The sequence below is a fragment of the Otolemur garnettii genome, unplaced genomic scaffold (assembly GCF_000181295.1).
Source record: "Otolemur garnettii isolate 467f Iridium unplaced genomic scaffold, OtoGar3 scaffold00254, whole genome shotgun sequence".
Taxonomy (NCBI): domain Eukaryota; kingdom Metazoa; phylum Chordata; class Mammalia; order Primates; family Galagidae; genus Otolemur; species Otolemur garnettii.
Window position 1 is genome coordinate 670418 of NW_003852649.1, and position 70418 is coordinate 740835.

The 70418-nt window shown below is 48.7% G+C and overlaps 2 protein-coding genes across 4 annotated transcripts in view; one reads left to right on the forward strand and one right to left on the reverse strand.

Moving 5' to 3' along the window:
- Nucleotides 1-5128: 5128 nt before the first annotated feature.
- Nucleotides 5129-46160, reverse strand: CD6 (CD6 molecule). 2 transcript variants are annotated; one of them, XM_012813277.2, is made up of 13 exons: nucleotides 46037-46160; nucleotides 17580-17648; nucleotides 16381-16725; nucleotides 15465-15776; nucleotides 14422-14724; nucleotides 13060-13125; nucleotides 10809-10949; nucleotides 10384-10482; nucleotides 9252-9374; nucleotides 7520-7591; nucleotides 7049-7303; nucleotides 6659-6772; nucleotides 5129-6149 (listed from the first exon to the last, which is right to left on the reverse strand). In XM_012813277.2, exons 1-13 carry the CDS (start codon nucleotides 46095-46097, stop codon nucleotides 6085-6087), a joined length of 2025 nt encoding a protein of 674 aa, XP_012668731.2. In that variant the 5' UTR covers nucleotides 46098-46160; the 3' UTR covers nucleotides 5129-6084. The 2 variants fall into 2 exon arrangements, with proteins under 2 accessions (XP_012668731.2, XP_012668732.2); XM_012813278.2 differs by lacking the exons at nucleotides 6659-6772; nucleotides 10384-10482.
- A 14478-nt stretch (nucleotides 46161-60638) lies between these two features.
- SLC15A3 (solute carrier family 15 member 3) overlaps nucleotides 60639-70418 on the forward strand; it is a 12503-nt gene continuing 2723 nt past the window's right edge. The window contains exons 1-5 of one of the 2 annotated variants that reach the window (XM_003802679.3): nucleotides 60639-61484; nucleotides 64133-64422; nucleotides 66435-66582; nucleotides 68167-68277; nucleotides 69017-69185. In XM_003802679.3, the coding sequence (XP_003802727.1) occupies nucleotides 60927-61484; nucleotides 64133-64422; nucleotides 66435-66582; nucleotides 68167-68277; nucleotides 69017-69185 (1276 nt within the window). In that variant the 5' untranslated portion in view covers nucleotides 60639-60926. The remainder of the gene's footprint in view (nucleotides 61485-64132; nucleotides 64423-66434; nucleotides 66583-68166; nucleotides 68278-69016; nucleotides 69186-70418) is intronic. The other variant, XM_023508521.1, reaches the window with a different exon arrangement.

A 70418-nucleotide genomic window follows, 5' to 3' on the forward strand; every position in this document is an offset into this window, starting at 1 on the left:
TCCTTTTTGTCTCTCTTCTTTGTCTTCCTCTGTTGCTATTTCGGTCCTTCCTCAACCATGCTGGTGAGGGGTGAGCCTCTTTTCATGTCAGGATGCCAGAACCCCGTCAAGCTGGTAAACAGCTGAAGGATGTGGTGGGAGATGAACTTTCCACTGAGGCTACTTTGAACTCATCCCTTCCTTGATGGGGGCTCCCCTGCTCCTCCCCACTATGGAGCCTCCATCCCAGCCTCTTGAAGCCAGAACGGTCTCTGGGACCATGCCGAGAAGCGTCCACACTGAGCAGCCACACGGGACTCTAGCCACCTCTGTCCATTCACCAGAAGTGCCAAGAGGGTCTTCTTGAGCAGTGGAAGTGGAAACCACAGATGGAGCGATAGGGAGAAGTAGGAGTCGAGCAGAGGCTTGGCAGGTGTCCCTCAGAGGTGAGGTTTCCAGAGGAGAAGGCAGGGGACCAGCAGACAATTCCCTGCCAGAGAACGGGAGGCCATGCCTGTGCTCCCTGGGTGTGGCCTTGGAGCCTTGGAGCCATGCTCACGTGGCCCCTTCCAGAGCCTCTTTCTGGCCTGGTCCCCATGGGCTCACTCAGACTTCTGGAGGACACAGATTAGTTGAGGGTCCTGAAGGACCACACTGGTTCCCACGGAACATTCAGATCAGCAGGCACAGACATGAGCCTTTGGCATGGATCTTACCACCACAGTGTGAGGAGGAGACCACGTGCAGTGGCAGCTGGGGTCCAGCCACACCATGACAAGCTGACAGCCCTGGGAAAACTCTGAACCTTCCCGAACCTCAGTTTCCTCAACCGTGAGAAGGGGATGATGCTAGTTCCTCTTGGGGCAGTGGTGAGCATTGATGAAGCAATGCCTGTGATGTGCTCAGAGCGGTGCCCCGCACACCGTTAAGTACTCGGAATGGAAACTATCAGTGTGAACGTCCCTGTTATCATCTTATCATTGTGGCTGGAAGCTTCAGCATTGGAAAATCATCTCCTATGTCTGTGATCACTCTCCAAATTCCGATCCCTCTCCAACATGTGCCTTCTTTTCCATCTCACAGTCCTGACCCCTCAAACCCACCTCCACTTCAGGGACCTTTCTAGAGCATCTGTCTCATCAGATCACTTCCCTGCCTTAGAAACTGCTCATGACTCCCCAGTACCTCTAGCACGATGACCAAAACTCCCAGGCAAGCCATACAAGATCCTCTGAGATGTTCCCCGATGGTCTTTCCCACCTATATAACCCCACTCACCCCCAGGCTTCGGGCAACATGCACCATACTTATACAAGTTGCCACTGAGAACATCCTTTACTTTCTTCTCCAACCAGCAAACTCCTACACATCCTTCAATGGCCATATCAATTGTCCTCTCTTTTGTCCCACTTTCCCCAACAAACCCTAGCAGAGCTGGTGGCTCTTGCCTTGGCTTGGGCAGCACGTGGGACAAAACTCAAATATGCTCCACATTACTCTTGAAGATCGCTTAGGAAAGTTTGCTGGGATACCCCAAGAAGCGAAAAGAGGCAAGGATCCTAAGAGTATAGCCAGAACACCATTTTTGTATAAGGGGAGGGTGGCAAGAGACATCCTTATTTGTCTGTGCTTATATCAGAGAAACAATAGTAAGTGTGGGTGGTGGCAGGGCACGAATTTATGGTGTTTGCGTTTTGAAACATGTCAAAGTACTTCCTACTCAGAAAGAAGGAAGGAGGGAAGGAAGGAGAGAGGGAGTGAGAGGGAAGGGAGAGAGAGGAAAGAAGGAAAGAGGAGGAAGGGAAGGAAAACCAATGCTCCCTTAGGAAGGTGACTGTATTTGAGTCTGTCTTGCTCTGGCTCCAACCCAGATGTTTTTCCCTGAAGCATTACAGCAACCAGATGAAGTGGTAAGCCTATATTTCAGGCCTGCCATGTATGAAAAATGAATCCTTAATAACTAAAATACCCTCTAGTGTGGCAAGATTCCCATGAGCTGAACGGCTCTCAGGATCTGAGGGAAAAGAGGGCCCCCAGCTGCCGCCTTGCTCCTTCTGGGCGTTTGTTCACTGAGGGAAGAGGTGGGCTCAGCTGCTCCTTGTCTTTCTGTTTTGCTGCTGAACAGATAAACTTCAGTTCGCATCAGTTAAATGTGCCCACGATGCCCCCTCACTGTGCAGTGTGGTGGTTTCACGTTGGGGCTTTGGAGTTAGGTACAAAAGTTGTGCTACATGCCAAGCTGTGTGGTTTCTGGCTAGTCGCTTAACCTGTCTGGGCCTCAGTATACTTATTTATAAATTAGGGAAGATAATACCTTCTCAGAGGCCCCTTATGAAGATTAAATGAAATAACAGCTGCCGGGCATCACCCATTATCACCACCACCACCAACCCATAGCGATGAACCAGTTACTGTCTCTGTCTGTCTCCTCTGAAGACTGTAAACACCCAACGAGGAAGCAGTTTTATTCCATTCTATGCCCCCAGAGCCTGGCTGTATATGGGCATCCAGGCAGTGAACAATTCTCCATCCCTGAGTGCAGCAGGTGCCTGTGCTGGCAGTGGACAGACAGACTGGTGTCTCCAGATCCCAGAGCTAGGCTTGGGCTCTGGTTGTGTCCTGCAGTGTGGCTCCAGTGACACAGAAATAGGAATGAGTTTCCACTAGAGGAGCCATGGTTCTCCCTCAGACTGTGAAGCTAGATGGCCATATTTAAATCTCAGCATTGTCATTGTTTAGCTGTGTGTCCTTGGGTATTTTACTTAACCTCCCTGGGCCTCAATTTTCTCACCCATGAAATAGGGATGGTGTGAGAATTGCCTGTCTTCCGTCTCACTTCTCATCAAGGTGGACGTCCCTTTACCTGGAGAGCCAACCAGCTTCTTGCTCTGTCTTTGCTCATGCCTTCTGTTGGCTTGGAATGCCCTTCTCTCCCTGTTTCTGTGCCTAACTCCTACACAGCCTTTATAACCCAGAGCAGCCACTCCCTGCCCCTGTGCATTGTCCTCTCCATGCACTTCCAAAACCATCAGCTGCTCCCCCAATACCGATTTTCTGAAATCAGGACTCAGCTGCCAAATCCAGTTAACGTCTTTGTCTTTCCTCTCCCAGATCCTTCAGTCACATTAAAACTTCAGCTCTCCAGATGTCCCTGCCAAGCTGGTGCTCTAGCCCAGAGCCTGTCATTTATCTCAGCCTTCCCAGTCCCAGCATGGGCCTGACACATCTCAGCTCAGCAAGGAACAGGTCCGTGTTGCAGGGAGGCCCCAAGGTGGCGGTTAGGGCCTCTGTGTGAACAGCCCCATCATCCTCCGCGGGCCTGTGACCATCACCTCCCTTCTGGACATCAGTCCCCCTGCTGTGTGTGATACTGTGCCTTCAGGCTGCCCAGGGCTGGGAGGGGCAAAGGAGAGGTGTCTCAGAGTTTCCCAATTTCTCCTGAACTGTGTGGTGGTGGGGACAGGGGCAGGGGGGTATTGAAGAGGTGTCACCATCTCTGTCTGAATGGGGTTGCAGTGGCGTAGGACTGAATGTGACTCCATTACTAACTTTTGGTGACCTTGGGAGAGTCTTTTCTCACCCCAGACTCCAGCAACCTCATCTATAAGATGAGAATGGGACAAGATGTTCTCAGTGTCCCCACACCCCAGCATCTATGCACTTAGGCCTTTGGAATTGCTGTTTTCTCCTCTCACTTTTCTCCTTTTAAGGAGGCCTCTCACTTGTAGTAACTAATCTACCAATGAGAAGGAGCATTTATTACCGAGCCTCCAACCCTCACCCCACCTATGAGCTATTTACCACTGCCATGAGCACTTGTAGACAAACTTGCAGCAGACAGACTCAGAGAGGTTGAGTGGCTTGTCTGAGGCCACACAACTGGGTTGAACCCAGACTGTCCAGCTAGAAAGGCTGTCACAACCCCCGCCCAGGAGTCCAGCCCCCAGCAGTGGCTCCTCCCCTAGGAATCCCCTGCCAGCCCTGGGAGGACTCAGAGGGCCCAAGGCGGGGAGCAGTGCAGTGGCAACCACATCCTGTGACGGTTGCCCTGGGGAGCACCGGCTTTCTCTCCACCTCTGGGACAGGTGAACGGAAAATGGGCCCGCCCAGGAGGGTGGCAGCTATCACCCCCCCACTCCCTGGAGGGCTCCGAGGGAACTGAAGCCCCAGTCCTCACCCCAAAGCAGAGCTGGGCCCTGGTCATTGTGGCTAAAAATCACAACCTCCAAGCCGGCAGAGGACTGGAGGAAACACCCAGATTCCTCTATGTCCCGTGCCTCCATCTCTACCGGTCTCCTCTCCAGCTCCTCCTGGGCAATCTCTCTGCCAGGTAGTTCTGAGCAGAAAACCCCCTGGGATGAACCTGCCTCAAAAGCTTTTGGAGGCTGAGCTGGGCTGGGCTGTGCAGAGCAGGGAGGCAGTAGCTGCCAAATTCTCACAGGCTCTGCCTGAGTCATCTCCTTGCAGAGGACAGCCCCTGTCTTGTCCCTGCATCTCCAGCCATAGAAGGTTTTCCAATTCATGGTAACACTTCCACCTCAATGGGCAGGGCCGCCCCCACCAATCCCCCACCCTGCACACGTGTGCACACGCTACAGGAGCAGGTGCTGGTGGCACTCTTTTCTGGGCCATTCCTGGGGAAGACGACCCCTTACAGACTGTGCCTCTGACCTTCTGCCTGCCTGCGTCTTCTCTGGACACCTGAGTGTGCTCAGCGCTCACTCCTGTGCAGCTTGGCGAGCTGGGGGCGGGGGTCAATGCCCTGAACTAATGATAGGCAGAGGTTGGTGCATCAAGATCCCAGGGCCCTGGCCCTTTGGTGGGATAATTCTAAGGCGTGTCTCAAAGGGTCTCCAGCAGGACTGAGCCCCGGTAACCCACAACAGCAACCTGTTCACGGACATACCCTGTACCGTCTTCCTCCCTGGGCTCTCTTCCTTATTTTCTTACCAGTGATCCCCCGGATCACTTCCCAAATAAAGGGTCTGAGCTCAATTCCTTGTCTCATTCGCTACTGAGGGAATCAAATGGATCTCTCCTCTCTCTCTTTCTCTCTCTCTCTCTCTCTCTCTCACACACACACACACACACACGTGCGCACACGGCCTGGGTTCTATGAAGTTTAAGAACATGCTACTCCACACCCAAGTTTCACTCAGCAATTCAGTTTAATCTTGGAATACTCAACACAGGACACAGAGCCTGGCCTGGGCCCCAGACACTGTGATGGCTCTGGGGGCAACACCACACGCTCATGTATGCATCCTGGAAGCGTCTGACTCTATTCAAGAAGGTGCATGAAGGCTTGGGGCATCCTTCGGGCCCCCTCCTGGCAGACATATCTGCACTCCTGTCCCCACAAGGACTGGGCCTCTGTCCCTGGGGCCTGTGGGAGGGTGGGGTTGGGGCCCTCTTTGTAAACCATAGGAAATTCAGAATAAGGATCCACTGTCCAGGAAAAGTTACCGCAGAACAAGTGTGCACTCCTGAAGGGCTCCAAGAGTCTCTGGGGCAGGACTGGCCTTGGGCCTCAGCCCCTTTGTGGGGGGAACACACTCACCCTGTTTGCTGTGAGCTGACTGCACCCAGGAAGGCCGTATGCTCTGCCCAGAGCTGCCCTACCCCCAGCACCACCTAGCAGAGTTACAACAGCCCCACAGCTCCTAGCACAAGGGACCTCTCATGGCAACACCATGGTGGGGACCTGTTTTTGTCCCTCCCAGCACCTCTGGTCCTGAGCTGTCAGAGACTTGAGGAATCAAACCACAAGACCCCTGAGGGTCAGAAGTGGCCTCAGGAGTCCGGTCCAGTTCTCTTGCTCCTGGCAGACTCTTCTTGTCCATTGCAGAGACAGAGGACTCACGCCACTTGGAGGAGCACTGTCCTCCAAGCACCTGGGGTGCTCATTAGGGCCGGGTAGGGCTGTACCAGCAGGTTCGGTCTAATGGAAGAAGACTGAGGGGCACAGGTGTGGAGTTTCTTCCATCTCTCTAGGGGGTCTCTCAGTGCCATGGGGGCACTCTGGGGGGAGCAGAGCAGGCCAATAGGTGCAGCAGGAAATGGGGGACAGGGGAAGCCACCCCAGGGGCCTCAGCTGGATCCAGTCTAGGCTGCTCCAATGTCATCATAGTCATCAGTATCAGTGGAGTGAGGCTGAGGACTGGGGGACCCTGTGGGCCAGGAGGCTCAGATAAGTGGGAGGCCCAGTCATTGCCCTGGTGTCCCATGACACAGAGCTGAGCGGGTCTGGTCCACCTCCCCACCCCCGGGAGGCTGTGTGAAGCATGTATCATCTTATTCACAGCCATCTCCAGGGCTAGAATGTCAGCCCTGAGGGCAGAGTCTTATCTCTCTGGCTCAGGGCTGTGTCCCCATGATGGCACAGTGCATAAAATGAGGAGCCTGTCTACTAATACAAGCTCTCCCACGGAGCCAATGGGCTGCTTTTGTTTGAATGCCTCCACCACAAGGACATCACTTCCTATCAAGGCAACCTCTTGGAATATTTCTCTATCCCACCCTTATCTTTCTTCCTCACTTCTTAATATTCTTGTTTTGATTTTTTTTAAACTTTCCCTTTCTCCTTTTCCCCCTTGGGCTGATGCATCCAACAGATACTCCACTCATTCACTCCCCTGTCCGTCTCTACCATCCCCCCACAGTCCCCAGCGACTGGCACCTGGACACCCAAATTGCTCCACTGAAGGGGTTTGGGGAGGCGGCGGCTGGAAGTTCTGGTACCACTCCCCGGATCCGGATGAGGTGCTGGAGCTGTCGTCAGCCAATGGCCCTGCTGAAAACCCCCAGAGCCAATCACCCTCTGCCAGAAGACAACCACTTTGGCAGCTGCCAGAACTGGGAGGCCTGCATAGTTCAGCAGAGCCAAGTTCTCAGCTTGAAAAAGGAGAAGTGAAGGCCCAGAGAGGGAGGAGATTTTTCCAAGGTCACACAGCGAGTGGCTATGGAGCTACCCCTAGAACCCTGACCTCAGCTTGGCTCAGGGATCCCAGACTTGCACTTCCTCTGGCCGGGCTGGCTCCAGGATGGGGTTGAGGGCCACCTTGCTTACCTGAAAAAGTTGTCCGGGAGCCAGCCAGCTCCAGGTTTGGGGGCTGTTCCAGAAAGGAATTCCTCTGCAAAGAAAACACCTGGGGATTCCATGGAGGGAGCTGGTTGCCGGCGTTATTGCAGTAATTCTCCCCGGAAGATGTGCTGGACCCACTGTTGCTCCTTGCGTGACCTTGAGGGTCCAGGGAGGGAGGATCTACAACGCAGTATCCGGGGTTGGCAGGTGGGACGTGGGAAACGTGCAACTCTTCAAGTCCTGGGCCAGGAAAGGGAAATGGTGAGGAAAGAAACAGCAAAAGGACCTCTAATCAGACTTGAGGAAGAGCCTACTGCCTACAGGAATCGTTAGAGTCAGGAAGCTCCCACTGGGGGAGGTTGCTGCTGGTAGGCCTCAGCGTGGGCTGAGCTACTGTCTAAAGGCTGGGCTGTCATCCTACTCACCCCCTTCCTGTCCCTCCCTGGCCAGACTCACCTTCCTCCAGGGGGGGCATCTGGAACCTGCTCTGGTGGGCCTCCTCATCTGTGACCCGGTGCCGCTGTGAGTCTGCAAGCACAGGTGGCAGCGGGGAGGGGTGAAGGCTCAACCTCTCTGTCCCAGGGGTCTGGAGGAGGGGCTGGGGTTCTTCGGGGCTGGGGAGGTGCCCCTGAGGCTGAACAGGTGGGGTGGGAGGACAACCCCAGAGGTAGAGAGGGGGCTCAGGATTTCTCATCAGATTCCAGGCTCACATCCTAATCCAAGCAGACCCTTAACCTCAGTCTCAGAGAGACTTAGTGTTTACTCTGAAACCAGCCTGGGGCCAGAAACTCTAGTGCCCTCGGACCCTACAGCCCCAGCCCCAAGGGCCCTCCTGTTCCTTAAGGGGTGATGTCAGGATTCTGGGTTATCTCCTCTGGCCCTGGCAGCTTTGGGCAGGAAAAGGGTAGACATTTGTCCCTTGCAAGAGCAGAAGCTGGATGGCCTGGAATCGCTGTGTCATTCTCTGTGGTACTTTCAAGGTTCAGAATCAGAGAGACACTCACAGTCTTAAAAAATTGAAGGTCAGGGATCTTGGAGTCGGCTTTTTTGGATCTTGTGCCGCTTTCAGTCTCAATATTGAAGGATTTTGGGACTCTCAGTCTTGCTTCTTACATGCCTGGCCTCAGAAGCTCAGGTTCTAAGGACACATCCCTGTGGCTCTCAAACTTCAGCACATGGACCAGCAAAAGCGGCATCATGTGTCCCACCCCAGAGTCCCTGAGTCAGCAGGTGGGGCAGAGACAACTAGCTGTTCCCCAATACCTGGGGATCCCTAACCTTTACACAGCTGCCCCAGATAGACACTTTTTCCCCTGCCCCTCTTGCAGCTAGTAGGTGGTAGAAAGTGAGTGGGAATAAAGAGGCCACTCTAGTGTCCCATCTTTCCCCTTTCAGCTGCCTGGAATGTGGACATGGCAGCAAGCCATTCTGGACCATGTGAACGAAGACAACTTAGGGTCTGCACAGCAATAAGAAAGAAGGAAACTGGGCCCTCACCAACTCCTCAGGATGCCGTCACTTGGGGGTCTCTATCACACACAGCCAAACTTTCAATCTGACTTACACGGAAAGGTGCAAGATAGGGCTCAGGAATTTTTGATAAGCTCCCAAGTGATTCCAAAATAGGTGTGGGGCTTTAGGGTCTATTCCAATGTCCCAGCATTGCTTGGGCCTATCTTAGGCACTATTTCCTCTTCTTATCCCAAGCAGAAAGAGAGAAGAGCTAGACCAACCAGCCAAGAGGTGCAAGTTGCATGACAGCGGAGGCAGGGAAAGGGAAGGCTGGTGGGGTAAGCAGGGTGGGACAGGACATGGAGAGGCATGATGTGCCAGAAGCCCTCTCGCCTGTGGTCCTTCATGTCTCACACAGACACAGCCACCTTTAGGTGAATGTTGAGGGCCTGGTTACCATCTTAAGGCCCTATATGGTTAGAGACAAAAATGGAAGGGAGAGAGGTCAGAGTAGAGATGACTCAAGACAGCAGCGAGATGTCTCCAGGGTCACAAAGCTCTTTGGAAACTTCAATGTAAGGCCCTTGATAGTCAGTGCGGCAGGGAACAAGGGGAATCCTGCCTACACCACATAGGGGGCCACAGCCTGGTTCTAAACCTGAAGGTTCCCTAGCCAGCAGGGCTCTCCCCCTGATTCGAGCAGGTGGTCCATTAGGAGCCTGGCCCAGGCACTCACTGTAGAAGGTGGTCAGGGCCACAGGAGGCTGGGTGCTGAAGTCATAGTGCTCATAGTCTGTGTCTGAGCTGGAGTCCGAGTCCGCAGGGGCTGGGGCCCGGACCTGGATGGGCAGGTTGGGAACTGGGGAGAGAACAGAGCAGGGGCATGGCAAAGTGGTGGGGAAGGACACAGAGAGAGGAGACAAAGAATGTGAACAGTGAGGACGGGAGACAGTGAAGGGGAGCACCAGGAAGCCCGCCTGGTATGGACCATTCAGCCTGGGTTTCCCAAGATCCTCTCACTCATTTTCAATATCAGGAGCTAAACATTTATTTATTTAGCACTTACTCTGCTAGTCACAGAGTAACAGTTGTAAATGTTCTAACATTTATAATGAGCTCATTTAATCCATAACTTTGTGAAGTGGGCACATGATTATTTTCATTTCATAGGTGAGAAAACTGAGCCTCAGAGAGGTTCTTGCCTGGCCCAGAGAAGCAGGCAATCTGGCTCCAAACCTCTATACAGTGGGTGGTTGCCCCGGGCTTAGCTTGGTGCTAGATGCTGCAGTCATATTCTCTTCTCAGACATAAGCAGACTGTGTGCAAAGAATATCTATAATACTTGACTGAGTTTTGTACCATTTCTCATGTCATTGAACTCTTTCCAATAAAGGTGATTGAATATATTCATAACACAATGTGATGAAACTCAATCTCCTTTGCAAGACTTTCCAGAGGCAGAAATCCATATTTCATAAAGGATGGATGACTGGCTTAATTTTTCTTTACCCAGAAAATATGAAGTATGTTCCAGGGGAGTCTTGAAGGAACTCTGCAGGGCAGGCCACAGAGAGGGGCGTGATATCACAAGCATATTAGCCAATTTGAGTGTGACTTTCCTCTGAGAACCAAGATCCAAAACACTGTTGGCCTATATTTGTCCAGAACTCAAAGGTCTAGAGTCCTAGGATGACAGAACTAGAAGGTCATCTGCCCATTAAGGTCCAGAGAGACACCTGACCTGCTCAAGGTCCCACAGCCACAAGTGGGCTGGCACAGGTCTTATCTCAGCTGCACACTACCTTGACCTAAGCAGTACCCTTCCTGTCCTCCCCAGCTCCCCACACCCCGGATGGGGGACATCCTACCTTCTTCTTTGGGGATGGTGATGGGGACCACTTGATAGCTATTGATGACTGCTGGGATGGTGGTGGGTGGGTGCTGGTGGTTCACCATAGTGGGGATGGCTGAGGGAGGGAAAGCAGAAATTCTACAAGTCATTTTTTTTTCCCTCTCCCCGTCTACCTACTTCTGTTCTCATCAAGAGACCTCCTTCCTCACCCCCCAATCTCCCAACACACACAAACATGAACACACACACACACACAGTTTGGTCCTCGCATGAGACCCACACTAGTGAGTCCATTTCTGTTTGACATGCTGGGAAAATCCTTCTCATCAGGAGATGCTCCCTAAGGCTGGGGCCATTGCTAGATCACACCATGCTTGCTGGGCTTCTGCCAAGGCCCACGCCACCCTGGGATGGCCCTGGCTCCCAGAACTATGCACTTACCATATTTTCCTTTCATTTTCAAGAGGATGAAGGCTATGGAGATGAGTGAACCAAGGAGGAGAATTCCCAGAACAATGCAGAGGATGAGGAGCATTAACTCTTGAGATTCCATGGCCTCTGTTTTCACTGTCACAGAAGGTTCTAGAAACAAGAACTCCAATTCAGGGAGAAAGAAGAATGGACATAGACTTCTCTTTGTCCATTCTTCTTGCCGTTTCATCCTTCCTACAGCTGATCCACTTCCCTTTTCTTCCTCCTTCCTTCTTTTTTTTAAATTTTCCCATCTGCTTTTAGGTTTTTCGTATATAGTTGGTACTCAATAAATGCATACTGAATGAATGAGTAATTGACTAATTGAATTATTCCCCAAACCACCCCTTCCCCCCCAGCCAGCCACCCACAGGGATCTCTTTCTGCTAGCTCTTCAGTACTAAGTCTTTGTTTGATAATTATTGAGTGCCCACTGTGTGCCAGGCACTTAGCCTTTCAGATACAAAATATGACAACAGTATCACAGGTTTTGAGGGGAGCTGTCCAGTGGGGAGACTGCCAAGTAGACCCAATCCAGTATGAGGAGGGCCTGTGGTGATGATGTTTGTACAGGGAAGCATGGACCCTATAAAAGTCACTTTGTTCTCTATGTGGAGGTATCAAAGCTGGTTTCTCAGAGAAGGTGGCTCTGAGTTACCTTTGGCAGTGAACAGACCACAGGTATTTTCTGTGCCTGGGACCACCCTTTCTCCCAGACATGCCCTCCATGAGGGCAGGAGTGAAGTCTGTGATTCGGGACCTCCCAACCCTGTATTGCCTGCTCCGGTGTGACTTCTTGCCTTCCCCTCCCTCTCAACCTCACCCCTGCTTAAAAAAAAAAAAAAGCAAAGCACAAGAAAGGATAGAGGGGCGAGCGGCAGTGAGGAGCGTGCCCAGAGCCATGTCTGACTACATGGCCCCGCCTCCTGCTTTCTGTGTAAGTCCTAGGAGTGGAGTTAGATGAAGGGTGGAGAGAAGGGGAAGAGCTCTCCCTTTTCCTGTCCTCGTTTTCTCCCCTTCCTTTTCTGTGTGCAAAGAAGGCAGTTTGGACCAGGAGGGGAAGCTGGATCAAGCAGCAAGAATTGGTAAAAGGGCCACTCTGGGTGTGGAGGCCAGGGAGGCTGATGCATGTGGGCCTAGAGGACCTTTGGCCTTGGGAGGGGCTTGTGGACCAATGGCTGGGCTGTGATCCATGGAGGCCAGGCCACTCTTTGCTTTTCTGGGGCTGCGTGGCTCCCTGACGTGTACAAGGTGCCTCGCAGGAGCTTACCCTCCAGCCTGTGCAATTCCAGCATCTCAACCCCTCTCTGTGCCAAAGCCCCTGGCAGGACCTAATGGCCCTTCACTCTATCCCAGCCCCTGTCCTCCCAGCTCTGGGATGTCTGAGAGAAGCTGAGAGGAGCCAGGAGGCAGGGGGAGTGAGTCTGCGCCAGTCCCTACAGATATTAATGGGGTTACAAAGGGCTTTATGCCTGGACTAAATAATCAGAACATCAGATGTTCAGGCAGTTCTTACTGTGCACTAGGCTCTGTCTAAGCACATTGTAAAAATTAATTCACAGCAGCCTTACCAGATGCTTGGGAAAAGGTAATATAGTTGTCATTCCCCCTTTTATAGTCTAGGGATCTGAGGCTCAAAGAGGTTCAGAATGGCCCAGTGTTGCACAGCTAGCAAGACACACACTAGGGTGTGAGTCCCAGGAGTCTGTTCTGATGCTTGCCAGACTACACACAGTGGATAGATGGGCCAAGAGTGGGTCCAGAGTTGAGAGTCTTGAATGCAATTTCTACTGGCATTTGGCTGGCTATCACTTGAGTCTTAGAGCCTCAGCTCCTTCCTTGATATAAGTTATAATGAGACCTCTATCATTTGGCTGCCGAGAGGATTAAGGAGCTGGAGAACAATGGCTGTGCTAGGCTCTGGGCCTGGAACATCATGAACACACTGTTACCGTCAGCCCCCACCTCCAGTTCCAGGTGATCTCAGACCAGCCTGGCTCTCTCTCCAGTTCTCTCCTATCCTACAGGTGCTCGCCCAAGATGGGGAGGACTCAGTGACCTGTGGGCTGACCTAGCAGAGAGGCTCACAAAGTGCCCACAGGGCCCCTGGAAGGCAAGTCCATTGGCTAGAGGTGGAAGGTGGGGAACAAACCACAAACACCTTCCCCGAGCTCTGCAGCACTTCTAAGAAACCAGGAGTACGCTGCCCAGCAACACTCACCTACAGTGGCTGGCTGAACACTTGCTGGGACTTCAGGAGTGGACAGATTGTGCAAGCTCCGGGAACCTGTCAGAAAGCACCACCCAATCACACCATGCACATTACTGAGCACCTACTGTGTACCAAGCCTTGTGCTAGAAACTGAACAAGACAGACAAGTGACCTGCAACTGGGGCCAGGCTCCAGCTGGGGCATGTAGTTAAGGAACCTTGCCTTTCCCACCCCCTATAATAGGGAGGAGCTCATAGATTAAATGCTGGGAGGGTTCTTTGGTTAGAGCAGGGGCTCTTCTTTCTGCTATAGACCCCAAACCCCTTTCAATTCAGTCTTCACTTTATTCTTCTTATTCACCTCAGGAGATGGAGAGCTGTCATTACGACCATTATGACAACCATCATAACCCGCTTGGCCATTTGACACGTGTGCTCACAGGAATGGCTCTCACAGTTCCTTGGCAGGTATTATCTGGTTTCCCAGCCACCCCATGAGGTATCTAGTGTCAGCACCCACATATGGAAGTTAAGGGACTGTCTGAAGTCTCCCAGGTAGCACATGGGGCTGAGATCCATACCTAGGTGTCTGAACAAAATACGGATGCTAATACAGTGTTTGCTTAGGTCTAACCCTCATTTTCTCACATGCTAATGCCTCTAAAATCAGGATGATGGCCTCAATCAGATGATGTCTGATGGAGTATCAAGAGTTTATCTGCATAACATTTTCCCCCTTACTGTACAGAAAACAATAATGGTGTGACTAGCTCTGTGATGGCTCATGTCTGTAATCTCAGGACTCTGGGAGGCCAAGGTGGGAGGATTGCTTGAGCTCAAGAGTTTGAGACCAGCCAGAGCAAGCATGAGACTCCATCTCCACAAAAAATAGAAAAAATAGCTGAGTGTGGTGGCATGTGCCTATAGTCCTAGCTACTTGGGAGGCTGAGGCTAAGAGCTATTGAGTGCTTGGCCATGCCTGGCACATGATTAGGGGTTCAGATGCTGTCACTGATGCTATTTTTATCATTAGTGTCTCCTAATATTATTTTTACTTAGGGATGCCCTGGGATGGTGAATTGGCTTCAACTCTGAGACAATTCCAGTCAACAGGGACCATAACTTAGCATATAATAATGCCTCAATCAATATTGGATTCACAGTTTGGGGGCTGAGTTGCATGTCTGTACAAGAGATCCTGATTAAGTACAAATGTCTGCCTGGGCACAATGAGGACAGCAGTCCTTCTTATGCTGTATTTGCCACTGCTGATCTAATTCCTGTTGTGGTTCTTGGGCTGCAAGTTCTTAGGACTCAGTGGAGTTCTGGTCCAAATGCCAGGGCTAGTGCGGGTCGGGTGGGGCAGGGATACCTGAGCAGAGGACTCGGGCTGCATGTGACTCTCTACAGAGGTTGGAGTTGTTGAACCGCCAGAAGCAGTCGGAGAGGGTGGGCTCCTCCCCTTTGCATGAGTAGAACATCTTGCCCGACAAGGAGTGGGGCCGCCCCTTGGGCTGTTCGACCACATTTCCGCAGCCCAAGGTCTGGCAGAGCACTTTGGCCTCCTGTGTGTACCACTCACTGTCACACACCGTGTTCCAGAACCCTCGGAAGTATACCTCCACTTGCCCCTCACAGGGGTCAGTGCCCCCAGTCAGGCGCCAGGACTGGTGCTCTGCGGGGAGGTGCAAGGGGCAGAGTCAGGTCAAGATCCTCTGGGCCCTGCCGGCCCAGACCCACCAATGCAAGCATCAGTAGTACAGGCACCAGTGCAGCCCAACTAGTCTCCACATCTTTGTGTGTCCCTCCCTCCTCCATCTGTGTCCCCCTTTTATCCACGGCATCTTCTCTGGCCAGCCTTGCTGCAGTACCCTGGATCCTCTCTACTGAAAGTGTGGTCTGTGGACCAGCAGTGTCAGCACTGCCTGAAATCTTGCTAGAAATGCAGAAGCTTGAGCCGTGCCCCAGGTTACTGATCCAGAATCTGTTTTAACATCCCCTGTCCCCATTCTTGTGCATATTAAAAAGAAGCAGTGGCTGGCCCAGAACCTCCTGGTCTCAGTTGGGCAGCCCAGCAGCCTCCCTGCATCCAATCCCCTCTACTGCTCCAATCCAAAGGACCAACTCCCACTCAGGATGAGTCCCACCTCTAACGCCACCTCCTCTAGGAGGTAGACAGGCCCATCCTCAGGTCCAGAGTGCCTGCTGCCTCTAAAGTCCACCTAACTTCCCCTCCCGGGGCACTTCCCACTTGCTCCCCTGAATCCTGTTTGTCTGGGTCTCATCTCACCTCCTGGGCTGTGACCCCCCATGGGTAGGGAGGGCCTCTTCTGCGCCCAACTCCAGGCCTGGCGCCCAGAAGGCCTGTGGCAAATGTTGGTGGTTGGCCACAGTTCAGCGACGCAGCCCACTGACCTGAGCACACCACACCTGCATCCTCCTTGTGGCCACAGTAGTGGTATCCTGGCAGCCCCGGACAGTCCCACAGGTAAGCCTCGGCTCCGGAGCAGTTCACCTGGTCCCGGTGGATGGGCCCTCGGCCGGGTGTGAAGTGCATGCCGGGCAGGGCCTGGACTGCCCAGCCACAGCCCAGTTGCCGGCACACCACGTGGGCGTCCTCTAGGTCCCACGTGTCATCGCACACCGAGCCCCACTGGCCGCGCTCCAGCATCTCCACCCGGCCAGCGCAGGGGCCGCCGCCGTCCATCACCCGCAGTGCACGATTCTCTGAGGGCAGGAGGGGTCGTGGCTGCTGGGGCACCAGGGTAGGGGGGCGGGGGAGGCAGGAGGGGGAAGCAAGTAGGACGGGCAGGGGGCGTTGTGGACGGGCTGTGGGCCCAATGAGGTGGGTTGCAGCCTGGCTGGCAGGATTGGGGATCTCCACAAGGCTGCAGTTGGGGTAGGCGGGGCTGCAGGCTTTAGAAGGCATTAGAGACCTGGTGGGCGGGGCCTGAAGAGCAGGGCTGGGGCAGGAGGGCCACAGGGCACAGGGACGCTAGAACGTGGTAAATTTTTGTATGTGGGGAAGGGGCAGAGATAAAGACCGAGACAGGAGGCGGGATGGCTCTAAGTAGGGTTAGGGACCGGGTCGGCATTGAGAACCCAGGATGGGGTTGGGAGAAGCCTAGAGGCCAGATGGGAGGAAATGAGGGTCTGGAAACGCTCCCATGCACTCCTCCGGCGTGGGGACCACCCTGCGCTTGCACTGGGGGGTGGAGGTGGAGGTGGGTGCGGAGGGAGAGGCCCAGTCCGGTGGTTCGAGCGAGAAGCAGCTGCTGAAGGCCTGGGGAGTGGGGCAGGCAGGTGGTAGGGCGCAAGGCTCCGCTGGTACCTGCACAGGTGACCCAGGCCGGCTTCCTATCGCCACTGCACTCGTGCTCCACCACGTCGCAGAGCCTCCACTCGACGCCGCTGCACAAGACGGCGGGCACCCCAGCCAGCGTGACGTTCGGGACCCCGCTGGCATTCCCCGCGGCAGGCCCAAACTCGGGGGTCGGTGGAGTGAGCTGGGCAGCCGCCTCCGCCCCGCCGCACCCCAGCGCTTGGCACACGGCCTCGGCGGCGCGGCCATTCCAGAGTGCCCCGCACGCGGGCTCCCAGGACTTCCCGAGCCGGACTTCCACCGTCCCACTGCAGCGGCTGCTCCCGTTCACCAGACGGACCCCGAGCTGCTCCCCTGGAAGTGTCAAACGGGAGCTGAGACCTCTATGGTTTCTCCCTCTGCTGGTCCCAGGGGTGAGGGTGGGTGGGGCAATTGCCCAGGCTCTGCCACTGACTCTGTAGGAGGCCTTGGATAACCCCCTGCCCAGCTCTGGTTATCTGCTCAGCCTTCCAGCCGGCAAAATGGGGCAGGGCTGGCTTATTCCCACGTCCCCTTTGAGGCCTGACCCTCTGGCTCTCCTTAGAGTCAGAAGAAGGTGGCACTCAGGGACGACTCTAGAGGTTATTAGAAGGGCTTATGCCTGGGGTAACAGAGAACCTGAGGTCTGGTCCCCACAAACCCTCCTCTTCTGGGTCAGGAGCCCTGGTCCATGCCGGCACGGGGTTGGTCAGGCGGTTGAAGATGGCCTGCTTCAGCTAATGGTGGGTCACCCTTCCCCAGAGCCTCTTTCAGGAAGCACCTGCCCATTTTTGCCAGGATTGCATCCCGTGTGCAAGCACACTGCCTGGCACAGAATAGGTCCTTAATAAATATCTCAAACATCTGTCTGTAAGTGAAGGGCTCATCTGATGAAACCTCAACAGCCCCACCAGAGCTCTTCAGCTTGTTCTCATAAATCCCCTTAAAGTGTTCTGCGAGTGCCTCGCCCCTGTGCACGTGACTTATCAGTGGCCTCTCAAAAGTGGTACTTCTAAGATCTCCAGGTAAGCTCATGGTGGAACTTTAGGCACTGGATCAGAAAGGAGAAGTGTTGCCTGAAGTCAGGGAGCCTCCCTAAAAGTCTATTTTCCTTTCTTGACACCTGGGAGACCACCTACCACTTGGTTCATAAAGTTGACCCTGGACCCCCAGAAAGATTATTTGCTCACCTGGCTCCAAGGGCTCATTCTCTGCACTGCTGGTGTTGACCTGGCCAGATGGGGTTGCAGAGGGTTGACCTGAAATTAACCAGCAGCAGCTGTGGTGAGTACCTAAGCTCAGCCATGGGGCCACAGAGGTGCCCTGCTGGGCAGTGGCATTTTCTGGAGCCTGTTGTGGCTCTATGACCCCTTTGGAAAACCAAAATAGTCCTTAACCTTGGGTTTGTTCACCTCCCTTCAGGGTAGGGAAAATTCTCAAACTTTGGAGTTCCAGCATCCTCCACTTCATCAATTGCACACACATCCTCAGAAATCAGGGTATAGTAGGGAAGAATGACAGTGGGCTTTGAAGCCAGACCAACTTATTGGCTGTGTGCCCATGGATGGGTGACTTAACTTCCATGTGCCAGTCCCAATAAATTGGGACTAATACTTAGGAAAGTATTGTGAGGCTGAAATGAGACAAACCATAAAATGCTTGACATATAGAAGAAACTTGAAAATGGGAGTGATTTAGGAAAAACATTTTTGTTCAGAGGATTTGTTTGAGAATTTCCTACCAGATTTAGGATAACTGGTACATCCTGGGCTGGGGACCATTAGAAGGTGAAGTGCCTTTAGAAATGGAGAAACTAACATTCAGTAAGGGCCTCTTAGATGCCAGGTCTTTGCACATAATTTTCCATTTACTTTCAACAACACATTGGGGTAGGTATTGGCATTCCCATTGTACAGATTAGCAAAAGGAGACCCAAATAAAAATCAACTACCTATGCCAGATAGTATCCATCTGTCCCTCCAGAGGCACTATCTACTCTGCCCTCTGAATATTACATTAGTTGACTTTTTTGGATTAATTAGAGTCTTCTCTCAGGGCTTTTGGGTCCCATTAGGTTTGGTGAATGGGGAGTTATGGCAGTGAAAGGAGGGAGGGAGGAGAGTAAGGGTGTGGTGCTTATCCCCCGGCTCCATCCCCTTGAGGTCCCTTATCTAAAGGTCACTGCTCCTTCAAGATAGCTATCTCTCCTTGACTGTCTCCTCCTGGGTCTCACTGACCACTCCCCAGTCTTGTCTCTTTGGGCCCAGGGTGGTAACAGCTCAGCTGCTCTTAGCTTCTGGTTACTGAGTTATCCTTTGTAAATGGTCCTTTTGTAAAGAACCCCTCTTCCAACACCTCTACTTTGAGTGTGCCACCCGTTTCCTGTAGGGACCCCGAGTGGTACATTGCCAGAGGCTACCCAGCTAGCAAACAGCAGAACCAAGATTTGCACTGTCTCCATGGAATCCTCTCCACTCTGGGCCCCAGTGTTCTGGTTTGCAAAGCACAATGGGAGGAGGCTCTGAGGCAGGGACCACTGTGCCTGAAAGCGAGCTCATCTGCGTTTCCTGGTTTCTCTTGTACTTAGGTTGGGGCTGTTGATGTCTGGACCATGGCAGTGAGCCTCCTCCATCTGTTTCTCCCCTATTGTAGGATATTAGGGGCCCTGAGTTCCCAGGGGATCTTGAAGATGGAAGTGATCTTGACCCAAATTGAATTTTGTGTGAATAAGAGGTAAGCACACATGCCTGCAGGCACAGCCCTTCCACAGACACCAGTCTGGGCTGCTCCCTCACCCCGGCAGAAGGGATTCAGGCCTCTAACTGCCCATCCTCACTAACTCCTTGGTGGGCTGCCCAGCCTGACCCCCTGAAGAGGAAATGACTCAGAATTCAGAGCACATACTCTGCAACTAATGTGATATTCAGAACAAGAATTCAGATGCACACAAGTTAGGATTTCAGAATGCTGGTTTCCACAGCAACGGACCAGTCAGTGCTCTGGTACAGTTTTCAATATTTCTACATGGGGTGGGGGCAAGGGGTTGAGTGTGGGCTGCAGTGTGTATGTGTGTATGTGTGTGTGACTGTGTGATTATGCTCGTTGATTGTGTGTGTATGACTTGTGAATGTGTACATGTAGGCAGGAAGGTTGCTCAGTTTTGCATTCTCTAGGCTTGGGTCTGGGAAACCACTTCATCATGCATAAGGCACATATGGCCCAAGGCTGGATCAGCATTGTGTCTCCCAGGGTCCCCAACACAGTGTTTGTTGATTGACTAATTGAATGAAAGAGTGGGCAGGAGCTGCCTGAAATGAGATACGGGAGGGTTTTGTTTTTGTGTTATAGACCTTCTCCTAGTTCCTATCCCAAAGAGGGAGCCTTGCTTTTGCGTCTCTAATTTGTGTGCTGCGGGAACCAAAGCAGGGTTTACCTTGAACCCTTTTTCCATCAGGGCATGGTTTCACAAAGGGCCCAGTGGAGGATCCCTGCTTCCCAGACATCATTATTACTTGTGTCTGGTCCTGTGCTTCACACCTTTTTTTAAATTGGTTCACTTTTTTTGCTACAATACCTTTATTTGAAAAGGAAACTGCCGTAGTTTGAATGGGTTCCCCAAAGTTCATGTGTTAGAAACTTAATCCCCAAGGCAACAGTGGTTGCTGAGAGGTGAGACCTTTGAAAGGGAATTGGTCCCGAGGGCTTTGCCTTCATGAATGGATAGATGCCATTCTGGGAGTGGGTTAGTTGTAGGAGTGGATTTGTTACATCTGGCTTCGCCAGATGCTGCCCCTAGATCTTGGACTTCCTGACCTCCAAAAATATGAAAAAAAAAAAAAAAGAGAAAAGAAAAAAAAACTCTCTTTCTTTTATAAATTATCCAGTCTGTGGGAGTTTGTGATAGCAACACAAAACAAAGTAAGGCAGAACCTTTACCCTTTCCTGGGAATTTGCTTCACTTCGTTAAGATGCTTGAATGTAAAGTGTTCTTTGCAGGTTTTTGAGCTGCACAAAAGTGGAAACAGAGTGAATGCCCATCCACAAGGCAACTGCTGAATAAATTATGGTCTATTTATGCCATGGCATCTTTTTTTAATAAAAAATAAAATAGACCCACTTTGGTTGGGAGATTTTCATACTGTGTTGAGTGAGAAAGGCAAGATGCAGGGAAGAAAGTATAATGTGATATAATTTTTATAAAACAAGGCCACCCCCCCTCTGTGAACTGGTATGATTATATGAAGTATGGTAAGTATGGAAGAACACACAGCAGATGATCAAAATGTAAAAATTAAAAGGGTGGGCATCAGGGGAAGACGCAGTGCCACGCAGGGCCAGCTCTGTGGGCATGTGGCCTGTATGCAGGGCCCCGTGCTTACAGGGACCCGACACTTGGTTTAATGCTCTGCTGTTGCCATCTTGAAATTCTTCATCATTTGCTGAAGAAAAGACCCTGCATTTTCATTTTGTACTGAGCCCTGCAAATTGTATAGCTGGTCCTGGTGCTGAATCATACCAGCGGGAGAGAGGAAATAAGCAATGAAAGAAAAAAAGTCTATACTTTCAAAATCATATATGACATGATTCCATTTATGTAAAATTAATACAGTAGAACCTCCCTAGATGACCACCTTCCTACACTGACCACCTCCTTAAGTTGACCTAATTTTCATAGGCTGGACACGCACCACATGCACACATCAGTACAGTAGGCCTAGTATCCTATGTGGACCACCTCCATTATGTTGACTGGTTTGGTACCGTCCCTCGGGTGGTCAACTTAAAGAGGTTCTACTGTGTGTTGACACACAAAAAATTTAGACGATATGACAACCTAACATGACTAATTACATTGCTTTCTTACAATAGAAGCTAGTTATAAAAATAAGCCTATGCGGGGAGGCCGAAGTGGGTAGATTGCCTGAGCTCACGGGCTTAAGACCAGCCTGAGCAAGAGTGAGACACTGTTTCTAAAAATTAGCAAGGCGTTGTGGTGGGCACCTGTGGTCCCAGCTACTTGGGAGGCTGAGGCAAGAGAATTGCTTGAGCCCAAGAGTTTGAGGTTGCTGTGAGCTGAGATGCCATACCGCTCTACTGAGGGTGACAAAATGAGACTCTGTCTCAAAAAAAAAAGTGTATGGAAAGTAAAGCTATTTTGAAATGTCAAAAAGCACATTATCAAATAGACTGTCTCTTTGATGGAATCAAAAAGAATGACAGAAGACTGAATTGTCTAGAAGAGATTGGGTGATTGGTTAAGAAATTATAGCACATTAAAAACATTTGCGAAAAAATGTTTATAAAAAGTTTATAATGAGTTGTGGGAAAGTTTCTGACACAGGTTAGTGGGAGAGGCAGAATACAGCCTGTTTGTGCTTTTCCCTGCAGCCCCCACCTTCACCCCAGCCAGGTTTTAAGCTTTAAGGTCTTTCTTCTAGGACCCTGAGAAAGCCCAAGTTCAATCCCCCATTCTATCCTCTCAGGCAAGCCTGAGTTTTTCCTTTGTGGGCCCAGCCACATGTGATATCATCATTAATTTGGTCATGAACTGTTCCTTGGCCCTCAATCTTACTAGATTCGAAGTATCACATGGACAGGGCTGGTTTCTATTTTGTTCACCCAGCACCTTGCACAGTGCTGGCCCAGAAGAGATGCTAAAAGGACATAAATAAAATTCAATCCCTACTACAGAAAAAAAGATCATAGGAAAAATAAAACACATGCCCATATGGTGAATTTTCCTTTTTTCTTTCTGCCTCGTGTTGTTCTAAATGTTTTAAATGTTCTACATCAAATACAAATTAAAGATCTCCAAATAAATACAGGACTTTTTCTTGGGGGGACATATGGCTTTCTCGCACTCCTAAGACGATGAGTTCCAATACTCATTATCGACTCATCCTGCTCCCCTGGGCCTTCAGGGAGAGCCAGGGTAGACGGTGTGGTCTTGCCAGCCAAAACCACACTAACTCCTGCGGAAGAAATGAAGACCTCATGTGGCTGTTGAGTCAAGGTGTTTCTTCTTTTGAAAAGATCACATTGTTGGGGGGCACATTGGAATGGGATCACTAGGCTACTGGGCTGACCATTAGGAAATGGGGCTCCCTGTTGACTTCTATCATTAACTTGCTATGTGACCTTGAATGAGTCCTTTGCCCTCTCTGGACCACATTCTCAGTTGCATAGTAATAGATTTCTGATCTCTTCCAGTCCTTACATTATTTGATTATTATTAGAGAAAATAAATAATGAAAGACTATTGAGCACTTACTGTATGCCCCATAAATGATAGTTACTATCTGTGTGCTTTACATGCAGTATCAATTTGAATCCTCACAACTACCTTACGAGGTGAGTACTATTATCATTTCCTGTGTCTCACAGAGAAAACTGAGACCCAGAGAGCTTAAGTAAGTCACTAGGGGTCACCCAGGAATAGAAGCAAGATTTGGAACCTGGGCAGGCTGGCTGGAAACCACCTTTCAACTAATACGGTACACAGATTCTAACATTCTATCAATATGGACAGGAAATCTGTCCTACACACCCAGTCTACCATTACGGAAGTGCATCTGTTGTGTACAAAGCACTCATATATGTAAATGCGGTAGAGGATCATAAATCTGGAGATCACAGCACTCATTCTGTCCAGCTGGGAGAGAGACTTACATAGAGCTGTGCTGTCCAATATGGCAGACGCTGGCTACAGGTGGCTACTGAGCATTTAAAATATGTTCTATGCAGGAACTGAAAATTCCATTTTATTTAATTCAATTTCTTTCTATTTATTTTTTAAAGTTTCTATTTAATTTTTAAAAAACTGTACTCAAATCAATCACTGGAAATTTTTTTTAAATGTTTGTAACAACTGAGAGATATGATTCTCCTGTCTCAATGGTAAATCTTATGAAATGTGAATACAGGGTGGCGCCTATGGCTCAGTGAGTAGGGTGCCAGCTCCATATACTGAGGGTGGCAGGCTCAAATCCATCCCCGGCCAAACTGCAACAACAACAACAAAAAAGACCAGGCATTGTGGCAGGTGCCTGTAGTCCCAGCTACTCAGGAGGCTGAGGCAAGAGAATTGTCTAAGCCCAAGAGCTGGAGGTTGCTGTGAGCTGTGACGCCATGGCACTCTACCGAGGGTGACAAAGTGAAACTCTGTCTCTAAAAAAAAAGAAAAGAAAGAAATGTGAATACGGTTCAAGTATTTTCGATGAAACTTGGGTATCCAAATTGAGATGTGACTTAAGAATAAGTACACTCTGTGTTTCGAAGACTTGGTAAGACAAAAAGAATGTAAAATAGCTCAATAATTTTTTTAAACTGGGTGTGTCAGCTCACTCCTGTAATCCCAGCACTTTGTGGAGGCTGATGGCAGGAGGATAGCTTTAGACCAGGAGTTTGAAATCAGCCTAGGCAACATGGTGAGACACTATCATACAGGTAATAAAAGAAATTAGCCAGGCATGGTTGTGTGCACCTATAGCTCCAGCTACTCGTGAGGCTGAGGCAGGAGGATCACTTGAGTCCAGGAGTTCTATGATCCTGCTGTGGGACTCCATCCTAGGCAACAGAGCAAGACCCTATCTGAAGAAGAAGAAGAGGAGGAGGAAGAGGAAGAGGAAGAATTTTTCTATTGACAGCATGTTGAAATGATAATATTTTGAGTATATTGGGTTAAATTAAGCATATTATTAACTATACTTCATCTATTTCTTTTTTAATGAGGCTACCCCAAAACTTAAAATTACAGAATGTGGCTCCTATCATATACATATCTGACAGTGCTGTATGGGGAAGTGCACAGGCCTTGCATCCAAAGGCTCGGGCTGGAGCCCAGCTCCGTTCCTTATTAGCTGAGTGACCTTCAGCCAGTAATTTTACCAGTTTGAGCCTTAGACTTTCATCCATAAACTGGAGTTAGCAATGCTTCTCTCAGAAGGCTTTTTGTGAGCAAGTTTTTTGTCAGACTCCCAGTGCAGGGCAGTGATCCCCTGGTTAGCTCAGCTGCCATTCTGGGGCACTGCTGGGACAGGGCAGAGTGTGCGCCTTTGCAGGACTGGCACCAGGCCCCTGGGACTAATGCTCCCCAGTCTTGGGAGTGGTGTGGGCTCTGCTGACCTGGAGACCACCATGCATCTTTTTGTTGTTGTTGTTGTTGTTGCAGTTGTCATTGTTGTTTTAGTTTGGCCAGGGCTGGATTCAAACCTGCCAGCCTCAGTGTACGTGGCCAGTGCCCAATCATGCATGTTGTTTACACAGATTGACTGATTGTGTCCTGACAACTTATGAGAACCTGGCTGGCCTGTCCTCTGAGCCTCTGGCTCAGGCTCTAGGTATTCAAAGGGAGCAGCACTGGTTCAGGAATCTGTCCCCAGGATCAATGGGTAGGCAGCCTCACTGATGCTCCCAATTTGCAGGCAGACACTTGAAAGGCAGCTGGATGGGTGCCTACTATTCTGCTTCCAACCCTCATTGAGGGGAGCAGTTACCTGGGTCCAAAATGCAGGGAGGTAAAGGAAGGATGTTGTGATGCTTCCCATTGCCCAGATGAGGAAAGGGGAGGTCAAAAGACAGTTGAGCATCCATGACAGACCTCCTGGAGCAGCTCAGCAATGATGGCTGACATTTATTCAGTACTTTGCACATGTCAGGCCATTTCTAAATACTTTAGATGCATAACCCAATTTATTTTTCATAGAAAGCCCACAAGGTGGGGAAACCGAGGCACTGAGAGGTTCAATAATTTGCCTAAGATTACACAGCTAGAAAATGGCTGGGCTGGGATTTGATCCAGGCTGTGTGGTTGTAGAACCTGCATTTATTTTTCTGGCCTGGACCGGGTTTGAACCTGCCACCTCTGGTATATGGTGCCGGCGCCCTACTCCTTTGAGCCACAGGTGCCGCCCAGAACCTGCATTCTTAACCACTTCACTGGGTTGGAATCCAGCATCCTGAGTTCTGATTTGGTGACCATGCCAAAGGCGAGAGGCAAGGAGTTCTGACAGCCTTGGTGGTTTTACAAACTCCCCCATCTCTGCAAACATCAGCCACCTCTGAGCTGAGAAACGATAACCTACTCCCTGCCCTCCAATGGTGACACAATTCAGCATGCAAGGCTCCAGGGACTAATTGTTAAAAGCCACCGCCCCCCCCACACACACACACACACAAACACACTCCAAGATGAGCAGCAGTGAAAATTCCTTCCTCCCTCAGGGTAGGAGTCCATGGGCGGCCTTTGTCCCCAGCCCTCAGAGCAGGGAAAACCCCCTGATTTCAATTCTCAGGCCAGAAGAGAGATAAGCCAACTAGAAAAGGGGAGCCATGAACTTAGAGGGGGGAGCCCTGAGTGGAAGTGTGCAAAGACTGTTGGGAATGATTTTCTTTAAAAAATTCCCTTGATGTTGCTGAAGGTGAGCAATCAATAAAACAACTAGAAAGTAGGAAAGCCTGTGATTCTAATACAACTGGAAGGAAGCATAGAACCGGCTGTCATAGTGTAGCTGTGTTCCACCTTTGGGGGGGACTTGGAGAGGTTGCTGATGCCCAGTAGGACTGAGTTTTCTTTGTTTCACAGGCCCCCATTATACATAGGAAGGACTTGAGCACACAAAGACTTCAGCCACTCAGGTCAAATAAATTCAGCTTTTTAAACTTTCTTTTGTCACCGTGTCACACAACAGGAGATGCTCACCTTCTGTGCATGCCTGGATTTTAATCCCCCTACTCTCCATCATCAAATCCAAGGGGAAGTAAAGGACAACAATTCGTAATCTCGGCTGTAAGGAAGCTTAGCGATATGATCAACACAACATAATAGGCTCTGGGGTATATTCAATTTCTGGATTTCGCCTCTTTCTCTCACCCAAGAAAGTGAGCATGTGTACATGTGTGAGCCGCCTTCTCCTGAAAGCTGAGAAATGAGTCTATTACCTGCTCGCATTCAATTCCATTAACATTTGCTGAACTTGTCCCACATGCTGAGACCTGGGGCAGTTATTAGGGAGATAAGTGTAAGTAGGATGATCCAGGGAAAAGGAGAGTGACCACCTTCCCCAGGCACCAAATTCATCTGAGTAACAGCCTCCACTCTCAGGAAATGCTTTTTTCATGATTTAGAACAGGGACTTTGGGAATAGAACAGTGATCTGAAGCCATCTTTGCTGAATACTAGCTATGTGGCCTAGGGACAGCAGTCACTAAGTCCATCTAGGTTTTATATTTAACCTGGCACTGGGCACCATACATGGGCCCCACAGGATCATGTCAAGGGCTTCAGGGATAATAAACCGACAGCTGCTGTTATTATCATCCCCCATCTGGAGGCGCCGACCTCCTTTCTCTCGTGCAGTCCTGAGTGGAGATGGGAGGGCAGCTGGCCATTGATTCTATATTCCATCCCAGGCATAAAGACGCCTCCAAGGGCCTTTCAGCCTCCTTCTCTGCAAATGGATGAGTCGCATTCCCAGGAGGCTGTGTTTATTTCTTCCCCTCTCTCTGCCTTTCTTAGGAACCTTATCAGAGATGCCGCAGACTCACAATTTGGCTGCTTCCTTCCCTGGCTCTGCGCACATGGCATCCAGCATTCCTGGGGAGGAGATGTGGGCTGCAGTTGCCATGGCAACCGGAGGGCCTCTCAAAGAGAAGGCTCCCGGGGTCCTGGCCCCAAGGCTTCCTCAGGCTCTCGTGCCTTCTTTACAGCTCTCAGGGAGGAAGCTGAAACACCTCTGAGGGTGGAGGGTTGCAAGCAGCTTATAATACTAAAAAGTCCTGAGGAGTATCAGTAAGAATATCTGCCTCCAAGAGAGCCCAGCAGGCCAGAATCACTAGCCTTTCACAAACCCCATCTCCTTGATCCCCTGTGAGAATTCAGATCATTGAGTAAAGAAGAAGAAAGTCCAGAACCCTCTTCTCGAATTTCCATTAGCAATTCTCTAATGGAGCTCTGCTTCTGGCTGGGGGAAAACCACCTACCAGGTCTTAAGCAGCAGAAAGAGCACTGGATTGGAATCACTCATGCCTGGGCTTGAAACTCAGCTTCCTCCTTACTAGGGTGTGACCTTGGGCAAATCTCTTTGTATCTCTGACTCACCTTCCTCATGAGACAAATGTAAGATCCCAAGAAAAGTCCAGTATTTGGGCCACTGTAAGTGCCCAAGTGCCCCAAAAGATCTTTTTGAACAAATGCATCTATAAAATGAAGGGATGTGTAGCAGGTGGAAAAAGCAGATTACAAACAAAATATACAAGATGATAATGTCCTTATAAATATAGTGCAGAGAAAAATGGCCGATGATGCCACATCAAGTCAAAAGGTTTATTCTTTGACCTCAACACTATACCTTTATCTACAAATTCTAAGAAACAAAAATTATCCAGCTTGTTCACACTCAGATGTGCACAGGGATGTTAACTGCAGCACTGCTCGTAACAGAAGAAAACTAGAATTAATCTAACAGTCCACCAGCTGGAAGTAAACGTACTGTAGTATATTATATCAAAGGATGGATTTTTCAGTTGAACAAATGAACTGGATCTGGGTCTGTCCACCCGCATAGATCTTGAAAACAATGAGAAAGTACCATTTGTATGAAATATAGCACGTGTTGCCATATCATCCATTGTGTATGGGTACATTTTTCTGTAATCAAAGTATAAAAACATGAAGAAAAAGGCACATACATCACACTCTGGAGTGAGTGTTTTGGAAACAAAAAGATAAGGAATTATTTAAACAGTAATCTGTGTGGTTTTCTTTCTTACTAATATAGATCTGAACAAATAGCACAAAAATGTAAACTACATTTCTTAAGTCTAGGTGGTGAGGCTGCGTGGGGCTTTTTAAAACACTCTGCGCGTTTCTGTGTGTTTGTAATATTTCTCTCTAGCAAAATGTCTGGAAGATTCCATAATAGTCTTATAAAAAATTATCTTTGAAGGTAGCAGTATTGAGAGGGTTTTATTTCTTTCCTTTTTTTTAAATTTTCTAAATTCTGTATCATTTTTACTATAGGCAATTTTAGTGATCAAATAAAAACGAAATTTAAACAAACTAAAGCATGTGTGAAAAACTTGTAAATTGTCCCTGTTGTGTCATCAGTGCACCATGCCAATGATTCTTGTGCTGTTCCCTGGGTAAGAAAGTTGTGGGTTTTATAGTTTAAAAACTTTTTAATCTCCTTAACAATGCTTGGAAGCAGACACTATTATTATTACCACTTTGCAAATGGAGAAATTTAGGATCCGAGAAATCAAGGAACTTTCTGAGGCAATAGAACCCATGAGAAGCAACGCAGGGATTTGAAACCAAACTGAGGGCTTTTCTGGACTCTGCCTTCAGCCCATTGTTGGGCCAAGAGATTCTGATGTCAAAAGCTGGCTTGAATCCAGGAACCTAGAGGAGGGAGAGGCCTGTCGTGTGGTGGGGGGCTGGTGAGTGAAGCCAGGAAGTGATTGCAGGGGAGGTGACCTTTGGGCCAGGGCTTGAAGGTCAAGGAGCACATTTACTGAGGACTTCCTTTGCGCAAGTACTTTATGTACCTTACCTGACGCGCTGAGAGGAGGCGCTTATATAAAATCTATTAAAGAAGTTTAGAGAATTTAAGTCACTAGCCCAGGGTCACACAGCTTGATGTTGACAGAGCCAGAATTCAGATCCAAATTTGTTCCCCAGATTCACTCTTTCTACTATTATCAGGAGACTTCAAAGGAGTGTGAGGAGGTAGGTAGAGGGATTTGGGCTAGAGGGGCAGAGTGAGGAAATGCCTAGAGGCCGGACGGGACTAGGGGTGTTGGGCTAGAGACTCAAGATATGAAATTCAAGAATAAAATCCCCCAGTGCATGGTCCTCTGTGCAAAGCCCTGGCTGGAAGGAGGAGCGGAGGCTGAAACCGCTGAGCCCTTAGTGACTTTCCCGGGGGCCTGCCCCCACCCACCGGCTCTCAGGAGGGGCCCTGCTTCGAAGACTCACAGAGCTGCTGGAGCAGCAGTTTCTGGGCGAATGAAGTGGGTACGTGGGCAAGAGGCAAAAATCCTCTCCACTACCAGAGGTGATGCTGAGACTTTTCCAAGGCAGTGTAAAGCCCTGGAGAGAAAGCCCACCTGAGATCAAACATTCAGAAACCATCAGGAGTCGTCGGCCTCCCAAACAGACTGGTGTTTAGGCTGGCTGGGCCCAGCTCACTAGGCACGTCTCCTGTGTCCATCAGCCCCACGTTAGTACCCTCCCTGTTCTTCACCTGCCTCTTCTCTTTAAGTATATGGATATTCAAATCAGGTTTTAGGAGAAGCAGGAGAAGGCACTGGGGTTATTCAGTCTGATACTTCAAAACCACCTTGTGTTGTTAACAGCCTTGATCCATGTGGCTCAGGGACCCACAAGACTCAGAGATTCAAGTTCAGGCAATACAGGTGGGCTCCCTGAAAGGGACGTAATTTCTGAACACCTGCCATGTGCACCTGCTTTGTATATTATGCAAGCCCACTCCCATTCCTCTCCTTAAAGGGCCCTTGAGGTTTCAGTTTTCCAGGCAAAAAACTAGAAGACAGACTTAGTGATTTCCCCAAGGTCACTGTTCCTAAGAGATGGAGCCAAATTTGACTTCAGGTCTCTCTATACCAGAACCTACACTCTTAGCCATCAGGCCAAATAAGGCCAAACTCCCCTCTGTAAGTCGCAGCTGGGGTGCTCTGAAGTGGCTAAAATCCTTTTTCATCTCTTATAGCCCTGAGTCAGAGAGGCGCCTCTCATTCCCTCTTCATTTCTTCCTTCTTTGGCCAGACTCAGTACTAGGCCCCCTACCCTGGTTGGGGACCCAGATGAACTTGTGGGTGATTATGATCAGATAGAAGTACTACCTCAGGGCTTGGAGTAAAGTGCTCTGGGAAAAGTAGAGATGGTAGGGAGTAACTTTAACTTCAAAGAACAAGGGACATTTGAAGAGGTCTTAGGGTAGGAGTGCTCAAGGATGAGAAAGTTAATGGAAAGAGGTGTCTATCCCGGCCTTTGCCAAACAACCCCACAGCTCTCATTTGCACGTTTCCCTCTCCCTCTCCTGCTCCCTGTGGAGCAAAGTCCTTAGACCTTCAAACCAGGCTAAGCAAGGCCTTGGATGAATATTTAGTCAATGACAAACACTTGGGGACTCTTGAAGAGGTTTGAGGTGAGTATCCCAGGCTCCGGCAAGCAGCACTCACTGCTTTAGGGTAAGGGTCTGGCTCAGGTAACACATCTCTTCCACTCGCCACCCAGGCTGCCTTTCCAATCTGCTCATCTGGCTGGTGACTTTGTTTCCAAACTCTGGAGTTTTGGGGAACAGAGAGGTGAAGGGTGAGGCAGAACATGGCAGATTGGAAACTTGTGGATTTGGAGTCAGAATGATGTGTGTTCAAATGTTTTGTCTTCCTCTTAATAGCAGGACCTGACTTTCTTACCCTGTCTGTGCTGAGGTGACCTTTGTCAACATGAACAGTGACATTAATGCCAACCTTCTGGGGTTCTGGGGAGTATAAAGGAGAAGGTGGGAGCCCCAGGGCTGGCTCTCAGTAGCCAGGCTGACAATACTAACACAGTTCTTTGCCGTAATTCTGAACCCCAGACACACCCAAACTGAAAGTGTTTTCATAACTCTGTTGGCGACAAGACCTCGTCGTTTATTCTGTGTGATGTGAAAAATCATGCGTTTTGTGGCAGAAATGTGACAATATTTGATTATAGTGGCTGACCAGACCCCTGCCAAGACATTACATAATATTCAATATAAACACCACATCATCTTTCTAAAATCCAAGACATTCTGGCCGGGCATGGTGGCTTATGCCTGTAGTCCCAGCACCCTGGGAGGCAGAGGCAGGAGGATTGCCCAAGCAAGATCCGGACCCCATCTCTACTCAAAATAGAAAATGTAACCAGGCATTGTGGAAAGTGCCTGAAGTCCCAGCTACTCGGGAGGTTAAGGCAGGAGGATTGGTTGAATCCAGGAGTTTGAAGTTGCTATGGGCTAGGCTGAGGCCATGGTACTCTACCGGGGGCAACAGAGTGAGACTCTGTCTCAAAAAAAAAACCAAAAAACTGAGACATTCTAAATTCAGAACTTCCCCCAGCCCCACAGAGTCTATAAAGAGATTGTGGACCTGTAATTTTTCCCCGTCTCGCCCCTGAAGGAGTAACCATGATGGTCAGTTCTCAATTAAAATGTGAGGACAGAAAAGTCACCTTTACTCCCCCTGCTTCTTCCTCTCTCTCCACCTGACTGCACGGAAACTCTCTCTGTCTCTCTCTCTTTTTGTTTTGTTTTTGAGACAGAGTCGCACTATGTCTCCCTGGGTAGATTGCTGTGGCATCACAACTCACAGCAACCTCCAACTCTTGGGCTTAAGCAATTCTCTTGCCTCAGCCTCCCAAGTAGCTGGGACTATAGGCACTCACCACAATGCCCAGCTATTTTTTTGTTGCAGTTATCATTGTTGTTTAGCTGGCCGGGGCCAGGTTCAAACCTGCCAGCCTCAGTGTTATGTGGCTGGTGCCGTAACCACTGTGCTATGGGCGCCAAGCCTGGAAACTCTCTTTGGAAAGGGATCTCTTCTCTAAAGGATAAGGAAGGCAAATGGCAGGGAAGAGGGCACAAGGTAGGCACAGGTGCTTCCCAGAAGAGGGAACAGGCAGTCATAATAAACATAGGGAAGTATCCAGCCTGTCAGTGACAGAGACATGGAGAGTAAGACCCTGGGGAAACCTACTGAACACCCACCAGACAGGTAAGGTCTAATCAACGAGGGGAGATGGAGTACTGGAGAGAAGAGAGGCAGCAGGTCCTCAGCACGTTGCTGGGGAGCCCCTTTAGAAGACATTGCCATGGTCATGACCCAGCAAAGCCACTCCTGAATAGTGTGTGGCTTTCTAACGTTTTTGTCTAAACCTAGGTAACAAATGATGCAGTACCTAACCCCCACCCACGTGCACACACTGCTCTAGGTTGAATTGCATCCCCCTTAAAAAAGAGTCCTAAGTCCCAGTACCTCAGAATGTGACCTTATTTGGAAAGAAGGGGCAATCTAATCAAAATGAGGTCACAAAGCTCTCAGTTTGTGAGATGGGCCCTAATTCAGTATGACTGGTGTCTTGTCAAAAAGGGAAATCTGGACACAGACAACTGCATATAGGGAGAACACCACATTAAGATGAAGGCAGAAATCTGGATGATATTTCTGCCATCCAAAGAACGCCACAGGTTGCCAGCAAACCACCAGAAGCTAGGGAGAGGGGCGAGCAGCTGCTTCCTTGGAGCCCTCAGAGGGAACCAGCCCTGCAGATGCCCTAATCTTGGACTTTCAGCCTTTAAAACTTTGAGGCAATACGTTTCTATTGTCATGGCTCAGTCAGCCACAGCAGCCCCAGCCAACTAAGCTACATGCATCTATACACACCTGTGACAAAATTGCCTCTAGGGGTGGGGTGGGAACTGGGGAGAGCCGGGAGGAGCTTCTAGAGCACTGGCTCTCAACTTTCCTAATGCCACGAGTGGCCCTCAACCTTCCTAATGCCACGACCCTTTAATACAGTTCCTCATGTTGAGGTGACTCCCAACCATAAAATTATTTTCGTTGCTACTTCATAACTGTAATTTTGCTACTGTTATGAATCGTAATGTAAATATCTGATATGTAAGATGGTCTTAGGCAACCCCTGTGAAAGGGTCGTTGACCCCCAAAGGGGTCACAACCCACAGGTTGAGAACCACTGTTCTAGAGGATTCTGGCAGGATGGCGGCATGAGGCCCAGATGGGTACCAGCCTCCCTTCCAGATGCCACAGAGCCTATGAACTCACAAGTGCTTCTTGAGATTGAATTCAGGGGAGCCACGTTGAGGTCTTCAGGCAGGGCCTTGGCGTCTGTTTAGAGCAAAAGAGCTGACAAGCTGACATGGCCCTACCTAGCTCTCCTCAGAGAGGCTGGGGAATGTGTCAAGATCTCAGCAGAAATGGTGGAGCCTGGAATCCACGTGGATCCCGTCCACCCCAGGGCCTGCATTCTCACAGCCATCTGACAAACTTAGATGAAAACCAGCCTGACACCAGTCACCACACCCGCCTTCCTGCTGATGAATCGCCCTTGACACCGCCAGAGGCTTAAAAACTCCCTCCCTCAAGAGTGAAGGCTGCCTTGTGAAGGTGCCGGGTGAGATTTTTCTCTCCTTGCTTTCCTTCTAATGTGGTTGTTGTAATGCTCTTACAATAAGGATGACTAATGTTTACACGGTGTCTGAATTTTCAGCTAGAATTGGGTGGGAGTGACAAAGAGAGTGGGTAGAATTGAGACCAGCCATTACTGTGACGGGGGTAAGTCCCTGTCCCTTTCCAGGGCCTCAGTTTTTCCAGGGATGGTCTGCGCAGCTGGGGGCCCTCTCCCGGCTCACCACCTCTGACTGTTGACCTCCCTCATGATACAGCCCCCCACTGTCCCCAAATCCTTCCACCAGCTAGTAAAATGATTCCCAGAGCAGGCCTGGGACAGAAGACAATTTAAGAGAAAGATTAAATGGTATTGAATCACCCAGTAGGCAAATTACTCCTTTTCCAATTCTTCAGTTGTGAATACATTAAGGAGAAAAACCCTGTAGTACTACTCGGCCTTTAACACCTGGTGCTTTATAACAAAGGGAGAGCAGGCTCAGGCTCGGAGGGCAGGCTATTTAATGACACTTGTTTTCAGCGTCTTATTGCTTATATGGATATATGCTATTTACTAAACTAATATTGGTTGAAAGATATGGTAGTGATGGAAGATTTCTAGGTTTAAATAAACTTAATTTTATTTTATTATTATTATTTTGAGACAGTCTCATTTTGTCACCCTCGGTAGAGTGCCATGACATCACAGCTCACAGCAACCTCTAACTCTTAGGCTCAAGTGATCCTCTTGCCTCAGCCTCCCAAGTAGTTGGGACTACAAGCACCCGCCACAACACCCAGCTATTTTTAGAGATGGGGTCTTGCTCTTGCTCAAGCTGGTCTTGAGCTCCTGAGCTCAAGCAATCCACCAGCCTCCCAGAGTGCTAGGATTATAGGCCTGAGCCACCAGGTCTGGCCCTAAATAAACTTACTTTTAAAAAGGAATTTATGTAAAATTGTTTGTCAAATAATTATATACACATGAAGGGCAAATCATATCACATCCTTCTATGCTTAAGACTCTCTGATGGTTTCCCATTTCCCGTGGATTAATTCAAAACCCCCAGTGCCCTCAGCTCCTGCCAACATCTCCCACTTTATCTCCCTCTACTCCCCCATCCCTCTACAATCTTCTCCTGCCCATCAACCTCACTCAGGGTTTGGAATTAATTCAAAGGAAATGGGAAAGCATAAGGGAGTCTTAAGTATAGAAGGATGTGATCTGATTTGCCCTTTATGTGTATATGATTATTCGACAAATATTTTTACATTGACTCCTTTTTAAAAACAAGTTTTTCAGTTTTTGTTTTTGTTTTTTGAGACTGAGCCTCAAGCTGTCCCCCTGGGTAGAGTGCTGTGGCATCAAAGCTCACAGCAACCTCCAACTCCTGGGCTCAAGCAAGTCTTCTGCCTCAGCCTCCCAAGTAGCTGGGACCACAGGAACCCGCCACAATGCCCAGCTATTTTTTGGTTGCAGCCGGCATTGTTGTTTGGCAGGCCCGGGCTGGATTCAAACCCGCCACCTTAGGTGTATGTGGCTGGCGCCTTAGCCACTTGAGCCACAGGCGCTGAGCCAAAACAAGTTTATTTAAACCTTCTATCGTGGCCATATCTTCCCACCTATATTAGTTCAATAAATAGCATATATCCATATAAACAGTAAGACACTGAAAACAAAAATATCATTAAATATTCCTGCCTCAGGGCCTTTGCACCTGCCCTCGCCTGCCTGCCTAAGATGTCCTCCTCCCTGACTATGGCATTTCAAGATCATCTCATCATTCAGGTCTCTGCTCAGCAGCCTCAGAGGCCCCACCTAGATGTCCATCCCTGTCACTTCTGGTCTCCTTACGTTGTCTTATTCCCCTTGTTGCACATATTTTTCTCTGCAATGATACTGTTTTGGGATGTGTTTACTTATTTGTCTGTTTTCCCCATTAGAATATAAACTCCTTGAGAATGAGGGTTTGTCCCTTATCTTCAGTGACTTAACCAGTGCTCAACATATAATAGTAGCTCAACAAATGAATGGCAAAATTTGTAAAGGTGGAGGGACAACTATTCCTGAGGCAGAGGGGAGCCAAGGCTGAGCAAGACAGTGGCCACCAGAGGCTCAACCTGAGGGCAGCTCAATCCTTGGCTTCATTAGTACCTGCTTGCAACGCGCTGAGGCAAAGAAGCCAAGGCAGGGACTATGACTTTAGAAGGAAAGGTGGAGTCGTAACACCACTGTCAGGCGGCTCTCCTTGTAATAACTGAGTCAGGCAAGAAGCATTGATAATGTTACAACTAGCAGGCAAAGTCTCCAGGGGGACCAAACTATTTACATATTTGCCAAGAAAGAGCATCTTTACCGTGGGGAAATCTAGCAGACAGCACCTTAGCCAAGCAGAGTTAGCCCTCCAGCGATGACAGGGCATTGCTTCTGTGACATTCCTGACGAAAGAGGCATGACTTTAATCATTAAGAATCAATGGAGAGACCCTGGTGAGGGGCATTTTACAGAATAACTGGACTGTCCACTTCAAAAAGATCAACCTCGTGAAAGAGAAAGACCATCTGAAAAACTTATCTAGATTAAAAGAGAATAAAGAACATGAGAATTAAATGCAGCGTGTTGAATGGAAATTTCTTTTGTCTAAAGGATATTATTGGAGCAATTGGCAAAACCAGAATAAGGTCTGTAGATTACCTATTAATATTGTATCAATATTAATTTCCTGATTTTCATAAGTGTCCTGTGATTATATGAGAAAATGTTCTCATTTTAAAAAAATAAACAGCACATTAGAGAAAGGGACATTATTCCTACAACCTATTCTAAAGTGGATCAGAAAAAAATAGAAAAATAGATACATTAAGATAGGATAATCAGCAAATGTGGTCAAATGTTAACAGCTGGAGGGTGTGAGTGAAGAGCATATGGAAATTGTATTATTCTTGCAATTTCTCAGTAAAGTCTGAAATTAGGCTGACATTAAAAGTTTAACAGAAAACAAAACTAGGAGAAAAAGATGGCAGAGCCTGGAGGGGCTGTCAGATGGGTGGGGCAGAGCCCAGGGTCACCTGTGTCCATGTGGGGCCATGTCGGGCCACGTTGGGCCACAGCTGTTCCGCTGCACTCTCACCATGGGGGTGCAAAGCTGATTGTGCACCTGGTTCACACAGGCTGGCGCCACACCCTGCTGGGCAGTGTGGGAGGAGGCCCCGGGCAGGGTCTGCAGATGGCTTTTCCACCCTACTCCATGACTTCGGGCATGTCATCTCCACTCCATACCTCACTGTCCTCCTCTGACAAATTGGAGGAGACGACTGGCTCCTCTCCGTTTTTTTTTTTTTTTTCTTTTCCTGCTCAAATGCCGCCGTGATATTTCTAGAATCCCATCTGGGCAGAGCAACACATTTCTCTGAGAAGTGTCGTTCCTTTGGCGAGTGTGTTTACTTTAGCCAAAGGAAGGAGGGAAAGCAAAGTGCTGGGCAGAGTGGGGACCGGCCTCCTCCCAGTCCTGGGGGGCTTCCCCACCTCTGCCCTGCCTTACCCTGTTCCCCGGAAGAGGTGGACATCCATATACTGAAGGGCAGATAAGATCCTCCCTCACGACTCCCCTTTAGAAAGACGCAGCTGGCAGGAACAGGTCAGTGACCAGAAAGGGAGTCTGATCCCAGCTCTGTCACATACCTCTGGTGGCACTGCTCTGGAGGCCCTGCTCAAACCCTGAGCAATTTCCAGGGCTGGGAAAGAGAACTGGGCTTGGAGTCCTAAGTTTGAGCTGAAGATCTGTCATCTACTATTGGAGCCATCTAGGTACAGTCACTTCACCTCTTCCAGCCTTAGTCACTGACTTAGTGAAATGGGGAATCATAGTTTCATGCCCCCGAGGGCGGAGGTGAGGAGACGGCAGGTTTTCCTATTGGCAGAATGCTGCAATGGGGGCTGTCATCCCTGTTATTGCCTGGCTAATATTCACAAATTACATTTTGCGTGTGTGCCTGCTGTGGGCCAGTCCCTGTGTTCTGTGTTTCATGAGTATTAGCTCATTGCATCCTTGAGACACACCAGTCTGGATGCATCAAAGAAAAGGGCCTGGCCCTTGGCTCCTTTGGGAATTTCAGCTGCATCCACTTGCTATGACCTATGGGACCAGGTCCCCACTGGTGGCCTCTCAATGGCTATCCTACCTTCATGTTTCTGCTCAAATGGGTCCTTCTGTCTAAAATACTTTTTAGGGGAGCCCATAGCTCAGTGGTTAGGATGCTGGCCACATGCACTGGGGCTGATGGGTTTGAGCCCAGCATGGGCCTGCTAGACAAACAAACAAACAAAAAAAAATTAGCCAGGTGTTGTGGTGGGCGCCTGTAGTTCCAGCTACTAGGGAAGCTGAGATGAGAGAATCTCTTGAGCTCCAGAGTTTGAGATTGCTATGAACTATGATGCTATGGCACTCTATAGAGGGTGACAAAGTGAGACCCTGTCTCAATTTAAAAAAAAAAGAAAAAACTTTTTAATCCCCTAACTTCTTGTTTTGAGATTGTAGCCTAGCCTGGTGGCTCATGCCTGTAATCCCAGTGCTTTGGGATGCTGAGATAAGAGAATCATTTTAGGCCAGGAGTTTGAAGTTGCAGTAAGCTAAGATGGTGCCACCTGGGTGACAGAGTAAGACCCCATCTCTAAAAAAAAAATTTTTAATTAAGCTGGTGGTATGGGCGTGGTGATATGTTCCTATAATTCCAGCTACTCAGGAGGCTGAGGCAGGAGGGTCACTTGATCCCAGGAGCTAGAGGTTGCAGTGAGCTGTGATCATGCCTCCAGCCTGGATGACAGAGCAAGACTCTGTCTCTAAAACAAAAAACAAGACAAAAGAAATTGTAGACTCAAGAAAAGTTGCAAAAATAGCACAGAGAAGTCCTCTGAACACATCACTCAGCTTCCTCCAGAGGTGACATGTTATGACATGGATTTAAATTCAGCATCAGCCACTAGTCTGGGACAAAATATGTAACTTTCTGGGCCTTGGTTCTCTCACCCATAAAGTGGAGATGATTGCCTTCATGTTGTCAGGTATGATGAGATCGCAAAGCAGGAGCTTGGAGAGCTTAAGTCCCCAGCAGGGGGGGGTGGTTACAATAACCGTAGGACTGTACCTGTTGTCATACCTATCCCAGGCTGGCACTGATACATTTTGCCACCTTCTTCGTGACACTACAATGGCATATCACAAATCTCAGTGCCAGCTCAGGGCATGACACAGAGCAGGAGCTGAATAAATATGAAAAGATGGTGCCTCCTGCCAGGGGAGCTCTCCCGGGTCTAACTTTACCTTCATTTCTGGTCCCCAAGTGCATGGCAATGGCAGGCAAACCCCAAGAAGGAGGGCCAAGGTGAGGGAGGAAGTCACACTTAATCCTCTCTGTCACTAAGAAGCCTTCCAGGGGCCCAGGATCTCAGAGCCCCACAGAGCTGCCCCTGGAATCAATGGTGAGGCTACATGCACAGGGGTGGCATTTAGCGGAGAGACCTCCTACCAGGATGAAGGGGGACCAGGCCCTCTTTCATGCACTGTGGGCTGGGAGGCCTAAGCTCAAGCCTTGGCACTGCACATGCTACTGGTTTTGGATGCATACCTTAGTTTCACTAAACTTCGGTTTCCTCATCTGTAGATTGAGGTTGCCATGTGGGTAAAGCAGCTCATGTGCAAACAATGCAATGTTAACCACTAGGTTTTCTGTTCACATATGCAAGGGATTCGCTTTGGCCTTGCTGTGCAACATTTATAAGTGAATACTTTTGAGTGCTGCATTTGGGGTGGGTATTTTTAGATACATTTCCTAAATTAACTTTTACACCTTGGTAAGCTGGGTGTTTTTATCTCCAGCATGAAGGCATAGAAATAACCCTAGCAACGTGCCCAGTGAGATGGAACCCAACTTGGCCTGACCCCAGCCAGGGTCCATGATCCTATGTGGGAAGATGCCGGCTGGGGCTGTGATATTGTGCCTCTCCCAGGACGAAGTTTCTAAGGGCCAGGTCTTTGTTGCTTACAGGTGGGTGCCCTGCTCCACACCCTGTAAGGCCTCAAGGAACACACACAAAGTACATGGATTTTTAGGCTGGGTCCTTAGTGTTCAATTTGCCCATTTTTTTCTAGGGAGGAAACTAGGACCAGAGAAAGGAAGGAACTTGTCCAGGAAACTACTCAGCAAGTTAGGGTCAGAGCTAGTTCCAAAAATCCATTCCCACCTCACCCTCCCTCAAGGATCTTTCTACCCAAACTGTAGGGGTTAGTCTTCCAGGTATAAGGGAACATGGACTTGGGTGTCATCCCCAATTTCAAAGCTCACTGGAGAAACTGCTTGCCTGGCTGCCCACGGTGCCAGGAGACACCCCCCTCCACAACGTGGGGTTCTCATGTCCAGGACATCCCGGGGTAGCTGAGCAAGCAGTTTCCCCAGGCTCTGTACCACAAGGTGGGGATAGTACTTGCCCCTCTGTCCCTTCTCTAGATCAGTGTTTCGGAAGCAGGGAGCCCATTCCCAGAGGTACACAACATTATTTATGTGGTCCCTGACTTGGCACTAAATTATGTGCCCTTTATTTCCCTTTCAGTCTTTCTGATTACAGGCTTAGCAGAGAAAGGCTCTCATGGGGCTAGTCTCTACTGCCCCTACCTGCAACCCTCCCTAAAGCAGAAAAATGACTTCATTTTATTTCCATTATGATTATTTATAATCATTTTGCCAATTTACAATGACTTTCCTTTTAAAGGAGAGATGTAAAGTTTCTCCTAGAAAATAAATGTATTTATAGTTTAAAACAGCCGTTAAGAAAGAGTGCTGGGGGCGGCACCTATGGCTCAGGGAATAGGGTGCCGGCCCCATATACTGGAGGTGGCTGGTTCAAACTCGGCCCTGGCCAAAAACTACAACAACAACAAAAGAGTGCTAAGAAATTGTCAGGTTGATGGCACTTTGGCAAACACGGGAAGGCCAAGTGTTTCAAGGGCCTCAGAAAGTGCAATTCTGGATGACTCACCAGGCCCTGATGGGAAGGAGGCCTGAAGGACATGGTAGCTGGGAAAGACTATGGGACCTGGAGAATCCCAGCTCTCCACGGTCTGCTCAATGCTGCCTGAGCACCTGGCATGAGTGTTAAAAATGGTGGTTTCAAATCGGCGGTCCAAGCAGGGAGAGAGTGGCCAGGTAATCAGGGGTATCTTCTCCCACTAGGTAGTTCTTGGAAGTCCTCCTAGCCCTTGTCTCAAAGCCTCAGCTGGGATCACCTGCTTATTCCTCCTTGCTCCCAGGGAGAAGGTTGAGTCCATAGCTCAGAAATGAACAGCTATGGGCCCAAATTCATTATTGAGTATTCCAGAAAATGAGGCTGGTGCTGCCATTAATAAATAAGGCCTCACCAAATGTGGACCGAATGAAGGAGGCTGTGGGCTGTGTTTCCCTCTCATTCCAGACCCTTCTATACACCTATGTTCAGCTAAAAGTGCCAGGCCCAGCTCTGGAGGAGCCATTCCACTCCATGCCCCCACTGTGGTGACGGCCATGCTAACGTCCTCATCAGTCATTGACCCGTGGCCAGCGAGCCATGCGAAGCCGGAAGAAATATGCAGACTCCTGTCATACATTGTGTTTACGTGTGTATCTGTGAGGTGTAGTCTGGCCAGGCAAGAAGAATGCAAAAAGAATTCAGAATAGAAAAGCAAGCTTGTGTTTAATTTAATCCAATCAAGAGGTGAAGCTGTCGCAAGGGGGAAGGAGGTATAAGGTATTAGGTTTGCGTAACATGGATCCAAAGATCTTGAGTCATGGGACCAGCCCAACTGGAGGGCTCAGGCCATCAAAAGAGGCATAGCACATTCAACAGTGGCACAGGAGAACCGTATCTTATGTTATGGTGAAATAACAAAAAAGCCAACCTTAATGCAATCCCCTAAAATGGAAAATTTCAACCTGCTTGATATAACCCAAGTTATCTTTTATTTTTTGGGAGACAGATTCTCTCGGTTGCCCTGGCTAGAGTGTACTATGGCGTCATAGCTAACAGCAACCTCAAACTTTTGGACTCAGGAGATCTTCTTGCCTCAGTCTCCAGAGTAGCTGGGACTATAGGCACCTGCCATGATGCCCAGCTAGTTTTTCTACTTTTAGTAGAGATGGGGTCTTGCTCTTGCTCAGGCTGATCTTGAACTCCTGAGCTCAAGCAATCCATCTGCTTCGGCCTCCCAAAGTGCAACCCAAGTTACCTTTAATGGCACAGTTGTTTTCTCCTTAGTAAATAATTTTAACTCGGGAAGATTAGAATTTAAAAAATAAAGATGATAAAATAGGATGCCAGGCACAGTGGCTCACACCTGTAATCCTAGTACTCTGGGAGGCCGAGGCAGGTAGATTGCCCTGAGCTCACAGATCTGAGACGAGCCTGAGCAAGAGCGAGACCCCATCTCCCCACCCAAAAAAAAACAAAAAATAGCCGGGCATTGTGGGTGGCACCTAGAGTCTCAGCTGCTTGTGAGGCTGAGGCAAGAGAATCACTTACGCCCAAGAGTTGGAGGTTGCTGTAAGCTATGACGCCACAGCACTCTACGAAGGGTGACAAAAGTGAGACTCTATCTCAAACTAAATAAATAAAATAAAATAAACCAACATCCCCAGTGTTTACACATTTGTGTTAAGTGTAATGTAGGTCAAGTCTGTGTGTTAGTGCAGAAAGTTCTGTATGGGTACTATTTAAGAACATTGGACCATTGAGTTTCTTTTGAATGTGATCAACTAATTGACTTTAGTTCAAATTTTAAGGTGAAAATTTAATAGAATTTGACTGTATCTATAAACATTATTAGAATACTTAAAAAGACTTAATATTCATTTTGCTTCTGCTAGTTTTTCAGATCTGAAAGCATTTTCTGAAATCCTTGGAATCATTTTGCTTCTTATTCCATAAAAAAATGAAATTCATTATATTCATAAATGCAGCTTATACTATCAAAGGCAGTGCTATCTAATATAAGTATAGTACAAGCTACCTATATACTGAAAAATTTCCAGGAGCCCCATTTTTTAAAAAAAATCTGGACTCAAACTCCTGTGAGATCGTTCTACCTCAGCCTCCCAAGTAGCCAGAAAATATATATATATACACCATACCCAGAAAGCTTCATTTTTTAAAAGTAAAAAAATATAAGTAGACTTAATTATAATAGTAAAATGTGTTCAACCCAACATATCCAAAATATAATCATTTCAACATGCAATTCACATAAAATTTAGTAATGGGATATTTTACATTCTTTTTTGAACTCATCTTCAAAACCTGTTGTATAATGAAAACTTTATACCTTTCTATTCCAACGGCCACATTTTAAATGCATGTTTCTGGGGGCTATCGTATTGGACAGCACAAAGCTAAGGGACTTTAATTAACTACATTTGTAGATGGTATTTATTATTTAAGGGCGCTTGCTCTATTCAACTTGGTTTGCTCAAATATTAATCAAAGGCTCCTTGAAAGTTATTGTTAAAAATTACTGGCCTTATAAATAAAATATGCTTTGTATGTTGAACAAGTTAAGGCAAAACCAGATCTTTAAAATTTGTTAATTTAAAAAATTAAATAGTATTTTTAAAGTAACCACAAACAGCTTTTTCAGTCATAAAAGCAGCCCTTGAGGACTTCACCACCCATGGCACAGACGGAGTTAGAGTCACAGACCTGGGCACTGCCTTGGCGGGAAATGCCCGGTTCTTTGTTACTGCATCGTACTGTCAGATCTGGACAAACCGTTACATACTGTCTGCCCAAAGTATCCCCATTCCACTGATGGGAAAACCAAGGTCAGAGAAGAAAAGAGGCACAGCCACACAGTGAATTAGGGGCAGAACTAGGGCAAAATCTGGGGTCTCCTGACACCACTCCAACCTCTCCAGTCCAGGACTTCCAGTTCATTCCCTCTGCCCCTTCATCCCTAGTTGGGTGATTAGGAAACTAAGGCAGAGAATTGCAGGCCTCTGGGGGGCACCAGTGGCATACTGGAGGGCCTGGACCTCTAAAGCCCTGGTCATTTAACAACACAAACCAAGGCCCACTGAGAGGCCATCCCAGAACCCAGGATGCCAGGGCAGAGAAATGGCTGCGTGGGGCTCGGGACAGAGGGCAGTGCTGTGACTGGGAAGGGGAGCAGGAGAGGGAAGGTCTGGTTTCCTCTTCTGGCTGCTGGAGCCAGACTCGCTCCCCAGGGCAGAAGCAGGTGCCCCCATCCTGGACTCAGCTCTTGGGATAAAGGCCTAGAACTCCTTCCTGAGCCTCCTTCTCCGGCTTCCCTCTTTGCCATCATTTTTCTTACTTTCCTTTCCTTTTCTTCTGGGAGGCCCAAATCCCTTCTCCCCAGTATGGTTCCCAACACAGATGCCCCACTCATAAGCAGATTGGGTCACCCTTGCCCTCTGAGGGCCAGGTCCTGCTGGGGTTGTGGCCCTGCCCCCCCCGCCCCAGAGTGGGGAGCAAGAGAAGCTCAGGCAGGTCCCGGGCAGCGACTCCACGTCTCTCATATCAGTCCCAGGGGAGGCCGGGGGCACCTCTGTGTACAGTCTTCCTTCTACCTGGAGAGCCCTTCCTCCTAGGCCATATGTCTCAACAGTAGGACACATGTCACTGGCGCTTAAGAGAGCTTACACATGTCACATCTGATACCATTAAGCAAGTGTCCTCTAACTACGGCTCCAACTGGGCCACATGCGGCCCGCCTAGGACATTTATCTAGCCCACCGGGTGTTTTTGCCGCTCCTGCCTGTCCTGCTTAGCAGCCGACTCATCCCGGGGGCCACAGTCCGGCCCTCCAAGGGCCTGAGGGACAGTGAACTGGCCCCCCGTTTAAAAAGTTTGAGGATCCCTGCCATTAAGTCACACTGTGAGGAGACAACCCTTTGCTCACAGTGTTCCCTGTCCTTCAGCAAAGTTGACAAGAGAATGAATGACTGCTGGAGCCGGGGGTCTGTGTTGCCTCCCCGGTCCCGCCTCTAACAGAGGGGTGCTCTGGGCTTTTCGCTAGAGTATAATAGAAATTGGGTTTTGCTACCACTATTTTGTGTGTTTCCCTTTACCTTTTTTAAAATTTATTTGTGACAAATGATATTGGTTTTCCATTTACAACAGTGACGTAAAGTTTCCTTTCAAAACTGAACTCCTACTAGTAACAACAAGTGAGTCAACTGAATATCCACACTGTTTCAAAAACATGAGCTTGACAATGGTGCTGTTCAAGGCCTATTCTGCCTTCTGGCTGCTGGAGGAGCTGGTCTGAAGCCCTGAGTGGGAGAGACCACCTTTTGGATCTAGCTTACTCCTGATTCTGTAACTGCACCTCCTGGGGAAGGGCAGAGAGGATGGCCAAGATGGAGGTGAGAAGGGAGGGACAGTCTAGGTGCTCTCCCTGTCTCAGCACAGGAGCAGAAGGCAGCTGAGCTCCCGGAGGTGCTGCTTTGAGAGTGCGAGGGCAAGGCTGAGACGATCCCCTCCCCCCACCACACACAAACACAGGGCTGAAGGTACACAGAGCCAGCTGGCTTCCCTGAACCCGTGAGGCAAGGGGGCTGGTGCCCACAGAGGGAGGAGAGAAGGAGATCACTTAAGGCTCTCCACATATACCCAGTCCTCTTAGCCCCCCTCACTGTGTCTTCCTGAGTCTCCGTCACCCAAACTGAAAGGCCTTGGCTACCCCACTGCAGGGTGAACTGCCCAAAAACCTGGTTCCGTATTAGGTCCCCCACTCCCTAAAAATGTGAGAGCACAACAAGAGCAGGAAGCTCTTGCATCTCTAGACCCTGCTCAGCTCCTGCCAGCTTGGACTCCTGCTCAGCCAAACCAGCAAGTATCTGGGGTGCACAGCCCAGCACCCCAAGCTTTCTGGCCACTTGATCCCCTGGCCCATGTGGTGAGAGTGTCTCAGCACTCGGGGGCAGTTCAGGATGGGACAGGGTGGCCCTGATCGGCCTTCCTGCTCATTTGTGCCCGAAACTATCCCAGCTGGTTGTGCCAAAGCCATCTTGGCTTCCCTGGGTTCTGTTTCTGGGACTGCCTGCCTGTGAGCGACAGGCCCCTTGAGCTTGGCGTTGAAAATACAATCATCAGTGGCCCTGCCTCTCTAGAAGGTGTGCGGCTCCTTCCTTAGAGTTGGCAAGAAATAGAAAGAGAAGTTGTTGAGCCTAAGCATGGAAGGTGCACCTTTCTCCCCAGCCCCTGGGGACCCGGTGATGAGACATGAAGCATGCTGCCTGCGTCATCTCACTCCCAGGGGGCCTCTCAGGACTGGAGCATTGTCACAGCTCCGGAGGCTCCCTGGGACCTGAGTATAGTCTTGACTAACAGGCTCCAAAAAGGTGACCATGAGAAAACAACCAGAAAAGGGATCAGGAGACCAGGACACAGATACTCCAGCATGAGTGTAGGAGGTGAGGGAAGGGGACCTACCTGTGAGGGCTGCCATCAGCGATCCAGCGGTCACCAGGAACAGCCACATGTCTGGGGCCATCTCTGGCTGCTACGCGTGCCAGCCAGTAGGAAGTACCATCCTAGGGCCAGCGGCGGACACGGCCACTGAGTGCCCCTCTTGCCCGCCTGCTCTGCCTTTCTCTGTTCCTGCCTGTGCCTTTCTCTCTGTCACTCACTCTTACACGCATGCGACCAAACCCAGCCTGTGAGTATCTCTCACGCCTCCTTGTTCTGCTTGTGGTTTTGGTCTCCAGGAAGCTGGGCTGGTGTCACAGGGACTGGGGAGTAGAGCCCAGCTGCCTCTGCTGGGAGCCCACCAAGCCTGCTGAACCTGAGAGTCACGGAGCCAGACATGGACATGCACACATACCCACACCCACATACTTGGAAAAGGGAAGTGGAGGGGCCATGCCTCACTTCTGGAGCCAAAAGGGAGAAGTGGTAGTAGATGCTTCTTCCATACATGGTGGGAGAGTGCATGACTGACCCATTTGTCTGTCCTAGTCCACGGAATCCTGCTTCATAGGATCATATCCAAGGCTTACCTTGACCTTGGGAGCAATGGGAAGAAGGAGGGTATAATCTTGGTCCACTTTTGAGAGACATGAGACTTAGGCTCCCCTCTAAGAAATAGAAGCTAGGAAAGGTCTGTGAGGTGGCTGTCCCACACATCCTTCTACACAGATGGAAACCAAGGCCCCCTGAAATGGCACCAGAAGGTCCAGCTTTCCCCACCCCTGGGTGCCAGGCTGGGCATTCCTCTGTGGGAATCAGGCAGAGGATGGCCTACGAGGATGAAGGAGGCCTCAGGGCCAGAAGAAATCACAGAAGCAAAGAGCTGATGGGAGGGAACCCAAGAATTGAAGGCAAAAAGGCTGACTTTACAGTCAGGTATCATGGAGCTGATGCCATAGGAAGGAGAAAGGGACCAGGTGTGTCTAATTCACCACTGCACCCCCTGTGGAGCAGACAGTAGATGCTGAATAAGTGTTTGTTGAATGAAGACAGGAATAGATAATTGGTTGTCCAAGCAGAACCTTGAAGTCATTGAGCCCAGAAGGGAACTGGTTTCAAATACTGGCCCTGCCCCACGTGGCACCATCTCAGGTTCACCCCTCCTGGCCCTCATGCATCATTGCGCACCTTCATTTCCCCATCTGTGGGATAGGGAAGACTTCTTCTTTAGGCCTGGCAGGTTTAGGAGCCCACAGGGAGCCCTGGCCCTCCAGTGCAAGCCCTACCCCCCGGCCCTGGCAGCTGCTGTGGCTGCCCCCTTGTGGACAGTCCCTAGCAACACAGACCAGTGCAGACAGCTGCCTCAGCTCCCCCATCATTTACAGAGACTTGGGCTTGTGGATCTCTTGGGCCAGGAAGTGGGGGATACTCTGTGGAAGGTGAGGGGAAGAAACCACACTTCTGCCCTGAAGGAGCATATACTTCACAAACATGAGTGACCAAACCACAGGCCGGAGTAAGACACACACAATTTGAGGTCTTCTGGTCCTAAGAGAAACATGTTTGCAATGGGCTGAGAAGGATGGCTAGTCTTCCATTCCTGACAGTACAGTAGGTGGCCTAAGCTGAAAAACTCTCCTGACACAAAGCACACATACAAAAAAAATTTAATTCATCTTTAAAAACATATGGGTGAGATGGCAAGAGATGAAGGGAAATAATCAGAGGTCAAAAACGACCATGATGCACAAATCCAAAGAGGTCATTAGGAGCAGAAATGGCAGTTGCCCCAAGGCAGCCATGGGTCCAGGTGGCCCGAGAACGTGAGTTTAATGAGCCTGGACAAAACTAGAGCTGAGAAAAGTGGAAAACAAAACCAGAAACCCCCACCTAAAACAAAGGGCACTAAAATGAGGTGGGAACTTGGAGAGAAAAACTTCTCAAAGGAGCCGACGCAGACCGTGCCGGCTCAGCTGTGACTCTGAGTGGAAGCAAAAGGATCATGAAGCCTGGAGGCCCCTCCCCATGAGTCGGCCACAAATGGGTCTGGAGGGGGAGTTCATGGTACTTTCGTGGCAAAAAACAACAATACTATTGTCTTTTGAAGCTAGGTGTGTTTCCTGCAGACAGCAAATGGATGGCTTGTGTTTTTGAATCCAGTCAGCCAATCTATGCCTCTTCAGTGGGGAATTCAAGCCATTAACATTTACTGAGATAATTGATAAGTGTGGTTGTGTTCTATTCATCTTATTTGTGAGAGTCCGTTGCTTAGTTTTATCTTTTGCATCATTGTGGAAGTTAGGTTCTGTCCTTTAATTTCTGCGTTCTTCCTTTGCTGTTGATCCCTTGTGATGGTCAGTGTGTAGAACAGGTTGAAGTATGTCCTGTAGAGCTGGTCTTGTTGTGGTGAATTTCCTCAATGTTTGTGTATCAGTAAATGATTTGATTTCTCTGTCAATTTTAAAGCTTAGCTTAGCAGGATATAGAATTCTGGGCTGGAAATTGTTCTGTTGAAGTAGACTAAAGGTAGATGACCATTGTCTTCTTGCTTGAAAATTTTCATTAGAGGGTGGCACCTGTGGCTTAAAGGAGTAGAGTCCTGGCCCCATATACTGGAGGTGGCGGGTTCAAACCCAGCCCCGGCCAAAAAAAAACTGTGAAAAGTTTCATTAGAGAAGTCTGCAGTCACCCTGATGGATTTGCCCAGGTAGGTCAACTGGCACTTACTCCTGGCAGCTTGAAGAATCTTTTCTCTTGTCTTAACTTTGACAGGTTCATCACAATGTGTCTTGGAGAAGCTCCTTTAGAGCAGAGGTGACCTGGGGTCCGATATCCCTCTGAAAGGAGTGTGTCAGAATCTTTGATGATATTTGGGTAATTTTCATTTATAATATTCTCTAGTATGGCTTCCATTCCTCTAGAGCATTCTTCTTCCCCTTCTGGGATACCTATAACCCATATTTTTAAACACTTCATAAAGTCCCATAATTCCATCAGTGAACGTTCTACTTTCTCTCTCTTCTTTTCTGCCTCTTTAACTATCTGAGTTATCTCAAGAGCTTTGTCCTCTACCTCTGAGATTCTTTCTTTTGCATGGTCTAATCTGTTGTTGATACTTTCTATTGCATCTTTAAGTTCCCTAATTGACTGCTTCAGTTCCTTCAGCTCTGCTATATCCTTTCTATATTCTTCATATTGTTCATCTCTTATTTGATTCTGTTTTTGGATTTGCTTTTGGTTATTTTCCACTTTATCAGCAGTTTCTTTCATTGTTTCCATCATTTCCATCATTGTTTTCATCATCTGTATTCTAAATTCCCTTTCTGTCATTTCTAACATTTCTTTATAGGTGAAATCCTCTGCAGTAGCTCCCTCATGGTCCCTTGGGGGTGTTGCTCTGGACTGGTTTTTCTTGTTGCCAGGATTTTTCTGCTGATTCTTCCTCACAAGTATTTTCTTTTATCTGTTTCCTTGCCCTAATTTTCCTTTCACTTCCTCTTGCTCTTTAAGTTACCATGCCTCTGGACTAGGGTTTCAATGAGTCAGCTGCTGGTGAGATTAAACCAAATGAACACTACAACCACTTGCCAGTTCCCCCACTGCTTTTGTCCTCCTCATGGGGTCCAGAAGTCTCTCACTGACCCCTGTGTCCCCAAAGGGATTTTTGGGGTTTTTTGAGACAGAGCCTCAAGCTGTCACCCTGGGTAGAGTGCTGTGGCATCACAGCTCACAGCAACCCCTAACTCCTGGGTTCAAGTGATTCTCTTGCCTCCATCTCCCAAGTAGCTGGAACTATAGGCACTTGCCACAACACTCAGCTATTTTTTGGTTGCAGTCATCATTGTTGTTTGGTGGGCCCAGGCTGGATTTGAAACCACCAGCTCAGTGTATGTGGTTGGCACCTTAGCTACTTGAGCCACAGGCCCCAAGCCACCCAAAGGGATGTTTTGGGCAGATCCCACCAGCCAGAGGTGCCTGGAGTCTTCTTTTCCCAGTCTCACCATGCCCAGTTGCAAGGAAGCTGTTATTCAGCTGCCATCTTGCTCCTCACCCCCTCTTTTTTAAAGACAGACTTTCGCTGTGTTGCCCTGGGTAGAGTGCTATACAGTCATAGCTCATAGCAACCTCAGACTGTTGGGCTCAGTTGATTCTCTTGCCTCAGCTTCACCAGTAACTGGGAGTACAGGTGACTACCACCACACTTGACTTATTTTTCTATTTTTAGTAGAGACAAGGTCTTGTTCTTGCTCAGGCTGGTCTTGAACCTCTGAGTTCAAGCAATCCACCAGCATCAACCTTCCAGAGTGCTATGATTACAGCATGAGCTACCATGACCAACCAATATTCTCACTCTTGTAGAGCTTACATTTTAGTGTGAGAGAGATGTAACAAACATTAGACATAATTTATATGGACAAAAGAAATAGAGCTGTGTAAAAGGAGTTAGGAGTGTCAGAAACGAGTTACAATTTTGAATAGGGTAGTACCTTAGCTGTCCTCCTCTGTGACAAATAGAGCCTGGGAAAGGGACTCGTTAGCTGATAGGTTATTTGAGAATGTCATCCCAGGGAACAGACTGAGGAAGGTGGAGGAGGGAAATGGGAACAGAAGAAAAGTCAGTAAAAGGATCCATCATTGAGTTGGCCCTGCTGTGGGCAACTGGTGCTCCATCGCAGACTTCTGAAATGGTTCTTGGAACTGTCAGCCCCTTATGTTTCCTCCATTCCCACTGGTGTGGCTAACAGAGGGAAGCTGGCCAATACCCACAGGGAAAGGCAGCCTGTCCACTTGATAACTGCAGGCCTATCTTGTGGAAGAGCTTCTCTGAGTGAACATAACACAGAGACTTAAAGAGCTGCATGCTCTGTGCCCACTCACATGCCTCCATCCAGATAGCCTTGTCTCTGGTTTTCCAGCCTTGCTCCTTCCAGGCCCCTGCCCAGGAGTCTCTGAGAATGTCCATACCTTGAGCCACTTGTCTTTCTATGTACAGTGGATGACCAGAGGTACACTCCCATCTCTGCCCACCGTGAGAATTTCCCTTCATCATTGTCCTTCAGAACCAGCTCTGAGGAAGGCCACAGTGCAGCTCCTTATTTCTGGTTAGTAACAGCCTATCATGCTGCCCCATTTGTGAACCAGGCATGAGGTTTTCCTCCTCCATCAAGGGGAGCTCCCTTGAGGCCATAGAGATGAGTTAAAAGAGAAATACTAATGCAAGAGAGGTACATGCCATCTGTCCATGTAACTTCCTTGTGCCTTCTGGTCCTGCTTAGGCCTGAAGCTATTTATTATACAGTGGATTGCTCTGTCCCTCTCCCCAATCTTACAACCTGGTGTTTGTGGTAACACCCAGCTTGTGGTGGGGCCCGGCAGTCACCTAGTCATTGGTGACTCATCATCAGGCAAAAGTCTCTATTAGGACCCAATAGCACCCCAGGGGATGATTTCCAAATGATGAGAATCTGCTATAGGAGCTATGGTTTGGGTTTAGCACTTACAGGTTTGTGCCGCAAATTTGCTTCCATTAGAGCTTTCCAGAGATTCCACGCAGCGTCTTTACTTACCTGGGTATCTCTGACATCTGGGTTGATGTCCAAGGTGGTGCCACAACTTTCACTGCCACCTGGACCTGCCACAGAGCTTTCCCTTACTCTGGGTCCCACTTATAACTGGCAGCCCTCCAAATTACATGATAAATGGGTCAGATAGGATGCTCCAAAACCCAGTGAAGACCACCTCGTATTGTGCCTTGTTCTTAGTGGTGGGGATGCAAGGTGCAAAAAACCCTGGAGGCAATATCCCAGCATACTTTAGACCTTGGAACTCCTAAAATCTTCCCCAATATGGCAACCACCTAAGGCTTTGTGGGGTTTATTTCCCACCTTTTAGCAGATAGAGGGCAGCAATTCTCAAACTTCTTGACCACAAGACACCTTTATAGTCTTAAAAATTACAGAGGACCCTAAAGAAGTTTTGTTTATGGGGATCATATCCATCAACACTTATCAGACTAGAAATTAAAACTGAAATTTAAAGTATTTATTTAGTACATTTTAAAATAGCAACAATAAACTCATTACATGCTAACATAAATAGAGTTTTCTATGAATAGTTACTATATAATCCAAATCACTCCAAGTTACTGCAATGAGTGGCACTGTTTCACATTTTTTATGAATCTCTTGAGCATCTGGCTTTGTAGATTCTTGTATTTGCTTCTTTATTCAATCTGTTGAAATATGTTGTTTTGACTGAAGAATATAGGGGAAAAAATCTGATCTTACAATATGTAGCTGGTCATAGGAGGAGAATGTCATTAGGGTTTTTTAGATAATTATAGATACTCTTCTCTGATACTATAGCAAAATCTGGCAAGTGGTAGTTTCTAAAAGTTAGTACCAATATGGAATCTGAAATCATACTGATGACCTTTTAAACACTATACACTATTAAATTAAAACTCATTGGTCCATCTTGCCCTTACGATGGTACTTACCCATGCACAATTTTGTAATAACATGTATCAGTCATCTTAGAACACACTGCTTCACAGAGTCATACAGATCCCCCAAATGTTGACATATTTTATACACAATATCAAGAAATCGCATTCACTGATACCATTTTTTGATTCCATCAGAACACTGTAAGTATTGGGGAAATGTCAAGATCATGGTGGCAGATACGAGTTTTCTAAAGTTTGAATTTTCATTTGAAAAGTCTAATTTCGGCTCGGCACCTGTGGCTCAAGTGGCTAAGGCACCAGCCACATACACCTAAGGTGGGTTTGAATCCAGCCCGGGCCCGCCAATAACGATGGCTGTAACCGGAAAAAAAAATAGCCAGGTGTTGTGGTGGGTGCCTGTGGTCCCAGCAACTTGGGAGGCGGAGGCTTGAGACTCGCTTGAGCCCAAGAGTTGAAGGTTGCTGTGACCTATGCCATGGCACTCTACCCAGGGGGACAGCTTGAGGCTCTGTCTCAAAAAAAAAAAAAAAGAAAGAAAGAAAAGAAAAGTCTAATTTCATCATTGGCAAAAAACACTGTCAGTTGTTTCCTTTCTAGTGTCAGGCTTACTTCATTCATTTTCAAAAAGAAGTTGTCTGCCAAATTCTTAAGTCTAAATAACCGTAGTTTCAAGTAAATATGGTGTTCCATGAAAAAAAAAAAAAAGGAAGAAAAACTAGTTCAGCCGGCAAATCAAAGAATAACACAAATTCTTTTCCTGGAGGCAATGATCATACTGCAGTATTCAGCAGAAGTGTTTCGCGCCTACTTCTCATTTTGTCACCCAGAATATTAAAAAGACATGTATGTAAGGATCACGATTTTAAAATATCATAATTTTAACTGCTTCATTGAAGACATTCTTAAGTAAAGCCAGCAATTCCCCCCGGCCCCCGCCCATTTTTACTCTGAGGACTTGGGTGTAAAGGAGTCAGTTTAGTGCCACTGCTTAGATCTGTGTAAAGACACAGCAGTTTTACCCATCATTGCTTTTGCACCAAACTGCATCAGTACAAAAGGCCAGTGGTATCTTAACATTGTTATGTAAGTAATTTTTAACTTCTGGACCACGGAAAGGGATCAGGGACCCTTATGGGACCATGGACCTCACTGACTGCTGTTTCCTCAGCACCTTGAATGGCCCTTCGCACAAAGCATGCAATCTCTAAATATTTATTTAATTTTTTAGCTAATTAAGGGGTAGATATTTCTTGAGCCCTTCCTGTACGCCAGCCAGATGGGACAGCTGGGTTATCTTATTTTGATACAAAATGAGAGCTATGGTGCTCAGAGTTGAATGCCCTTGTTCCTCTCCTAAGCACGGCCGAAGACATATTAGCCCCTTGGAGGGGCTGTCTCTTTTCCCCAACGGGTAGAATTCCAAGGCTCTTCTCCATCCTGATCAGTACCTACTGAACTTTAAGTATGGTATCTGCTGAACCCAGCACTCCAGTTAGGAACTGATCAATCAGCACAGGGTCTAGTAGAGTGACGTCCCTGACACGAACTTTGACCTTTGTGTAGTAATCAAAGCCTTAGAACTGCATTAGGAGAACACTAGAAAAGTAGAAAAACAAAAAGAATTGCCTATAGTCATATCACCTTGACAATCATGTAGGTGACCCTAAATGTTGACTCATCCTGAATTTACCATTAACAAAAATCCCCAAGGCTTTTTTTTATCCTGGTGTTGTGAAACCACATCATCTGGCCTTTTCCAGTTGAGTCTGAAGATTCCAAGAAGAGAGTCTGATATTCAGACCTATCTACTTCATTCATACAGAGTTGCCCTGTCAATGTCTGGGGTCTGGAGTCCCTTGGCCAGTTTTGTGTGCCTTGTGCACCCATGCCCATGGGCTCTCTCATAAATGCCCCCATTGGAGTTTGAATCTTGGAGTACAACATCCAATGGTGAGCCCACACCCACTGATAATGTATCCTTTCTGTGTTAGTTTTCTAGGCTGCTGTAGCGCATTACCATGAACTTGGCGGCTTAAGACTACAGAAAAGTATTGTCTCACAGCTCAGGAGACCAGAAGTCTGGAATCAAGGTGGTGGCAGGTGTGTACTTTCTGGAGAATCTCTAGGGAAGAATCTGTCCCTGGCTTCTTCCACCTTCTGATGGCGGCAGGTGTTCCTTGGTGTCCCTTCCCTTGTGGCTGCAGTGTCTTAGAGTACTTTCTGTTCTGTGGGGTGTCTATCTTATCTCTGCCTGCCTTTCTCTCTTTGGGACACTAGTGACTACAGTCAAGGCACACCCTGAGCACCCAGCATAAGCTCCTCCCATCAAGATCTTAATTTAACCAAATCTTCTGCCATACTAGCTAATATTCATAGGTTCTAAGGATTAAGGTATAGAAACATATCTTGGGGATACCACTCAGCAGAATTTTTAGTAGCAGTTTTCAACTAGGAATAATCCCCTCCCCCCCCAGGGACATTTGGTAATATCTGGAGACATTTTTTAGTTGTCATAACTGAGGGGGAGGGCTGCCGCTGGTATCTTGTGAATAGAGGCAAGGAATACTGGTACACTTAGGACGGCTCCCCACAGCAAAGAATTACCTAGCCCAGAATGCCAATGGAATTGATGTTCAGGCATCCTGATTTATAATAAAAAATTATTATTACAGTATGAGCAATCGAAAAAGCATCTCATCTCTTTGTCTAACTTCATTTTTCGTTATAGACTTTATGTGTGACAGTAAGTCTTGTCTATATTTATTTTCTTGTTATCTGTGTCTCACAATCACTAGAATGTTGGTTCAATGAGGGCAGAGATGTTTGTTTCATTCACTGCTGTTTTCTCAGCACGTTGAATGGTTCTTAGCACAACGTACACAATCTCTAAATATTTACTTCATTTATTAGCTAGTTAAGGTGTAGACATTTCTTGAGCCCTTTCTATAAGCCAGCCAGATAGGACGGCTGGGTTATCTCATTTTGATACAAAAAGCCCTCTAAGGTAAGAATTATTATTCCCCTCTATGTTTTAAGGTAAAGAAACAGAAGAGGTTAAGTTACTTGCTGAAGATCACATAGCTCATAAGAAGGTCAAAGCAGGGCCCTTTCTCAGATGACCCAGTCTCAGAAATTATTTCCTTAGTGAGGGTGTTTCTATGTACCAGGTGTGATGTCAAACACTGAAATCAACAGATAAAGAAAACGCAACTTCTGTCCTCACGAAGTCTCTAGTCTAGTGGAAGAAACAGACAAGAAAGCAGGCAATTATAACATGAGTCACTGCAGAGGGGTATGAGGGATAAACCAGCCTTGAGAAATCAGGGGAGACTTCTTGGAAGGTGTGACATCAGGGTCAAGTCCTGAGGGACCAATAGTAATGAGTCATGGAAATGTCTAGGCTGGAAGAGCAGCATGTTCCAAGTTACAGATGAGAAAGAGGTAGAAGCTGACTGTGGCTGAAGGCAGACCAGGACAGGAGGCATGGACAGAGAGCAGGCGAAGATGAAGTGTGGGACTGGCTCCAGAGGTCTTACTCCTAGAAGCCTTCAAAGTTGGACAAAGGAGTTGGGACTTTATCTCAAGAACCAGGAGGGGGCCTTGCAGTCACAGTGCTGAACAGGAACCAAAAGGTGCTACTGCACTGGTCCAGGCAGGGAACACTAGCTGCCTAAATGGGGCCAGTGCTGTGAAGTGGGAAATAAGTGGGTGGCCACAGAAGAGAGTTGTAGGGTAGCATCAGTGAAATTTGGGGACAGGGCCTTCAGGATATCTAAAACAAGGGACAGGTAGGACAGCTGTTTTCTAAAAGGTTGGTGAGAAGAGACATTTAATAAAACGATGTAATAAGAAACAACCATCACTGGTCAGATGTTGCAGTCCCACCTAGCTCCCAATCTATGGGTGGTCTCACTCCTGGGTGCTAAGGGGACAAAATAAGGATGAGTCATCTACTGTCATCTTCCCTACTAGGGGCTGTGGCCTCCCATGGGCCAGTCCACAGTCTGTGTCTCATCCTCACCTGTGGCCCTGGGAATGTCCTGCTCATTCATTCTGACCTCATAGGCTTGTGAATTTGTCTGCTCTGTTCTACTCCTTGAAAGGCACCTGGCTCTCCTGGTAGTCATGGGGATAGAGTCGACCAGCAGTCTTCAACCATGTCTTGAAGCAACACAACCAGGCAACAACATTCTGTGAGTAGCTACACACCTCCATCAGGAACAGGAGTGCTGGAAGGACGATTCTGCTGCATGTTACTGCGATTCCTGGTGCACCTGCTACACCCCAGGCATGCTGGGATTGAACATGCTGGCCAGGCCCTGTGACTTATGCCTCTAATCCTAAGAGGCTGAGGCAGATGAATCACTTGAGCTCAGGAGTTTGAGACCAGCCTGAGCAAGAGTGAGACCCCATCTCTACTAAAAATAGAAAAAGTAGCCAGGTGTTGTGATGGGCACCTGTATTCCCACCTACTTAGGAGGCTGAGGCTAGAGGATTGCTTGAGCCCAGGAGTTTGAGGTTGCTGTGAGTTATGATGCCACAGAACTCTACCAGAGTGAGACTCTGCTGAAAGGAAGGGAGGAAGGGAAGAAATAAGTAAATTATACCTGGAAGATATAAGTAAATAAGTAAATTATACCTAGAAGTTAGATCAAGGTTTCATTGCTTCATTTTTTCAACCACATAAAGTAATTGTGCTGGGTTTTAGAAGGTGAGGCTGGGGACCTAAGAAGTTAGGCAAGTTCCACCTTTGAACTTCCCCAAACCTGACAGCTCTCACTCAGGCATGGTGGAGTGCCATCAGGGGAACCAGGAGACTCCAGAAGCTGGTCTGGAATCTTTCTCAGTGTGATCCCTTGATGAACACTTGCTGAAAATGGAACCTCTGTGTTTCTCCCACTCAATGGTAGCTGTAGCTCGATGCAGGTAAAAAGGTTTATGTTCATCATCCTCTAACCAAAGTTTCTGCAGGGCCTCTTTAGCATGTCACTTCACCAGACAGGGTGGCAGCCACTTGGCCCTCTGAGCACGCAGGCCCAGAGTTGCCACAACTCCTGCAATTTCAAGAATAGCCAAAAATCAGGCTGGGTGCGGTGGCTCACACCTGTAATCCCAGCACTCCGGGAGGTCGAGGTGGGTGGATTGCTTGAGCTCAGGAGTTCAAGACCAGCCTGAGCAAGATCAAGACCCCATCTCTAAAAATTGCCAGACATTGTGGCAGGCACCTGTAGTTCCAGCTACCCAGGGAGCTGAGGCAAGAGGATCGCTTGAGAACAAGAGTTTGAGGTTGCTGTGAGCTACGATGTCACAGCACTCTACCATGGGCAACTGATTGAGACTCTGCCTCAAAAAAAAAATATATATATATAGCCCCAAATCTGGATTTTCATGTGAATGTTTCTGAATTTTTAAGGAGATAACTAAAATTTTTTTTCAAAATTTAAATTAAAAATCAATCACAAGAACAAAACCAAAAAACTTGACAGCATGTGGCTAAACATTATCTGGACCAAACCACAGGACTTATGTCACAGCCAAACTTCTGTTCTCACACAGTAATCAATGTCATAACTCATGCCCTGGGGGACAGTCGTGTCTACCTTCAGAATACTACTTCCCCAGTTTGAGAGAGGCAAATCCCCCTGGCCTTCTCCCCAGCTGAGTGAATGTCCCTGGGGCTTTCCCCGTGAACCCACCCCAGGGACAGGACTGATGTGAAGACAATTCCACTGTAGGTTACTGGAGTTCCTGGTGTACCTGCCACACCCCAGGCATGCTGCGCCTTCCTCCCATGGGGCCACCTACCTGGGGGAGGAAGCCTGGGCAGAAGCAAGAACCTGTGCTCTTCCTGTCTTTGCTGCTTTGCTTTCCTCTCCTGGCTTTTCTCTGTAGGCCACACTGTTTATACTTGTCTTTTCCTTTATCCACCACCTGCTGCAGGTCACTAATGGCAGGTTAGCACTTTGGTTTGTAAGACTCAGCCATCTGGAGTGGCATCTGTCACATGTGCCAGCTTAGTCACTTGGCCAAGAGAGGAAAGAGTTGGGCCTGCTGTGACCCACGCTGTGTCACCACATCCCCACGGCTGACAATCATGAGCTTCCTCCAAGTAGGTGTGGAGGTGGCTTGACAGAAGGTTTGAAGGGTCTTCCCTCCTCCAGGCTCTGCCTGCCACGTGGTCCCCGACTACAGCAACCAAAACCTAGGGTGGAGAGCTCTGCTTTCTTACCATCACTCCCCATTACTCACACAGCCATGGCCTGGTCCCATTCACCATGGCTGGGCTTCTTACCTGATGTCACGTACTAAAGATACCCACTTTTTTGCTAGTATCACAACTCGCTTTATTTTATTTATTTATTTTAGAGATAGAGTCTCACTCTGTCACCCTCAGTAGAGTGCTATGATGTCACAGCTCACAGCAACCTCCATCTCCTGGGCTTAAGTGATTCTCTTGCCTCAGCCTCCCAAGTAGCTGGGACTACAGGCGCCTGCCACAGAGCCTGGCTATTTTTTGTTGCAGTTTGGCCTGGGACCAGGTTTGAACCCACCACCCTTAGTACATGGGGCCAGTGCCCTACCCGCTGAGCCACAGGCGCCGCCCAACACAACTTGCTTTATTTTAATTTTTAGCCTTGTTTTTTTTTTTTTAGCCAGGGCCAGGTTTGAACCACCACCTCTGGTATATGGGGCCAGTGCCCTACTCCTCTGAGCCACAGGCACCGCAGGTTTTTAGCCTTCTTAACGTTATGCATACAAATCTTGCCGGGGGGCCCTCTTTCCATTCATTTATTCAGCCAGTACTTACTAAGCATCTAGTATTTGCCAAGCCCTTAGGCAGAACTGGGAATAAAACAGTGAAAAATTAGACAAGGTGTCCTTGATCCAGCGGAGGGTCTGTCCTACTGGTGGAGACGAAAACGAGTAATGCATGCTCCAAAGACATTAAAACAGGACAGTGTGACAGAAAGGATGCTGGGAATCCAGTAGGCAACTGCTTAAGTAGGATGATCCCAGAAGGAACCTATGGACAAAAGACATTTCAGCTGAAACCTCAATAAAGAGAAGAGGCCAACTATGCACAAATCCAGAGAAAGAGCAGTTCCAGCACAGGGCACAGAAAAAACAAAGGCCCAGTGGCAGGAAAGAACTTAGCATGTGAGGGGAACCAAAAAAAGGTCAGATGGCTGAACTTGAGTGAAATTGAGGCTGAGACCAGGTCAGAGGAAGGCAGAGGCCAGATCTTCCTGATCTTGCAGGTCAAGGTGAGGGCTGGCTCTTCTCCTCAGTGCATCAGAGGGTTCTGAGTAGGGGAGTGCTGAGGCCCACAGTGATTTGGTCTGAGGTCAGCGTCCTTCTCAATCCTGACCCACTTGTGGGTCTCTGTGGTGCCACAGCCTTCTTGAAGGTGCCCCACTTCCTTCCTCACAGTAACATTTGCACAATCCAAATTGCATTGTCACCCAGGAGACCAGGCAGGGGTTTACCCCTAGTTCAGTTACCATCCACCTGTTGTCCTCTACAGACTGCCATCTCCAGGTCTCAGTCTCTGCATCTGTGAAGAGGGCGCTTGCAATCAAATGATGCTGGATCTTTCCAGTTCCATCAGTATAGGCTTGGACTTTGATGGGAATAGAATGCAGGGAAAGTGGGCAAGAAATGAAACTGAAAGAAAATATTCCTCTGGGCTCTAGGGAGGCGGGCAGAGGGGTGGGGGGATGAGGATAACAGGCGGAAGAGGAGGGAAGATTTTAGAAAGCTGGGCGGGCAGGAGCCTGTGACCCCAGGCTTTCATTTCTCCTAAACACCCAGCTGTCCCATGTGACGCAGGCCACAGGGGACAGTGAAAGCGGAAGCGAGGGAAGCCTAGAGTTACTCAAGAAGCCTGAGAGGGACGGAGACTGAGCCAGGAGGGCGCCAGAGGGGAGCCAGGAGGGCGGGGTTGCTACGCAGTCGGGACAGGGAGGAGGCCGAGGACACAGCAGGACCAGCGAGGGGCGGAGTGGGCTGGTGGGGCAGAGGGCGCCCCCACCCCAGTGCGGGCCAGATGTCGTTAGGAGAGGGGACAACAGTTAAGAAAGGGAGGAAAGAAAAAGGGAAGGGAAGATAAGTGGGGGAGGGGCAGCAGTGTGTAAGAAAGGAGGGAGAGGAGGTCAGGGTGGAGGGAAGAAAGGGGAGAGTTAAGGGAGAAACGGCAGGTGGGCAGGGTGTAAGGAGGGGAGAGGAGCGTGGACAACTAGGAGGAGCTGGAGTCCCAGCAGTGAGCGGAGGGACCCAGGGTAGTGGAAGGAAGGGAGAGGGGACAGGGGAGAAGGGGGTAGAAGGAAGAGAAGGGTGAGCCGAAAGGGGTGAGAAAGGAGGCAAGCCAGTAGTCGGGAGCGGCAGGGGCCGGGACTGGGCGGAGGGCTGGGAAGGTGGGGTAGAGAAGAGCCTCGGGGGCGCAGGATGCCGGAGCTGCGCACCCCAGCCGGGCCTCGCGTGCCGGAGGAGCGCCGGCCGCTGCTGTCGCGCGGTGCGCGGGGCCCTAGACGGTGGCGGCGGGTGGCGGGCGCTGCGGTGCTGCTGGTGCAGATGCTGGAGCGCGCGGCCTTCTTCGGCGTCGCGGCCAACCTCGTGCTCTACCTCAACAGCGTCAACTTCAACTGGGCGGGCCAGCAGGCATCCCGCGCCGCGCTGGTCTTCCTGGGCGCCTCCTACCTGCTGGCGCCTGTGGGTGGCTGGCTGGCGGACGTGTACCTGGGTCGCTACCGCGCCGTGGCGATCAGCCTGCTGCTGTATCTGGTCGCCTCGGGGCTGCTGCCTGCCACCGCCTTCCCCGATGGCCGTCGCTCTTTCTGCGGCGAGATGCCAGCGTCGCCGCTGGGGCCAGCCTGTCCCTCTCCCGGCTGCAGGACCTCCTCGCCCAGCCCTTACTGCGCACCCACTCTCTACGCCGGGCTACTGCTGCTCGCCCTGGCCGCCAGCTCTGTCCGCAGCAACCTCACCTCTTTCGGTGCCGACCAGGTGAGTGGCAGGAGGTCTGCCCCGACGGGAGGACCTGGGGATGTGAAGGGAAAGCAGTGGACCTGGGACCAGGAGCCTCGAGGCGTTGACCCCCTGGGTGACCTCAGATAAACCACTTCCCTTCTGTGCGCCCAGTTTCCTTGTTTGAAAGAAGAGGGGTGCAAGCCCTGACAAAACCGATGGCAACAGCATTGGAAATAACCACAGTTAGGGCTTACATGCCGGCCCTAAACATTTCCACTGCATTAACTCATTTAATCCAACTCACTGCCCATGAGGTAGGCAGTATTATGCCCATTTTAGAGGATACTGAGGTTTCAAGGCTTTAATTAATTTGTCCAAGGTGACATGGAGGGCTCACCACTAACCCCATCTCTGTGTTACAGCCTCTTCCTACCAGCAGTGCCAGAGGTTGCCAGGCAGACTTATTCCAATCGCTCGCTAATTGGGGGCACTTGGGCAAATACCTCGACCTCTAAGCCTTTCTCCATTCTTCCTTGGACAGAGCATGGCATGTAGGAGAAATTCAATAAATATTAGCTAAATGAATGAGTAAATGCCTAACAACGGGGCTGCATTTTGATAGCTCTACTCAGTGGGATATTAGACAGTAATTTAGACTAATGTGTAATATGACTAAAACAAACACAAATGGTGTTAATGAGAAGAAGCAGGATGTAGAATTGTACACAGACAGGAGCACAGCCACGTGCAAAGACTAAGTGTCAACCAAAGGTGGGGACCTGAAGGACTATAATGGGAGTGTGATCAGGCCACTGGGCTTAATTGCACTTCTTCCCTTTTGACTCTGTTTTTCAAATATCCTTTAATTGTGTATATTACACTCATAAAGGGGACATTTTCTAAAAAGATCATTTCATCCAGCAGCATCCTCAGTCCAGCACTCAGCACAGTTTCTAGTGTCCTTGTCAAGGAGTCACCCATCCAGCCTGTTTAGATTCCTTTGGTAATGGGGACTCTGCCTCCAGGGCAGCTCTGGCCATTTCTCACACACCGTTGACCTTCCTTTGGGCCAGGAGGTGCCAATGTTTGCCAGTAGGAATCTCCCATCTTCTCTTCATTTTACTCTTTCATTGACATCCCACTAGTGTTCCCTCCCCTCTCCCTTAACCTGTGCTCTTGACCCCACTGGCCTCAGCCTTCCGGTGTCCACTGCAGCAGAACTGATCTCCTGGAGCCTCCCAGGACATCAACGGTGACAGCATCTCCAGTGTTTTCTCCCATTTACGGAGCACGGACTCTGGCTGAGCAAGACTGAACTGCCTTAGAAAGTAGGGACAATGCAGAACACTGAAATGGCTTGAGGCAGGGATGGTCATCACTGGATTTGAGTTCTTTGGCTTTGGCTGCAGTGTAGAGAATGGATGGGCTAACAAGCATGGGTGCCCCAGAGCAGTGCAGGAGGCTGCTGCAGAATCCAGGGGGTAGTCAGACAGGATGTGGGGCAGGAGGGAATGGCACCACCTGCCAGACAGCTCTAGCCAGGAGCTGCGTGTTAACACACTTGCTGATTTCAGGAAGGGCCATCCATCATTCTTGACAAAGTGTCTGCTCATTGTGGAAGAACTCATTTATATCCTGAATGGGCTGCCTGGTCTTCCCAGTTAAGAATTACAATTGTCATACTCATTTACTTCCAATTAATATATAGAAGTGGCTACTCATAATGGGACTTATTCAATTTCTGCTTGAAAGTCTAGAGAAGGGCTCACAGTGAGGCGGCATGCTCTTCCCTCCCTATAGAAAGTAAGGCTTGACACAGTCTTTGGATGCTGAGATTTGGGGTGTTATTGAAAGGGTGACAGGTTTAATGAGAATCTCTTCATTGCTCCACTGAAATGACCCTTAGTCTTCATTGCTTTTTAAAAATGCAGATAAATGCCCAAGCCCTGCCCCCCTAGACCTGCTGAGTCAGAATCTAGGACCAGGGTTCAGGAGAAGTGGAGCAGCCAGTGTGGCTGACCAAAGCCAGCAGGGGGCCCTGGGGCCTGACTGTTGCAGATTGATCCAAATCCTGGGTAAAGATTTTCAACCCATCTGCCCTTGCTAGGGGGCCTGAAAATTTTTTTTTTATCTATCAGAGGGAGGCAAGTCGAAGGGGAAGGGATGGATCAGGATAGAATACTGTGTTTACATCTCCCAAGTGCAGAAGACATCGTCAACTGTCTAATTGTTTTTTTAGTAATATGTATACATACATCATATTTCATATTGTGGAACAGAGCTGAGATCTTTATTGGCTTTTTTCTGATTATAAAAGTAATGCATAGAATAGGTTGCTTAGTCAAAGACAAAGCGATAAATCAACCATAAACGAACAAAGTGGCATCAGAAAAATCTATTGCTTGCACTCCTCAGTGAAAGTAAAAAGCAATGTATGGGTTTGAAAAAGCAACTATGCCAACATGTCCTGCCCATTAACAAGTGACTCCCAAGGGAAGGGTTTATTCCTTCATTTAACAAACATTTATTGAGTATCTACTTAGTAATCAGAGACTAGGAAAGTTCGAGAATGCCTACTCACTAACTCACCAAGTGCCTCTTTCCCTGTGGGAGGGAGGGGTGTGGCTATAGAGAGCACCCCTCAGCCTCCTTGGCCCTCACTTTCATCCCTTCCTGGCTGGCAGGTGATGGATCTCGGCCGCAATGCCACCCGTCGCTTCTTCAACTGGTTTTACTGGAGCATCAACCTGGGTGCTGTGCTGTCCCTGCTGGTGGTGGCTTTTATCCAGCAGAACATCAGCTTCCTGCTGGGCTACAGCATCCCTGTGGGCTGTGTGGGCCTGGCATTCTTCATCTTCCTCTTTGCCACCCCCGTCTTCATCACCAAGCCCCCTGCGGGAAGCCAAGTGTCCACTATGCTTAAGCTTGCTCTCCAAAACTGCTGCCCCCGGCTATGGCAACGACATTCTTCCAGGTGAGTAGGGGGCTCCAGGTGAAGGGAGCCTCCGGTAGTGCAGAAGCATACCCTAGGAGGCAGGGTCCACACTGCAATGCGACTGAGGCAAGTCTCCCCAGCCTGGCTCCAGGAGATCAGTTCTGCTGTAGTGGCCACTGGGGTCAAGAGCAGAGGTTAGGGGAGGGGGCAGGGTAATACTGAGGATGGAAGTGGAGGTGAAGATGGTGCCGGTGCTGATACCATTATTGGTGACCCTTAAAGTGTAGGAAGTGTGAGGACTGTCATGGTCTTGATAGTGATCATGGTGATGAGTATGAGGATGCTCGTCCTTACAGTGAAGACAAACACTGGCAATGAGAATGACAGTGACAGGAGAGGTGGCAATGATGGAGATGATGGTATCAGTGAAGGTTGTTGGGATATAATGGATATCATTCTACACTGCTTGTTATTAAGTATAACAGAGTCTTGGGAAATAGCCGAGCTTGCTTCCTTCCCCATTTGCTAACATCCAAAGTGTGTGTGTGGGGGGCGGGTAGGGTTCTAAATGGACTTGCATGAGCACAGTGGCTTCCTTCTGTCCTCTGCTTCCTAAGTTAATTAACTACTTATGCTATGCATATCTGTCTCCACATCTCGGAGCCAGTTATAGCTCCTGTCAATAGGCTCTAGATGAAAGTTGAAGAATATGCTTCTCCCAATCTGGTTTGTGAGTATAGTCATCAAGTGCCAGAAAGTCTGGTTTTTTGGTTCTATTGCTGCTTGACAAACCATGCCAGAGCTTAGTGAGCTAATCAACAATCTTTTTATACCCTTTCCCAATTCTGAGGGTGACTGGGCTCAGTGGGGCAGTTCTTGTGATCCTCATGATGTCACCAGGGCTGCAGTATTGATAGCTGAAAGGACTAGAACACCCAAAGTGCCTCAGTAACGTGGCTGGGCTGTCAGCTGGGACTGCCAAATAGAACACCTTGCTTTCCTCTTTAAGTGGCCTTGCCATGTGGCTTGAGCTTCCCACAGCCTGGTGTCTGGGTTGCAAAAGGAAGGAGCATTCCCAGAATGAATGTTCCAGAGGAAAGAAAGCAGAAGGGGCGGGTCTTCTTAAGGCCATTACAAGGCTTAAAGGTCCAGAGCATCACTTCTGCCTCACTTCATTGGTCAAAGCAGCCACAGGGCTGGCCCAGAATCAGTGGCAGAGGAAATAAACTGCATCAGTTGGTGGCAGAATGGCAGTACATACTGGGAGCTGACGGTGGCTGTCTTTGGAGATGACCATGGTCATATTGTCCCTTTTGGAATCTTAAAGGATAGTGCAAGGCTCTCGAGCAAGAAAGGGTCAGAAACCTCTGTAGACAAAGGGCAAAGGGTAAAGGTTGCAGCAATGGTGGATCTGTCTCCTAGCGATGCTTTGCCTCTCCCCTGCCTCTTCACTCCCTACAGTCTTGCGTAGGGAGAGGGTTATAATGTTGACTGCTGAAGAGGATGGATTTGGGGACAGCACACAGGGGAATTCTGGTGTATCAAATCTATGACAACCTCCTCCTCTGAGTCAAGTATGGACTAGGACTCCCCTGGTTGCCGTGACATATTGATGCTATGAGCAAAAATATGCCTTAAGACTTTGCTGGTCACAGTCTTTGGTCTCACTTCCTCCAATTCTGCAGCGGGATGAGTCTTTACTAGCCACCTTTGCCACAGAAGAGACAATAGTGATAAAATTGGCAGCAGTCCTACCAACACTGAGAAAGAGTGATGGTGACAGTAATGGAAACTCTGTGGAGAGGGTGCTGTGTTAACAGCAATCACTTTACTACTGATGGTAGTCAGGATGCTGGCCTGGACAGCGGTGGTGATCCTGGCAAAGGTGATGTGAAGAGTGGGGTGGAGGAGAAGAGGGTGGTAACCTCTGAGAAGGTAGCTGTGAGGGAGGAAGACTAAATTAGGGGATCCTGGTAGAGGTGAGCACTGTGGCCAGCGTGGTGGGATGATGATGGCTGCCTTTTTAATCTTCTGCCTGTGTGGTCCCACAGAGACCCTCAGGGCGCCCATCTGCTGCCTGACCAGGGGTCTCCCCAGCCTGGGCTGTCCTCCCAAGAGGATGTCGCCAACTTCCAGGTGCTGGTGAAGATCTTGCCTGTCATGGTGACCCTGGTGCCCTACTGGATGGTGTATTTCCAGGTGAGCATCCCTGCCCTGTTGTTCTAGGAGGCCTGGCTCCCCAGTTGCCTCACTGGCCTCAGTTTACATCAGGGAAGTCCAGGACATGCGGGAAGTGGAGGAAGAAGGTAACAGAGTGAGCTGCTGCTTCATGTCAGCTGACGTGGGGGCTGGAACAAAGCTGTCCAATTAAACTCCCTTGGGTCATATAGCAGGAGAACCTCTGGAGACAGTGCCAAGGCCCAGCTCCTTGAATAAGTCACCCATCTCTCTGGGCCTTAGTTTTCCATGTGTACAATGGATAGCTTAGATGAGAACCTCTTTCCGCTCTGCAGTATTCAGATCCTCTGCCTTGGCAGCTGAGGCCCAGACAGGGTGTGTGAGTTGTGCAAAGCAGCGCAGCCCGTCAGGGGCAAGCTGAGTGTGTTGAATATGCAATAGTACTCAACCCCAATCTGGCTGTGTCTCAGAAACACCTGCAGCACTTTTAAAAAATACAGATTCCCAAGTCCCACCCCAGACTACTGAATCAGAATTGCTGGGGAAGTCTCCAGCTTAATAAACTTCTCAGATGCTACTGATACTCAAGTCTAAGAACTACTGCCTCCTGCCCACCATTCTGCTTCCCAAGGGGAAGGCTAGCAGGATGTGTGTGCATGAGGGCTATCCAGAAAGCATCCAGCCATGTAAGTCTCTATTTTCCATATTACATGGATGAATACTTCTGGACAGCCCTCAAGTATATGCGTGGGTATGCATGTGTGTATGTGTGTGTGTGCATGCTCGTGCACATAGGGTGGGTAGCAGCTTAACCTCCAGGCCATAAGGTCATTCCTTCCCGTACCCCCTCAACAGCAACATATGTTGGAGCCGCCAGCCTGCTATGTACAGATGGCACAGAGTGTGTCCATGATAAGACAGGGACATGAGGGTGTCCATGGCTGACTCTCAGTCATCCCAGTGAGAATACTGATATCCTTCCATACCAGTTGGTATATAGCTGCTACCTTGAATGACCCAAGTGTCCTCTCCTGGCCTGGCCCCTCCTGGAGTCTCCCTAGAGCCTCCTCCATTATATAGCAACTAAAAAGGCAATGCCTGGTGTGGCAGGGGTCCACTAGGGGCTTGGGACAAAGTCTGCTCCTACAGCTGTGTCCACAGCCTTCTGGCAGGTCTGTGCCTATGCGGTCTCTCTGTGTCAACCTGTGGGACTCAGCTTGACTTCAGTGTCAGACGAAAACTCCCCGTGGGGAGAACTGTGCCATTATCTTCCCCATTTCAATAAACATGTATCCACGCTCACTTTCTGCCAAGCCCTGGAGACTTCGATGTGAGTCAGATGAGCAGCGTCTGGGCTCTCAGCTGAGACTGTACACACTGCTCACAGACTTGAGATCAGAGCAAAGGAGGCTCTCTGCCAAGCCTGGCTACCAAGGAAGAAGGGGGATGGGAAGGTTATTTTCCGCCGAGAGGCTGGGAGAGAGGACAGCTGCACAGCTGCCCTATTCTACTGCTAAGGGATGCCCGCCTGGAAGCTGGGACCTATCTGGGGCTGGAAGTGGTGTGGCCAGCCCTGTTCTAGCCTCACCTTGTCTCTCTTGGCAGATGCAGTCCACGTTTGTCCTGCAAGGTCTTCATCTCCACATTCCAAACATTTTTCCAGCCAACTCCGCTGCCAGCTCCATGGCCCTGAGAGTCCAGGGCAGTAGCTACACGGTGAGAGACAACGCGTGTGTTTAGAACCCAGCTCAGGCCAGGCTGGGGGTTTCCTCTAAAAGGAGGAAATGAAGCTATCTTCACACTCCCTTCCCCAGCTGCAGAGTGACCTAGGATATAGGAAAAGCACTTGCAGTGGGACCTGGGCCAGGCTTGTGTGACAGCCCAGGGGCAGGCATCCTGCCAAGAAGTTTTGAGTTCAACTGCTCAAAAACACTCAGGCCAGCTTCACTCCACCACACTGTGCTCCAAAGCAGGCCTAACTCCCCAATTTTGCACCCCCAGATGGAGCACACTCAGGTCCCATTCAACTCTACTTTGTTCCCTCTTTCCTGGAGACCCTTAAATACCTAGATCCCTACCTTTCACTGGAACTTTCTAAAGCAATTCCTTGGCATTTCAGAGACTTGTAAAAATCAGAGATCTTCAGAGCTGGTAGATAAATGACATATTTGCCATTATACTCCATTTCCTTGCCCATGGTAGACATCACTAATCAATCATGACAATTTTTATGCTGATTCCAAGCATCCACTACCAGTTGATAGAAATTAGAATACAAGAGGAGCCTATTTGCCATCCCTGAATTAATCCTACCGCTGAGTTACACAGGAGAGGAATGTGAGTTCCAGAGAGGGGAAGGAGCTTCCCCTAGATGCAGGTACAGTGTAAAGTCCATGTCCCCCAACTGCAGCTTTCTGCTTTGCTATCCTTCCTCTCTTGACTTCTTCCTGCCCAGATCCCGGAAGCCTGGCTCCTCCTGGCCAATGTAGTGGTGGTGCTGATTCTAGTCCCTCTGAAGGACCACTTGATCGACCCTCTACTGCTGCGGTGCAAGCTGCTTCCCTCTACTCTGCAGAAGATGGCACTGGGGATGTTCTTTGGTTTTACTTCTGTCATTGTAGCAGGTGCGTGGCCGGGAATGGGGCAGAGGGTTGGCCTATGTTTTTCTAGGGTAGGAGGAAGCCAGCTCCACCATGGACTGATACAAGAGCTGAAGCCTGGGCCAAGTCCACTCTCCACCAGTGGGTGTCAGTGTTGGCTGCCCAGAAGTTACCAGCCCCTCCTCCAATCCAGCCTCCCTTCATTTTGACAGATGAGGAAACTCAGGCCAAAAGGGGAACTATTTTCCTCAGTGAAATATAGGCCCTTTGAAAGGCAGAGATTTTTTTTTCCTGCTGTGACTGAGACACATAGGCCCTCAATAAATGTGTAAAATGAATTTTCCAAAAGCTTACAGCCATTTAGTGGCAAATGGGGATTTAAATAAAAATTCTCTTCCTTTTACCATTTCAAAAGGATTTGAAGACACTTTTTTGTTTTTGTTTTTGTTTTTTTTGCAGTTTTTTGGCCAGGGCTTGGCTTGAACCCACCGCTCCTGGTATATGGGCTGGCGCCCTACTCCTTGAGCCACAGGCGCTGCCCCATGTAGACACTTGTAAACAAAAAAAAGAAAGAGGGAGCTTGGCTCAACTAAAGGAGACTTTTATGCTGTTGCATAAACTGAATCCTTTCCACCTAGTAACTATATGATCCTGAAGTTATTTGGGGTCTCTGAGCTACGTCTTTAAAACATGGATTACAGTCACTCAGACCTTAAGGGGAGACCAGTCTCTGTTCTCTCAAAATACAGTCTAATGCATGGTGTTAATGAGGATTAAGGAAATGAAGTCTAATGCTCCCTGTAAAGTGCCTGGATTACTAGTAGGAGCTAAGGAAATTAAAGTTTATTAAACAACATTGTGTTGAAAGTATGAAAACCAAACTAGATTTTTTTTTCCAGCTATGTGCTTTTAGGCATTTTGTGTTATTTCAACCTCATAATAATACCAAGAAATTTTATTCTTGCTTCTTGCATAAGAGAACTGGTCATTAGAGAAGTTAAGCGATTTGCCAAAGGTCATGTAGCTAGTCAATGGCAGGGCCAGGACTGGAACCCACATCCTCTAATTCCATGTCCAGTGTTTGGTCCTAGAATATTCCATTACAACACAGCTATTTTCCAAGCAACAAAAGGGAAGGAGATAAAATAGTCAAAACTTGAAAGGTAGGTTAGAAACACTATAGCAATACTTGAGGCTATAGTAGAGAAATCATATGATATCATAGAAAGTAGGCCAGATTTGAAACCAGACATACTG

Coding starts and splice junctions, on each gene's coding strand:
- CD6 (XM_012813277.2), bottom strand. CDS start 46,097: ATGGCCCCAGACATGTGGCTGTTCCTGGTGACCGCTGGATCGCTGATG. Junction 14,725..15,464: donor TGCAGGTGTGGTGTGCTCAG/GTCAGTGGGCTG, acceptor ACCTCCCCGCAG/AGCACCAGTCCTGGCGCCTG. Junction 6,773..7,048: donor CTCCCGGACAACTTTTTCAG/GTAAGCAAGGTG, acceptor GGGGGTTTTCAG/CAGGGCCATTGGCTGACGAC.